Genomic DNA, 72,089 nt, shown 5'->3' with positions numbered 1-72,089 from the left:
GGTAATAACACGACAAGCAACAGCCGGACACCCAGCAGAACAGCTGCGATCAAGGAGAACCGCTTCTTTGCCATCCTCGTCTCGCTATCCCTAGTAATAAAGTTCAAGCCAGCTGTAAACGCACAACAGACGGAAATGCACTGAATGTACGTGTCAATATATATATATATATATATGTTACAGAGAAGAATCAATGCGAAGGTCCAGTTGAAGGGCCCTTGCACTTCCTCCTCGTTTCCTTTAGCACCACTCGTGCTTGTACGCCTCTTTCCCTACACCCGACAACGACTGCGTATGCTGTTCAAGTGAAAGAAAACAAAGCCTGCCATCATATGTCAGTTTTGCCGACGAACTATTTTCTCTATTTGAGAAGCATGTACCCCAGATTGTTCTGTTTTCTTATATTTGCGTGCCCTTCAGAAGCCGGGCAGCCGACTAGGCATGTTGTGTTGTCTAGATGTTCTGTGGCAATGAAAGGTCCCTCGCACTTCTCATGTTACTGCTGGTTTCATAACAGGCAGCCTCGTTTGACCGAGACTTCGAGTTCGATTTTGTACAGCGGTGCAAGATGATGGAGGCGGTCATAGTATCCTATTTATTCCTGTTGCACATGGGAAACTCTCTTGCGTGCTTCTTCTCGCATGTTGTGCCCGACTGTGTGTTGGGAAAGGATACGTCCCATTTTGACTGGTGTGACTGGTGTCCAATCCGAGTGTATGCTCAGGTTTGGCAGCTGGATATACATAATCTCATGCGGGGTTCTTTCAGCCGAATTCTACAATGACGGTTTCAAGGGGTGAATATGATCGTCCCAGTTTGCTTCTCTAGGCTTGTTGCTTTGTGGTGCGAGTCGGGCTTAGATGGTCACGCTCGACTTCTCCTTCAGACCAGTCGCTAGCTTATTGCAGGCTGATGCAAAGAGCTGCTCAGCTCCAGGCTGACTGAAATAAGCACGGAGCTCACGGCTGCGGAAAGTGGTCGACCTTTCGGAGATGAACTTCTTTGGGAGGGCGTGTCTCCACTTGAAGCCGTCTGTAGAAACTTCATGACGCAGCTGGAGGCAAAAGAAGGCACGGCAGTGACCTAGAATATCGGTCACACTAGTCCTCATTGACTATAATTTAACGGTTGCCTACTGCCGCCGTTGGCAAAGTGACGACGGGATCAATTCCCACCGTATCAAAAATTGTGTCAGGGTTTGTAATAGGTGTAAGGAGGCCAGGTTAACGCTGCGGGAGCCATTTTGCTGTTGGCCTCCCTCGCAGCTAGTCAAGTATGAGCGAATGCTCATACTTCACAAGCTGTGAAGTATGTCTTAGGTCACCAAAAGCGTTATTGCAGCTTCCTTGCAGTGGCTGGTTGTCCAACTTTGCCTCCTTAATTATTGTGTATCATAGGTGAAAATTAAAATACCGGAATGCAACGAGCCTGGAATAACTCGAAGGTGGTGTTCGTCTTTCTTATTATTCCAGTTCCGACAGTAAAATGTACTTTCGCGTAAAACGAACTGCAATTTCTTCCTGTATCTATGTGTTCATTATGGACAGCAAATCTGCGTCGGTGCGTTGGGCAATTAAAGCTTGTTTCAGGGGGAAATCCAGCCGTCTCAGGTTTGCGGCAATCCTTCATAATGTTTCTGACACTTCTAATAATAATGGCATAAATATTCAAAGTGTAGCATTGCGGCAGCGAAATAAATTTCCCTTGATTTCGTTCATCTAATCGTCCCGAACGACATCTGGTCATGGTGGTGTCATTCCATAGATTGCGGAAAAGTGCAAGAACACGGACAAGAAGCAGAAGATGCGAAACAAATACTCACTAGCAACTAAAGCTCTCTTTAGGTAAACTACAAGCAGAAGTAAAAGAAGGCTTTTACAACTGTAAGGAAAATAAAAATTATAGAGAGGTGCCATCTATATTGTACAAGAAAGGAATATTACTTTCTATTTAAGACGAGCCGTCTTTTTCAAAAAGTTGAATAAACGTAGACAAAACATGCAGGTGTAAATTGGGCATAACAGCAGCCTCATCCGGCAGCATGCTAAGGAATCGCTCCTGTTTCGTGCTGCAGGTTGTGGCTACTCTGCTGCGAGCGAAGCCATCATCACGCGGTTGTTCCTCCTCTGCAGCACGCAACAATGAATACCTGTGGCATATCCGATATCATCGACACGTGGCGGTGACTTTTGCGTCGTGAAATGTCCGTCGCGGCCATCTATCATCGCTTCGTCTGTGCAAGCTGCGCTTACGTCGGGCCAGATTCACCGGGAATGGAACCATTGACGTTTTGTAGGAGTTTAATCAACTGTCTCTGGTGCTAAATAAGGCGAATTTAATTAGGACACACGAGCTTTGTGGGACTCGAGCACCCGATCTTTGGTTTTAATTAGGGTTACTTAGCCTGTGAAATTCTTCATAAGAAAGCGTGAAGCAGAGGCAAAAAAAAGTGTCAGCATGATTAAAGCAAAGTAAATTAAGGCGCAGTTAATAAGGATATAGTTAATTAAGGCACTTCTATTCATGACATTTAGTGGGAGTCGAACGATGGACCGTACGCTCTATACTGGGTAACCCATAGGGTTACGCGTAAGGTGTATTAAATAATAAAATAGGGGGCAACTGGTTTCTAGTTTTGATGTCTTTACTGTCGTTGTTCTTAATAACGTTTACAATGTCCAAAACAAAAGTGACAGGAGCCGTTCATTAGTTACATTGGCGGCTGTCGCCATTTAACTTCCGTATCGTAAACCGTACAATTCCGAGAAATTTATATAACCAAGCCCAACAGAAATTTCATCAATGGTTCTTTGCAATAAGACATCAGCCGCGGCTCTGAAAACATTCCTGCGGCTCCAACAAATCTAGCTGTGCTATAAATGAGCACGGATGGCGGCTCAGTAGGAAATTAGGCCTGAGGGCAAATTAGCGCTAAGAAAAGACGGAGAAAGACGTTCACTATACGTGCTAGGAAAAACGGATAATAAAAAGCAGCATACAAAAAATACCTAAAAGGGAAAAAGAACAAGAAGGATTTTCTTGATGAATATGCGTAGGAAGCACGCCTGGGATGTTACGACTGTACCAAAACAGATTGTATCCCGACTTCGCATTTGCAGAAAAATCCCAGCACTCGGGGAACAAAACTATACTACACCAAATTCGACAGCACGTTACCCTTAGGACGTGGCTTTCACACGCGTAATCAAATACCAACGTGCCATGCTGGCGCAATTATCAAGACAACGGCCTAAAGGCGCATCGAACCCCTTCCATATATATCTCTTCCTACCCCGTGAACCAGGTACTGGACATGATCCTGAACAAAGCCAACCTGTTGCCTATCTCACGTTGGCATAACTATTCGCGAAATATAGAGAAAGACAAGCATATTTTTTCTCCATTGTCACCGGACTCGTAGTGGTGCCCACGCAAAGAATTTCGTTAGCGTTCCGAAAATGTGCCAAGCAATACTGTTTGGAGAGCCACCATCTTTACCCCGGATATCGCACCAGCGCTAGCAAAAAGCTTTGAAGTGAGGCAGCTCCTTGCACTATCCCATTGTGCGCACCAAAGCTGTGGGAGAGGGGGCGATTATATTGCTGTGGCACTTTAGCGGGAATTTTTTCCTTACGCTACACTATTCTTCTAGGATGCGGGGATGCTACATAAGTTTTAAACTAACCACCTGATTGCACCTTCTAGAATTCTCTAGCTTTCCATGTCACTATTATGCTCCTGTTACCAATGAGATCGAAAACTGTTACGCTTAAATTGTTCGTGAAGAAGTAGGAGGTACTGTACTTACAAGTTTCACGCATTGTGTCACAGTACTGTAGGCGCAGTTAGCTTTGAAGTGGCCTTCTAAGATGTCTGGTTGTTTGTTAGGAGAGTGCCTCCGTGCTGTTTCTTCAGATCACTGGCAAGCCAAAATATATTCTTAACCAAAGCACTACCAATAACCGCTGTTATGCTAGGTTTGATGACTTACCCAATATGAAAGAAAAGAGACCAGACAGGCACTAACCTGCGGCACTGATTATTTGTGCGGTACTAGAGACAAAATTGGCATTGCACAAAAAGGAACGAGTGGCGTGTATCGCAACTAAAAAAAGTTGAGAAATATTCTAGTGAGCAGTACATTGAAGCTCAATGCGGAGTGATGGACACTGTAGGCTCGTGCTTCGTATACTAATGATCGAATGTAATGCTCCATTAAGGCTCTCCTGTCTATAGGCAGCGTACGGTGTATGTTTGTCCACCATGATTTAGAATCCCTGAAAGCAGTAAGTGCGTTTATGTAGTCTGGCGTGTCTCTGCCGCATAAATTTCTGTGCTATGGTTTCGTCATGGCGTGCACCGTCTTTGTTGTGGATGCATGAGCCACTGAGCCGTAAAACGTGAGCCTAATTGTGCACTCTTTTTTTCTTTCAGAAAGCATTTTTTTTATGTATAGGCAATAACAAATCGTCGCTAGGGCATGCTGCTTGCTACTTTTTATTACACCAACTACACTTACAAAAAAGCAAAGAACATATATCACATACAATCGCGAAAAGGCAAGAAATGGTAGCCTACACAGAATAATTTCCAAACACGGGAGAAAACATCACAGAGGCATAATAACTGGAGTCGGTGTGTCAGTAGAACGTAGCGAGGAGGGAAGCATGGGCTCCAAGCAAAAAATCTATAGAAAGTTTAAGTCAGATAAACCGTCATTGGGTGAAAGGGCGTGACCGGCCGAAGCGATCTCCTCTTCGAGGAGTGAGTACTGACCAGGAGGATGCTTGAGTGCGCAGTTAAATACGCGGATGTCACCCGCTAGGAAGTCCACAAATAGGGTATGCCATTTTGTAATATAACAAGGGCGTGCCTGTATCAACATCTACTTTAGCCCGACATGCCCAGCCATGCTCATCCCTCCGCCCCTTGTGTTTCGAGGAGCGAATACACACGTCCATTCTAGCGCGCCAGTGTTCAGTCAGGTCACAAGCAGGACAGATGTGCCTTAAGATGACCGGTGATATTGTTGACGCTAAATTGCAGGATCTGCTTAGGAAAACTGGTTCCTTCGGTCGCTAGCTCTGCGTTGCGGCGCTTTTGTGATCGCCGACTTAACTTGGGCGCTGGTGCCTCAGACACACAGCGTCTTACTCATCATACTCACAGGTTACCGTTTTTGTAACCTTATCGTGGGTGCATTGCGAAATCACGGGTGCATGTGCGTCTTATTCTAGGTGGTATTGTGTCACACGTGCACGCATGAATGGCGTGGTCTGAGTTTCTCCAGAACAATACAGCTCTTAACATATTGCAAACTCAAAATATCACAACAATCAAAAAGCTTCCTCGAGTCGGCGATTTCAAAAAAGAAAGAATGCAAGAACAGTTCTGAAGAATACAACGTCTCGAAGACGGCCCGCTGCTGACAGTTAGATTCCCATTTCATTCTCATGTTTGAGCAGATGGTTTAGCGTTCTGAAAATGCAAGCAAAGTTCAAAACAAACTGGCAACATTAGATATTAATGTCAAAGAAGGCGAGATACATTTCAAGTGAATAGGTGGGGCATAATAACCGGGCGTACTTCATTCGGGTTCAGAAGTGAAGCGCTATCTAGCAAGTCGATCTTTTGTCTAGGTAGGTGAATCTGGTCAGAGTACGGTCATCCTGACCTATCATACCCTAGCGTCCTTGATCGTCCCTGCGATCTGACCCTGCGCCAAATCTTGAGCAGCATCAGAGGGCCATTTTGAAAAGAAAATATGCAATTATTACATTCCGATAAATATTGCCTAAAATACTGTGAGATTATGAGGGTACTAGACAGTGAACCGGTAGCTCGCATCGTCCTCAACTATAGCTGTGATACGAGCTGCGAGCATCACCTAACCCAAATCGCATGAGTGTGAAGCGAAAGGCACTTCTGTGAGAAATGAATGGGATTTTTCGCCTTTCGCGTGGGTTAACGCCTATATGCCGATAATCAGTAAAATATTTTAGCGTCGCGAAATACGAGAAATCAGAGAAAACGTTTGCGACGTCATGAATGCATACGTACCCGTGTGAAATCAAAGGTAGACAGAGGGTGCACATTAGGAGCAGTTGTTGGAGGGGGCGCCGAAGTAAGGGTTGGTTGCGGTTGCCACATTCGCGGACAGATTTTTTTTATTTGAGCCTACGATGCACTGGTTTGGAAGTGCATCGAGAAATCTCTCAGGACACCTTGTTATAGGAGTTCACAATTGGCGGCACAAATTGCGCTAACAAATTTCGGCGGCTATCTCTCGTGGCATGTGAGACACAACTTGGTTAAATTTTTGCATGTGCGGTAAAATTCTGGTGATAGCCAACTCGCACTTTTCCGAGGCAAGCTGGAAATGAGTGTCCATGGCCCTGAATATGGGAACATTGAGGTTTAGGAAGAGACTTTGTGAATATTTTGGTCGCAGGATGTCCCCATCTGGGTGCTTTGGGTTGTGTCTAGGCCCTGTCGTTCTGTTATACACGTTAGCGCCGACATTCTAGTTTTTTGGTTCCGAAATGAAACAGTGTATTTGCAACTCAGCAGCGATCACCGCCAATCTTCATTTTATGCCACTGTTTGCGCATATGGGAACCCATGGCGATTCGTCACCGTTGCCGTTGGCGCTGAGGTACTTTCAAGCTTATAGAGAAAACGTACGATTGACCTAATGACAATTACCTACACGGGAAAAATAAACGAGAAAGTTCAAGCACTCACTGTATATTTTGCTATGGTACAAATTAGGAATGCGATGTTTGCGGGCACTCTGACGTATACTGCCCTGACTGAGGCAAAACCAGTGTCCTTCTATGTAAAAAACAAAATAAATATAAATGTCCGTAGCAGTTAAGTCTTCTCACGCAGCTCTATTGCCAATATGCCGCGTATAAGATGACCAAAATAGCTATAAATACAGGTAAATAAGGTTAAATGAACATTTACCAATTCATTTATTACAACTTTCAATGCTTCGGAAAAGGCGCAGGTTTCCATGCTTCCGCTATTTCCCCCGAGGCCCAGTTTTTCAAAGCACGGACCTTGGGATGTCGACTGGAAGGATTTTTCGGGCTGATCAGGATTATTCTGCGTGGCCGGCGTTTTATTGTGGTCCTTTTCATCCAACCTGGAAAAAATGCGCAATTATTTGTTTTGATTCATATTTTACAATGGAAATGAGGGAAATCCAATTTAATTGGAATTGTATGTTTTTCATTATTAATATTCAGCACCAGCGCACGAGAACAAAAGGGCACGAGACGTTGACAACACAATGCACTCGTTTCTCAACTTGTCGACGTCCACGTGTGTTTTCTGTGCTCGTTGGCTGGCACTTGAATTCATATCCAAGTTGGAGTAGCAACATGCATAACATACAGCAGAGCTTTCGTGCAGCCACTGCCCCCACTTTGCCATTTGTACATTTCTAGCCGTCTATAGGGGGAGGATCAACTTGCACTGCTAGGTATGTGCTGGCTGGCTGCGGTTTGGCCGAGCAGACAACTTGTGGCGATGGGTATGTCCCCAATAAGTAGGTTGCTGCTGACTGGCGTAGTTGAAAACTTGGGTCACTGGGTACGTGCTGGAAGCGACATCTTTGACAGTGAGCATGTGATATTGGCATGGGGCCATTTTTGGGCCAATCCCCCTGAATGGAGCTCGCATGGCGAGACGAAGTGGCACAAATTTATTGTGCGTCATCCGAAAAAGGTTCCCCCCCCCCCCCCCCCCCCCCGCAGATGCGAACCCGTGCGCGAGCTCTCGCGAAACTGAGTGGCGAGGTGGGGCGGGAAAAGGCCAAAGCGGTTGAGGTGGGTTAGGGGTACACGGTCATTTCAACATCCGCTCGCTCGTCCGTCGTGAGAAGGTGGGGAAGTAGGCGCGTGCTCTCGGGTAAGCCGTGTAATGCAGAAGAAGGGGAAAGGTTGCGAGAGAAGGAAAAGAAGTTACCCTGTCATACTGACTTATCTCAGTTTTAATACAAATTTGGCACAATCATCTCATTCTCATCCACGTCATTTTAGAGAGGAAGGACCATGTGCTTCGATGTCATCGAAATCTGCGCGTACGGCGACAGGCACGCCAGCGTGGTCAGCTTTTTCCACGGACGACAGCTCAATTTTTCGGGTGAGCACTGATCCCTTGTTCAGAACGCTAACGAACTCGACCTTTTGCTATTGGTGGTATATCATAACCGTGTACAACCAGCATGTGTGAACAAGGTCCAAAAAATGAAAGTGCGAAAAGCATTTCTCATCATATAACTCGAACAGAGAAACAGTGAACACCAGCAACAAATACTAGAGCTCGTGTCACAAAATGTCATCCGGCATTCTTGGAGACCGCCGTTGGAAGCGGTAAAACCGGATGGTCATGAAGGTTCGTCATCTGCAAACGCTCAAGCCGGGCGACCAGAATAGCTGGTGACAAGGACTTGAGAAGGCTATGAATATGCGCTTGTACCTATGAGGCATAGCGAAAACCTGGCATGACTTTTTAGGCAAGCGCGAAAAACAAGGACAGTGAAACGAATGAGGACGTACACAGCGCTACTTCCAACTGAATTTATTGCACAAAAAAACCTCGTATATAAATATTCATCACTCATCACCACTGTACATGGGCCAGAAAACATTTCATATCCAGATGTGTAACACCATTGCCCATCGAGACGTTGCCCAAGCCCCGCACTGTGATAAAAACACGCGCTCACGTAGAGAACAACGCTGGGACAGCAATAGATAGAAAAATATGCTGTTGCTCAAACAAGGAACATCGTCAAAAGGATAAAATAACGAAAAAATAGTATAACAATAAAATAACGCGATGAAACACTAAAAATGCTTCCCCGGGGAATACAAACGTTTGAACAGGTAGTAAAAGTAGGGTAAAAATAGAGGCACCAGAGAGTCAGCGCATGTGTAAAAACTCTAGGAAGAGGAAAAAAAGAGACCGGGGGAAACAATGAAGACAATAATGGGATAAGCGCTTGCACTGCATCATTCACTTTTGCAGGTAAACTCTCACCAAGAGAAGTTCCTGTCAATGGCCACATACCCTTCCTTGATCTTGGCCTACACTTTACCCCAGAACACGTTTGCTGGATGTATGCCCGTCGGTCAAAGAAATGCCTTCTTCCATTCAACTTTAACCACTCGAATTGAGTGAAACGCGTCGTTGCACTTAATGCCATGAAGAACGCACTCTTGGGGTTGTGCCCTCATCGAGTAGAGCAAAGCCTTGCTTCATAAATCAAGGGAGTAGTTGAGTTTCCGGAATAATTTTATGCAACCTTGCGGAAGCCCTGTTGCAAGAAGTACGAAGGAAAAATGCTGTGCCAGCGAATGAAACCGAGAGGACAGAAACCGCCATAATCTAATATACAAGAATTTAACCCAGGATTAAGGAAGCTGCGGGACGCGCCGTCGTTGAGCTCGTGTTTTCAGCCCCCACCAAGCTAGGTGGTCAGTATACGCATATGAACGCCATTGGCAAATGACCTAAAGCCGGCAGCAAAAGACACGCCAAGCATTTTGCGTCCTTCAAATGTGGTGTCGCCTTCAAAGTGGCGCTTTATTGTGCACGTGTTTACATTCGTCAAGCTGGCCGATGTATCAATGACTGCTTATGGGACTACGCTAACAGCTTGAACTCGGGCACTTTGCACAGTGCCACGAGCGGATTTTCCCATTTTTTTAGAACAGACTGCTATAATCAGAAGTTACCAAATCCAGACCAAACAAGAAATTGGTGAAGCGTCCTGCATTGAATGACTTAGTACAAGTTGCGTCAGCGCCCCTTCTGTGTCACTCTGGAGGAAAGAGCTTGATTACCTGAAATACTAAAGGCACGAGCTTTTCCTATTATTCTTTTCATTTTTCCCCCCTCTCTTTCTTTTCTCTGCCTACAGCTTTTACGCATGCACTGACTCTCTGGTGCCTCTTTCTTGCATTACTTTTACTATCTGTTTAAACTTTTTATTCCCCGGGGAAGTGTGTCCACTGTGTAATAGCGTTATTTTCATGTTATACAATTTTTTTCATTATTTTATCCTTTTGACGATTCCTATTTCTTTAGCTATAGCCTGCTTTTTGTTATCTTTTGTTTTATTTTGTTTTATATTGTTGGCACAGCATTGTTATCCATGTGGGCGCATGTTTTGATCCCATTGTGCAGCTTGGGCATCGCCTCGTGGAGCAATGTTACAGACTCAGATACAGACCCTAGCATTCCCATGACTTGAGGATCATAGATAAAGCACACCGGTCATGGGATGAGTCTCAAGAGAGGTAGTTTTTTGACGTATTTGTCCGAGAATGTGCTCCACAGCGGGGAAAGCGCTATATCCTTGAAATATAGTTCCGACCCTATAGTAGAACGCTTTTTTGCAAAAAGAGGACGCTGCTGCATGTTGCTGGCTCCATATTATGGGACTCGCCACTCGTACCTCTGATTATATTAAGACTGCCCAAGAGCCTGCAGTAAGATATCGAACTACGAACACCGCATACTTTTGACGACTTGCTTAAAACTTTCAAAAGTTTATGCACTTTGCAGCATCAAGAGAGTGCGCCTAACGGCTACAGTATTTCATCTAATGAAGCTCACAGAGTGCAGTGCTAAAATGTGACAAAGTTGACATCTGGAAGTCACCCTCTCTCATTTGAAGAGGCCACCTTCTATACAAATAGTGCTTAGCTTGTGTACATTTCAGTGCAAGCACATGGGCGGGGCGACAAGGTTTTAACAGTAGCGCAGCTTCGATAACAGTTGTACCCAAAAGCGAAATTCTGGACCTAAGCATCGTGGAAGATTGTCCTGTGCATGTATATGGTTACAACGGCAGGAAACAGACGTATAATGAGTTGGTGGAAGAGTTGATCCCGTGCAAAGAAAAAAAAGCACCTGAAGTAAGTATCTTGTAGTCGATGGAGTAAAAGATCAGTTGCTCTGTCTCGCCTAGTTGTGCAATAGGTAAGACAACATCTACTGGGATGGGGAAGTCACTACTCGGTATAGCCGTCAAATATCGTGAGTTTCACTCGCTGAACTTGAACGAAGCCCACTACACCGGCGGGCATTAGCAAGCTGTGTTTGCAGCTAAGATGGGTCAGGGCTGTGCAAAAGCAACATCAAAGTTTTAACTGACGTTTTAACTTCTATGACAAGGCTGTAGTAAAACGCAAGGCCTATAAGAAGACGCGAGAGGGGAAACATTGGTTGAAGGAAGAAATACAGAAGATGCTCGACGCCGGTGTAACCTGCCGGTGAACCTCTGCCTTCGCTTCTCCGAGCACCATTGCTCCTAAAGGAGATGTTACATTTCGTTTCTGCACTATTTACAGGCAGGTAAACTAACTGACATTTCTATTTACAATGTGACTTATCAACGAAATCCTCCAGGAAACAGGGGCCGAAAGATGTTTTCTGGGTTGGACCTATGGAAAGGCTTCTGACAACAGCCACTTTCAAAGAAGACTCAAATGTTTTCTGCCTTCGGGACACCATTAGACATATACGGATATAAAATACAAGCTTTTGGCTGGAAGAACTCACCCGCATGGTTCCAGAAGACAATAAACAGTATTCTAAAGTCATATATTGGAATTTTTTGCAATGTTTATATCGATGACATCGTTGTGTGCTCAAGGCCTCAGTTGGAGCACAACAAACACCTGATGAAAGCCTTACACGCACTTTCAGCAATTTCTTTCAGACGACAGTCATTTTTTCTGAGTAGTGTGTTTGACAGTGCTACCTAACGTAGCGAGCAATAGTCTGTACATTGAATTTGCTCACTTACGAAGCCGCATGACCAGCATGAGTTCCGAGTTTTCCTTGGACTAGGATGTCACTTCAAGGGTTTCATTAAGGATTTCGCAAAGATGACAAAAGTGCCTGAACAAGCTGATAAGAAATGGTGTTCCTTTCCTTCGGTTCGATGACTGCAGAGTGCTCCATCAAGTTGACTTCAGCCTGTTGCTCGGGATGAATATAGATGCATCGTATTATGGTACAAGAGCAGTGCAGTATCAGCGCGTCTGCAATTTTTTACTAAGTCGACAGATTCGAGTTCCAAGCCACTATTACTACGCGTTTAACTCTTGCCAGATGAACTACTCTACGATCGAAAAAGAGACCCTTGCCGTCCTCATGGCAGTGCGATACTTTGGATGGCACATAGATGGGGGAAAATTCACGCTATATACCGACCATGAGGCTCTGAGCTACGACGTCAATCTGTCGGAGCCGAAAAGAAAGCTGGCGCGCTAGATAAACAAGCTGTGAGCAGTACGATTTCGAGGTTATCCACCGGGCAGACAGCGGGTTGACGGATGCAAATCCGTTATCTAGACAGACGGTCGAAGTTACACATGAAGTGTTCCCCTTGACGAAACTGTAAGAAGGATGCGAACGTCTACAGTTTGGCTTTGGGAGGTTGGTTGTGCCAGAAACTGGTTACGAAAGTGCTCCACATGTACCATGAGACATCATACTTTAGTGGTCATGACGGGCTTTTGGCGAATGCATCAAAAGCTTCTACAGAGGTACATGTGGAAGAATATGAAGAGAGATGTAGATGTTTGTTCGGTCGTGCGACTTGTCATACTCACTTATCTCTAGTTTTATTACAATCTAGTAGTTGGGAGGGGCGGGAGGGAAGAGGAAGAGGGGAGGCTGTCGTTCACATTTTTGTCGCACGTCTCGCTGGCCGCCCGGCGGTGGCCAGTTCATTGTGCACGATGCGGCGGACGAGAATCCCGGGCAGACTCTCGGACCCGGGCGAGTGTCGTAAGCTGGTGGCGTTGGCGTCGATGTACAAAGGAAAGTAAGAAGTACACGCATCCGCTATACGTGACAGCCACGTAGGAACTCTAGGAAGACGAGGAAAGTCACCGAGGGAAAGGGTATGTCATCTCTGGTAGCCGAGTAGCGAGGATGAGCGGAAATTAGAGGGCACAGTCACTTTGCCCGTTCATTCGTTCGCTCGTTCCTTCAGTGTGTTTGCTTACACTGACAGTAATCGTCGATGGTTTCTGCATAATTTTCTTGAGTCCATCATCCAGAGCTAGCACCTAATCTCCGCGATACGATTGATACCATAAAGATACATGGCGAGATGCCGCTTTTTTGTTATCATTCAAGCAGTCACAATGGGCACATCTAAAAACTGCATTCAATTGCCAGTTGCCATGTTTCTAGGGGGGGCGTCAACTGTTGCTTCCCACTTGGCTGTCTTCGTAACAAGCGCTACAACTGACTTTGCTGCCCCAGGTGCTATAAATAATAACATGCCTATTTCCAAAGGACCTGCATAAGCCACATGCAGCAGACCCCACCTTTCATTACAGACTGACCATGGAACCAGCATATCGGTATATGAATGCGGCTTGGACAGAAACAGCGCACAGCCATAGCTCTTCGAGGCTCATTGGTTCTTCTGGAGTTGGTAACAGCAACTGACTCGGGAATTTTATACAGTCTAATGGTAGCTGTCCCAAAAAAGCACCGACATTCAGATCCTTGCTGTTACAGGTGCAATGGCGTTGCTTGGATGAATAAATGTGTGAATGGGTTATGGTAGATGACCAGAATGAATTTGTTGCCAGACAAGTAATATCTAAATATTTTATAGACAAACATTCATGCCCTAGCTTCCCTTTTGAGTTGGCCAGAGGACTGGTCAGCGGTGTTAAATTGGACAATAATGGTTTCGCCTTTACAACTCATAGAAGTGATTAGGCGCCCTCGGACATTTTCTTTTTGAAATGTAGCGGATGTCAAACTTTATATCTCATGTAATTCTTTAACACACTCGAAAGGCTTTTTCTGTTTTCGATCGCACTGCCTTGCGTCTCCTTTCTCCAGCAGAGCATGCACCGGCGTAAGTGGCGTGGACAAATTTGCCTAAAACTTGAAATGGTAATTCTTTCTATCAATACTTTGAGTTCGTTTGTCAAGGTTATACCTGTTGCCTAAAAACATTCCTGAAATTCATGTAAGGTCCGTAGCGCCAAGGTTTCTATCTATGTGTTTGCGATCTTTGGCATCCAGGCAGTGTGAAAGGAGGCGTGACTTGCTTTTGCATTAGGACTAACTTAACTTTCACGTAAACGTCGACGTGCTTCTTATAGGAGCCAAAGGACAAACTGATTTTCTACTGCATTGGCGTGGTCAAGGTAGCCTTACGCACTACAAAGATCCGAAACAATAAGTCAATTCGTTTTGCAGTACGCTAGGGCGTAGCGCAATTTGAAGCCAAATGTGTTAAAACGTTAGGCGCCATTCTTTTTACAGACTGTTCGGAAGGTCTTGGCTTCCTTGTACAAAGACAGTTGGTTATAGGCTTGCCTTCGGGTCATTATGTAGAGTGGTCCTTCACCGTTAATTTGCGACAAAGTATCTCGTATACTTACGGTAACAAATGCTGTTCCGTAGCTATGAATGTAATAACTGTAAGGAAAAAATTCCATAGATTCAAACATAGTCATAAGCCTCCTCTTCTGAAATAAGTATAGTTCAATGAACCGCTGTTATTGGCAGTATGACTCCTTCCAACACCATTCAGTAGAAGGCTTCCGATTACTTATCTACCAAACAATAAGACACAGGAGATCCCATATTTGGCGCTCTAATTGCCGATATCGCATTTTGCCTCGACATCCGCAGTGCACTTTAGCTGAAGGCCCTTCTGGGGTCCCTTCCACAAAACTATGCTCCAGGGACTTCGATGGCGAAAGTACCGACCCACGTCTGCGCGTCGCGCTAGACGTAAATGCGGAGTTTAGCAAAAATTGCATTTTCATCAAAACCACAAGAGTGCCAATAGTCGTAGCACTTAGCGGAGGCCAGTTGTGTCGATCTTGGCGAAACGCTGCCATCGACATGACATCGAACGGCGATTCTATGTCGATCACCAAAATGAAAGGGATGCTCCTGACAAATAGTTTAATAACAGGCTTCACGTTTGTCTTTTAGTGTGTTGAAGTACTAATAATATATGAGGCGATTCATGGTCTGGTGGGCTGTTTTTGGCCTGAACATGGCGCAAGTTCTACGAGTTTGGCCCCAGGTATGAACACGGCGCATTTTGGGGATGTTCAGGACGACTGCAACAACTACATATACCACACACCGTTGATTGTTATGCATCACATGCAAGATTAATTGGCATAGGTGCCATCCCATGCTTTTGAGAACAAGCCTATCCTGGGAAACGTTTGAGGATTTTCTCGTTCATATGTCAATTGAATGAAATGGTCGCCTTCTTTGAGGTTTGCATGCGTCAGCTGTTTTCGAGGAGTTCAGCGCTCAAGTAACAAATTCGTAAGCCATTCACAACGTAAAGTTGTGTCCACAAATCAGGTTCCGACAAAATTCTTCATATTCAGCACCATGTACAATCAGATCCTATAGAAAACGCAGTAACCAGCATCGAAAGTTATGTCGCTCTTGCAATAAAATCATGCGCCCGCTCACCGCATAGCTGTGTCTCCATGAAAATGGCTTAGCTTTTTGTTACTCGCGCACTGACAGGTTTTTATAAAGCCACAAACGTACACCGCTTACAACACTTCTGAAGGCTTCCTTACTACTCTCCCGCTCTTGTGTACCCTCGTCTTAGGAACCACTCCAAGAGCGTTCAAACACTACCGCTCATTTTAGTTTATGTCTCTCCCTTTACAGCCAGTCGCCACCGAAAACAACCGCACATGACGTCATTCCACCAATGCGTTAAAACTAACCTGCTGAGGATGACGATCTCACCTTTGGTGAAAATGGGCACTCCTATCGAAACGCTCGCCAGCCTTTTTGAGGCACATTATCCGGTCTGTAATCTTAATATGCGCTATTAATGAAATGAGGCAGGGAGAAAATTTACTGCTGGAAAATAATGGGTACATCGGTCGAGGCATGTAGCTCGTTTGATTGGACGGTGTCATAGTTCGCAGTCGAACCGATCAGCAACTCCACCTGCAAGTGCGCCACGAAAGCTCTTTCGCGAAACTGTGTGATCCACACTAACCTGATGCTTGAGGAGACATAATATAGAATCGCTGAAAAAAGGTGTGGCACTTTGTACCGGCAATATGAAGCTCACCAATGAAGACAGCGATGGCGACGCAGATACAGATTAGGAACATGGTGAAGACAGATTGTATCTCGAAAAGAGAAAGCGGGCTGTAGGTGTCCTCGTGGTGCGCCAGCAAACAAGACAGCCAGTCACCGAGCTGCGTTTTTAGCCATGCTTTCAGTATACCGGTTTCAGTATGCCAGCTGACCCTATAAGAAGAAATGGAATGAATGGGTGAACAAATCATTCATGAAACTACAACCTATAACTGTACTGTATTCTAGAACCGAAACCCGCAAGTCAAAGAGATTTCCGGACCTTTATTGGTGTAGTTGTACCTGCACCTTTAATTCGTTTCTGCTTTTGGTGCCATTGCTTTTTGGATAAACGTAACAACAATGGAACTAGAAAGATCCACGCATTCAAAATTTAAACAATGGCACGCATTACTCACATCTTTAATACATGCGCAGACACCATTAAACATGTACAATATTTTGTCAAGATGTACAGAGATGCAGTGCTTTCGATAAAAAAACAATCATATACGTGGCCTCGAATGATTTGGTTTGTTACGGGTTATGATCTGCCTTGGACAGCTCAATATGTTTTCTTTTGTATCAATGCAGTCACTGACGCCAAATAAATTACACTGCCATTGTTGAGCTTGTTTCTGTCGACTGCTCTCTATTGATTACCCGTTAATCACATCTTTTAATGCGCATGCATTACAGGAGCCCATGTATGACAGGCAGGAAGTCATTGAATATAGCTCAGAGTCGGCTGCCCTATGCGCTTTTAGTCAACGTTGCACGCGCCTGCCAGATATATTGTCCGTTCAGAGAGTAAGCTCAGATACTTGGACAGCACGTGTTTCAGAACAATACACCTGTGTTGTTTTGATGGTACGCATTTTGCCGTGTCATTTGCCATCATGTGGCGGCTCATTGAAGACAAGAGCAGAAGGACCTATTTGATTCAGACACTTAGAACAAGGATTCAACTCAGGCTTCTTCTCTAGCACCTCGCTCGCATTCACAAGGTCGGCGCCTTCGTCGCCAGCGTGGTTGGGGCAAATGAGGACGCTGCATTTGTCCCCTCCCCCCCCCCCCTCCACAAGGAGCATCGTCCCGATGCTCCGTTGGTAGCATCCGCTGTCCCGTAAACGAGAGTGTCCATGTCATTCAGAAAAATAGGGTGTCATGCTCACCACGTGAACAGCCTCAGGCAGGGCGTGATGGCGCCTCGAGCAGGATGGAATGTCAGGAACTACTTCGTAGAAGACGTCGCTAAGATGTAAAACCTTGTAGGGTCTGAAGTATCGGTGTAGTACTTCGTGCGAGAGGCTTCCGCGGTGTAGTGGAGCCCATACCCAGACTGCATGGCCGGATGGTAGACGACGCATCGATAGTGTCGATTGTAACGTCAGGCATCACAGTCTTGCTAGCATGTTGTTCAAAGGTGCGCGAGCTGTCTTGTTTTTGCGGCGCTCTCTCCAAATCTGCGGCGCTAGTTTCGAAATCGCTGGTATCATGACGCATCATGGCATCTAGCGTTGTAGTTACTTCTCGACCGTACAGGAGACTGAATCGCCTCATTCTCGTCGTTCCCTGCCTAGCCGTATTACAAGAAAACGTAAGTAAGGACAATATTTGCTCCCTATTCTTGTGCTCCACATCGACATACATGTAAAGCATGTCTGCGAGGGTCTTGTAGTGGTATTCTGTAAGTCCATTGCATTGCGGGCGATAGGTCATTCCGTGCGCCGTGCCACTGAGAGTGAATACAATTCTCAGAAGTTCTGCCTTGAACAAGGTTCCTCTGTCGGTTAATATGACCGCTGCAGTACCGTGCCTCAGGACGACGCCTTCGATGAAGAATTGTGCAGTCTCGGCTGCTGTGCTGTTGGGAAGTGCCTTGGTTTACTCATATCACGTGAGGTAATTTGTCAATAGTATGATCCACTTATTTCTGGCAGGACGTATTGGGAATGGGACTAGAAGGTCGATCCAAATTTGTGCAAACGGCGTTTTCACCCCTGCAACGAGATGTAATAGTCCAGCAGGTTTCGCAGGGGGTACTTCTTGTCGCTTGCTGTCAGGGCACGCTCGAACGTAGTGCTTCGCCTCTGCTGCGAGCCGTGGTCATTAGCACTTTTATGTAATCCGTGGTAACTTTCTAGTGAAATCTAGGTGGCCTGAGGTGACTTCATCGTGACAGGCTTGCAATTTTTCACTGCGAAAAGTTTTAGGGATAGCTAGTAGATATCTCTTCCCTGTTCAAGAGCAGTTCTTCCTAGAAAAGATGCCATTTCGTTTGCAGAAGGATGACCGGACTCTTGAGAACAATCAATGCATATTTTGTGGTGCGGCCTTCTAAGAAAGGAATAAGTGAAGTGAGCTCCTGGTTGTCTTGCTGTTGCTGAGAAATGGTGGCCGAATGAACAACTCTAAAAACACACTGATTGATCTTAATGTTCTGGCGATTAGATCGGCGATCTAGAAAGGTATTAAGCATCTAAGGGCCGCCTTCCCGATTTGTTGACCACTGTCATGTACTCTTGAACCCGTAGGCTGCAGCGTGCTAAGTGTGCAGATGGATATTTCATGTTGATCAACCAACAGATACAAGTGCGGTCCCCTATTGCTTGAAAAAGGCGGCCGTTTAATGACGAGAGGAACTTGGTAACTTCCCATGCTGCAGCCAAGCATTCCTTCTCTGTGGTGCAGTAGTTCGACTCTGCACGTCACAGTGTTCTACTCGCGTAAGCTATGACTGTCTCAGCGCCGTCTTGCCACTCAACAAAGACGGCGCGTGTACCCACGTTGCGGCATCGGTGAGGATCATTGTCGTCGCATCCACAGCAAAGTGTACAAGAGCAGGTGGAGTTTGTAGACAGTGCTGCAACACATAAAATGCCGCTTCCTGCTCCTCCCCGCACACGAACATGACATTTCCTCCGCGCAAGCAGGTGAGCGGTGAGGCGATGTGTGCAAAACCCGTAATAAACCAGCGGTAATATGCGCAGACACCCTGGAAGTGTCTGACTGCCTTCTTTTCTATAGGCCTTGGAAACTTTGCGACGGCTGAGATCTTGTCAGGATACGTCCTGACACCTATGTGTCTTAAACGTGGTGTAAAAATCGTAGTTCTTCATAGCCCCAGTGAAATTTTTCTGGCTTTAAAGTAAGCCAGGGGACCGTATAACTTGAAGAACTGAACTTAGCCGTCTGAGGTGTTCATCAAATGTGGCAGAATAAACATTTACCTCGTCTTCGTACACCAAGAAAGTCTTCCACTTACGGCCTTAGAGATCGGTATCCATCAGCCTTTGGAACGTGGCTGGGGTTGAGCACAAAGCAAAAGGGAGAACTTTGAATAGATAGAGGCCATCAGGCGTCCCAAAAGCATTTTGTTCGCGATACCCCTCATTGACCTCTATTAGGCAGTATCCACTCTTTAAATCCATCGATGAGAACTAACGAGCATATCGAAGCTTGTCAAGGGGATTGCCAAAGTCCGATTTAACTTGCGATAATCTAAACAAAACCGCAGGCTACCATGCTCATTTTTTGTGAGTACCGCGGACGATGCCCAAGGGCTTTTTGACGGCTGAATGACACATCGCCTAGTTGCATTTTCTCGACCTCCTGCAATACTGCTTCACGCTATTTCTGAGCCACGCGATACGGGTTCTGTCGAATCGGTATTGGTGTGTGCTCCGTAATGATGCGGTGTTTCGTAAGCGGCGTTTGGCGCACTCAGGACAACGTATAGAATTCTTCAAAATCGTCAAGCGGTTTCCGGATGCCTTTTTTTTTCCTCTTGGGGTGTTAAACGTGGGTCAACTTCGACAAAGGGTGCATGCGGCATCGTATCGGTTGCTTTTTCTCTTGTACAGAAAAGGCATGCTCAAGACCACGTGCATGAGTGAGATTTGGTAAACAAGAGGTTAGCGCCACCGAGAATTGACACTATATAGCGCAACACAAGATCTGTAGAAAAATGGGTTCTTAAATACCCTACCGACATGCCTTGCACATGCTGTCTCGTGACAACACCGAACATCTGAACATCTGCACCTGCCGCGATTCCCTCTTCATAAGCCTACAATACATAGAAGCTAGCTTATACAGATCTTGGAAGCGTATTCGGGCAAACTAATACGCGAATAGATTTCGGCACTACACACTCGATAACACTGTACATGTTCAAGAACTTATGAACCGCAACTTACGAGGCGCACTGCCAAAACGGGCTTTCTTAGAGGATGCGAAATTTCCGCACAAAACGTACAGAGAAATATGACGGGAAGGTTTTTGTTTACAGTATTCACTCAAAGAATAAAGGAAAGCGAGTAGCAACAACACCTAGCTGTTAAGTTAACACACAGATTTTGAGTACGTCAGAACGATCGTATATGCCTCCATTCCTTTCGTCTACCATCTGCAGTTACTCGTTCTTGCTTATTTTCGTTTGTATTCCCGAGAATAGCATTGCGGCCGGGGCGACAATGCTATTCCTGTGGGCCACCGCCCGGTGCTTGTATCAGCGGTTACGCAAATTTGACGTCAGTAGATTGGAATAAAAACATATTGGAATAGTTTTACGTTTTTCAGCTCTAGGTATTTGCACTGTTCGCAGCCTTGTTAAGCTTCGTGACGGACGCTCTACGCTACTTGTGAGGAATTTATTAGTGAGTACCCCCCCCTTTTACGTCACGCTGCTATCACTTTCGTCTAAGCCATAACGGACATTGTTGAATCTTTTGCGTCTGCGTCACTGGACAATGATCTCTTGTGGACATCCATGGCCGCCACTGCATCTCTCGACAAGGTAGACATAAATGCGAACCTCCCGGAGCAACAACAAATAGCGCTGCAAGAATTCCTGCTTCAATCCAACAAATGTTTCTCATCGTCCTCTAAGGGGCGCGAGAGGCCCATCACGAAACAAATCATTACGTATACTGACGTCTCCCCCATAACAGCGGCCTTACCAAGCTACGGCCACAGAGCGTGACGTGATACATACGCTAGTCGACTAGCTGCTTCAGGTGCATGTTATACAGCTTTGCAAAAGCACCTGCTCATTGCCGGTGGTCCTCGTAAAGAAGAAAAACGGAACGCTACGTTTCTACGTCGACGACAGGAGGCTAAACAACCTGACTAAAAATATCTCTATCTCCTGCCCCACATCAATGATTCGCACGACAGACTGCAACGGGCGAAGTAGTTTTCCTTTATACATTTGAAAAGCGAGCAAAAGCAGATTGAAGTTAATGAACGGAATGACGAAAAAACTGCCTTTGTTACAACGCATTCCTGTATGATTTCAAATTGCTCGCCTTGGGCCTGTGGTCTGCGGCTGCGACATTTCAGAGAATGATGGACAATGTTCTCACCGGTCTGAAATGCCAAACTTGCCTGGTTTATCTTGATGACGTCGTCGTATGTTCGGCGACCTTTGACGAACACCTGCATTGCCTGAAGACTGTGCTGGAAGCGGGCCGCGAAGCTACCCTCTAGCTGAAGCCAGAAATATGCCACGTTTTCAAATATGCCACGTTTTGAAGCCAGGAACATGCCTCCAAAACCCTTGGTTCACTAATACCCTCAAACGTCTTGAAAACAAGAAAGCGTCATTTCCGTTCAGCCAAGTCGAAGCCTAATCAGAATGCTTGGGACAAGTATTATGCAGCTAAAAAAACGTACGTACAAAATGTGCAAGAAGCCAAACACTCTTTCTTTCATTATGACCTGCCTAAAATGCTATCTCCTAACCCCCGTAGGTTTTGTCAAGGCTATCCCCACAATACACGCACAATTTCCCTCACCGATGCACCAGGTGAAACTATCTGAGAATCCGAATGCGCCAAGATTTTTAACGCAGCTTTTTGATCCGCGTTTACTAATAAAACAGATCCGGCTGTTTCTCCAAACCCCACAATTATTCAGGAGACAGTGTCTGCACTTGTATTTTCTTCAGAGGGGATTTTTTCCCTAATAGAGAACTTAAAGCTTTCATCGTCTGCTGGTATTAACAATATCATCACTAAGATACTGAAGAATACTAAAAATGCATGCTCATCTCTGTTGTGCTTGTTATTCGCTGAGTAACTCCTCACAGACCAACTGTCCAAAGATTAGAAACAAGGGAAGGTCGTTCCAGTCTACAAATCAGGTAACAACAACTCACCTCTAAATTACCGTCCCATTTCTCTAACTAGTATTCCCTGAAAAATCATAGAGCACGTCATCTATACTCACATCATGGCATTCCTCGACTCGAATCAACTTTTTTAATCCTGCCCTTCACGGGTTTCGCCGCGGTTACTCCTGCGAAACTCAGCTTGCCACATTCTTACATGATATGCACTCTAACCTTGATTCTAATCTTCTGTCTGACATAATATTTTTAGATTTTGCTAAAGCCTTTGATAAAACACCCCATAAACGCCTTCCGCTAAAGCATTCCTGCTTAAATTTTCACTCTAATATATTGAAGTGAATGAAATAATTTTTGACTAATCGTTCACCATTCGTCACCATTAGTAAGAGGAATACTAATTAGGCCTGTAACGTCAGGCGTCCCGCAGGGATCAGTGCTCAGCCGGCTACATTTCCTAATATACATAAAGGATTTACCAATAAACGTAACATCTAGCATACGTATGTTCCTGGACGATTCTGTGGTATGTCGTGCTATTATTTCCACCGCACACCAATCAACTCTTCAAAGTTATCTTAATGCTGTCCAGGAATGGTGTGACAAGCGGCTAATGGAACTTATCCCACGTAAGTGGGTTAAACAAACCCGACATCTCCTCGGTAAACATGGAAACATTTCGTTGGGCAACTCGAGAAGGCGTTGTCCATTATCTCCACCATCAGTGCTTCCGAAGGTGCCAAGTAAGCGAAAGCAAAAGTCCCACCTTGGAAAATGTGCCTCGCAGTTCTGAAACCACGTCCTTGCGCTACCTTCAAGAGCGAAGAACACGTCCGAAAGATTCTGGTCGCGACGCCAGTGGTTGATCTTAGCCACGAGTTTCTACTGGTCCAGCGAGTCTTCGGCGCCTTCATACGAGTCACCGTGGAAGCCAGTGGAGACCAGAGTGTTTTGAACAGTCACCTTTGCTGGACTAGCAAGCGTCCTTTCCTGATTCCTTGAGGTCGCTGACAAAGTTCTTTGCAAGATATCAAATTCCGGGCACAGACCTTGCAGGCAGCGGCTCGAGCGCTGTGCAGGTGTCTCGACGCGTGGATGCCGTCTTGAAGGGCTGGATGCAGGGCTCGCAGGAGTCGTTCGAATGATTTGCCGATGATGCTATATCCAGCTCCTTCATCAGTGTGCCGACTCCGTGTACAGAAGAGCGGAAGTACCTCGCTCGCACTCTCGAGGTCGTTGTGTTCGTCTTCAGCGTGGTTGGGTCACGATATGGATGGGGCAATATGTAACGCGTTTGTTTTCTGTTTTCATAATGGGTTGTTTTCTAGCTCCTGTTGGTAGCTTTCTCTTTTACCGAACTTCAAAAGAAAATATTTGTGCGTTCAGCCCATGTGTTATTTCATTTCTTGCGTTCTTTGTTTTCCCTGTGAGTGCTGCATTGGCAATTGTTATGAGTAGAATTAGCATTTTAGTTGCCTTTTTACCTTCGTGCTTTCTGACCTAGGTACACTAAACTGTCATTCTGAAGTTATTACATTAGGATAGCGATGCCACGTATACTTACTTGATAAGGGGAAGCCAGCAAACGAAAAGAAATACCAGGAACAAAATTACGCAACTGACCAAGATTGTCTCAGGAATGGTCCTGGTAACACTCTTCATGCTCATTTTACAGCAAATCTGCCAGCCTCTAGTTGGTCGAGATTTTTTGTGTCCGTCAGCAAAAAAGAAAGTTTGAACCAAGAAGTGCATATCTCATTTGGGATCAGGCATACAACACACAGCTTATTCATTCCCATAAAGAAAAGTTGAAAACAAGCGTCAGAACCGCATAATGGATGATGAGGGGCCTGTGAACAATCCAAGGCACGTTCTTCCCCCCGCGTGTTTTCCGGCAAACATTATGGTTACATAGGTTGGGCCACTGAGAAAGGGGAAACAGCAGCATACGAATGAGTGAGTGACGACACGAAACATCACATATAGAAAGGAGACCCGCCTAGTAACAGATTCCGTTCATTGCAAGAGCGCTATGGGTAGGTCATGCAAAATTAAGACGCCCGAAGAGCAGCGTGGATACGATGAGCGTCGAAGAGCACAAAATCGTAATACTCAACAAAAGTGTCATGCAAACAATAGACAGAACAATAAAACATTTCATATCGGCATCGAAGGCTGTTCAGTGTTTCTTTAACAGCTTCGATGACCATCCACTTTCGCAGGGTCAGGATGGCGAGTAAATACTTTCTCTGTTCTGCATCATAATTTTTTTTTCTTCTTTAAATTCTAGAAAATACCTTGTTGGTACCAACTGGCCTAGCAACCACCAAGCCATTGTTCGGAACACATATTTCTTAAATTGAGACATGATGCTAAAGCAAAGTTTGTGTTCAGTGCTTCAATGGATCAATGGTGTGAGATGCCCACTATATAGTAAGTTGTTTTCTTAGATATCGAAAATCACAGGGAAGATTGCCTGTGCTGCAGATTAGGTGCACCTGGGGGAAGTTTAGCTAGATTGAGTTTTAAGCCACTGGAGTAGAACTTCAGTGCGCTTACATTAGATTGCATACAGTGAGGACACAGAAACCTCACTCCCACATAACACCAGGAATCGCAATTATGATAAACAATATAACATTACGAACCAGTATTAGAAAGTAGTAAATAATATAGTGAGGAAAGTCGGCACCATAAGAGAAAGACTATTGCTCAATGGCTCAGTCAAACAGTGCAAATACAATACACGAAACCACATAAAGGATACAACGGGAGATATATTATAGTCCACCTTTGGCTGGTGAACTGCACCGGCGCCGGGTAAGCACTTCTGCTGACGCCCATAGCGAGAGTTGTGGGGAATGCGCGCTCCTTGGCGAAGTAGTAGCTCCCGGCTGCAAGGTGGCGGCGACAAGCACGCGAAGCTTGGAAGAGCATCGTAGTGTAGTCGCTTACGATCACCGCCTTGCCTTCCAAAACCAGTCGAAGGTTCTCGTCGGTGTAGAGGTTCGCTTCGTCTCGTAGGCCATCGCGTGCAACTACCAAGTTCCACAAACCGCGGTACTCTTCGACGTCCAAGGATTTCTGCGAGATGATTGATGTGGTAAGCGCGCCTCTGTTGTGTGTTATAAAAGAAAATCATGTCATAAAGCCTTTGCGTATAATGATGACTCTTTGGTATCCATAACCCATGCGACTTTATGGAAGCAACGAATGACATTCTAGGGCACTGTTTATTTCCTTCAACCTCTTATATTTGAACTACCCCACTGTTGGGCCATTTTCCATGTACTGCTAGATATGGGCCCATTTGTCACTAATCAATAATGGTAGTCATGCAAACGAGCATTTTCTCATAGAGAGGGAAAACGGGGGGTAACTTCTACTCCACATTGCTCTCCCACCTGCAGTAGCACTGCGTCGCACTCAGAATGTCAGGGCCAGACGTTTCATACCTTCAGGAGATCTTCATAGGCGCCGCCTCCCAGAGAAAGGGCGTTGTGTCTTTTCTACGAGACAAATCCATGAAGCTGTCAATACGCTCTGGTTCCGGGAACATCATCAGGGTGGCCTTCATGCGTCCCGTGAAGGCGTTCATCAGCACGACTACCGTCAACCACCACGCGGCCAGAACAAGCCGTCCTGCCGTGCTGCGGGGTGTGCGCTTCGATGCTGAAACGCAGTTACACGGATAAGTGACAGCTGGACCTTTGGCTGCTCGTATGCATAACAATATTCACAAAAACTTTGACACACCTGATTTAGAAGGAAACAGTACCTAATCGCAGCAAGCTAAAAATTTATCGACTTTTTGTTTGGGATCATTGTGCTACTCGTTAAAGCAGTGACAAGCAGGTACGATTATTCGTTGAAAAGTGTGGATTAGGGAAGCTAAAACAACGTGAATAGCATGGATAAGCAGGAAGACGTAGGAGGCAAGCATTGTTTAGTGTTGTCGAGATGGCCAGCCCCGCCAATAATATCAACGACGGAAAAGGCGAATTGGATGCGGCGCTCATTGAAAATTGCTACGAGTCATCGTATAATGTTGTCTTGGAGAACCATTCAGCTTGGTCAGGAAAGTATAAACTAGGATTTTTATTATCTCAAGAATTTTATTGTCGCTGCCGATATAATATTGCCGAAATGCGAAAGCACCCGTGTACTTAGATTTAGGTGCACGTTAAAGATCCCGAGGTGGCCGAAATTTCCGGAGTCCTCCACTACAGCATGCGTCATAATCAGAAAGTGGTTTTGGCACGTAAAACCCCATAATTCAATTCAATATAATATTTTGTTAGAAACAATCTACTTTATTGCCATCTGGAACGTTGCACTCTACGAACGCATAACTTGATGACACAGCCTAAATCTTGTTCTCGGACACTTTCACACATACAGGTAAATGAAGCCATAATGGCTTGAAGGTTGTACAGCCAGAACACTGGTATACAAAAGGTGATAACTGATGCTGATACGCCCACTACGTCGTGCCTGACAATCAAACCGTGATTTATGCATGTAAGACACTACTGTTTTTAACTAAGAATAATGAACATGTTGAAACAGCCGCAATGAAAAAGACAGGGCATGAAAAACTAACAACCACAAACAGGGCATGAAAAATAACAAACATCGTCTTGGTTCCGAGATTTATTAAATTGAAGTTTATAACAACAGTTATTCTGAAATCAAAGCAAGCAAAATATATGCTACACAAGGCGCGCATTGATGATTTCAATTGGCAAGCAGGAAAATTCTTTTTTGTGACACTGAGACGGGTGAAAGTGCAGGCGTTGCTGCGGTGCTAGTACATTCGAGCACTTCCTGCCTGTCGCTCACACCACTCCAGCAGACGCCATCACGTCGCCTTGCGAATACTTGTCAGAATAGCAAACAGTTTTATTACTGCGCACACAAACAACCACTGAGAGGGAGAGCACCTAAGGACAGGCACCGACTTGCAATTAAAGATTAGTTGCAAGTCTGCGCTTGCCCTTGTGTGCACTCCCTCTGTGGTCGTTTGTTTGCACAGTTATAGAACTGTTTGTTAATATGCACGAACTCGCCCAACAAGAACTTTTTCTAAGCTACTTGTCAGAAACAGCTATGCCTTAGGCATCATAGTAAATTATGATTTCTAACATATATTTCACGTTGGAATCAACCAGGACATATGGCTGATTTTACCGGGAACCAGTAGCTATAGTATAAGACCACATTCACCTCTTCAGACGGTCAAAGAAGACGTGGAAATAATTTATTGGTGGCGATAGCGTGCAATATTCTACAGGTCAAGAAGCTTGGTTTGCCACTTCTCGTGCTTCAATACAACTATTCTAGCCCTCATTGAAAATATGCAGCTTCTCATGAATATAATGATATCGAATGAAAACAAGAACTGACCCAGTCGAACACGAGCAGGAACAGCATGGGCTAACAGTTCCCCAAGCGTAAGTTGTTTCTGCCTGTCTCACCAATGTTGTCATTTATGTCACCGCTTGTGTACCTTTTGCTCTAAATTGTACACGATGCCATTGCACTTAGCCCATCAATCTGTCCTTTTGACCAATTTGGAAAGTACCATAGGGTGAAATTATCGATGCCGTAGTTGCAAATATACGTTCTTTTGACAGCCTTTGATATTAATAACAACTTTCACCTTAAGTATCTGAGAGCGAGATGTCTGAAGACAATGAATTTACTAAAGCTCTTGTCCCGCACATCTTGGGGAAGTTACAGGAGATGCCGTTTGAGCCTCTACAAAAGCCTTATACGGTCCCGCCTCGACTATGGAGCAATAGTATGTAGCTCTGCTGCGCCTAGTGCTTTAAAGATGGTAGATCCCATTCACCACTTGGGCATACGCCTGGCTACAGGTGCTTTTAGGACAAGTCCCGTAGAAAGCCTGTATGTGGAGTGTAATGAATGGTCAATACATCTCCAAAGGACATATTTAACTTTTTCCTATGCTCTCAAGGTTAAATCAGACGTACAGCATCCATGTCACTCATCTATTCATGAAGTGTCTACAGCCAGATTGTTTCATAAACGCCCACCTATTAGAGCTCCGTTGAGCCTTCGTTTGACAAACTGGCCGAAGAAACAGGTGTCTTAGTCCCAGAGAATGTCCTAATGGCACCTACTCGCCTGCTCCCACCATGGAAATGGCAGACCATTGAATGCGACGTCTCTTTCGTAGAAATATCTAAGAGGGCGCCAGAAGCACATATACAATTCCATTTTCGTGAACTTCAGGAGAAGTACTCCTGTACAGAATACTATACAGACGCTTCCAAGTCCTCTAAAGGAGTTTCCTACGCAGCTTTGGGACCTTCATTTTCAGTATCCGGGGCACTAAATCCACACACAAGTATATTTACAGCTGAAGCCTACGATATACTATCGGCTGTTCAAAACATAAGGCTCACAAGACTTGCTAGAGCTATTGTGTTTACAGATTCATTAAGTGTAGTCAGAGCCCTACTTAGCCCAAGAAAATATAAAAAACGCAGTTTTTAGTGAGCTGTACACTCTGTTGTGCTCCCTATATATGTGCAATCAAGTGATTGTCATATGCTGGGTACCTGGTCACAAAGGTATAAAACGCAGCGAAGCTGCTGTCCAAAGCGCTAGGTCAGTAACATTTAGCGATTCAGATTCAAATGTCCCCATCCCTGCCGCAGACCTAAAGCCTTTTCAACGCAGTAAATTGAGGAATAATTGACAAGGCGAGTGGGATGCACAAGCAATGAATAAGCTTCACACAATAAAACCAAAACTGGGGAACTGGATAAATGGAAAAATAGCAAGGTACAAGGAAGTACTTCTTTGCCCATTAAGGATAGGCCACACATACGGCACCCACTCTCATCTCTTGACTGGAGGCGATCCTCCAACTTGTGTTAAGTGTGGCAATAGTCTCACAGTCCTCCATGTTCTTATTCAGAGCCCTGCAATAGAAACAGAGAGGAAAAAGTATTTCCCTGCTGCATATCGCGAGAATTTACCCCTTCACCCTGCATTTTTTCTTAGCGATGAACCGCTTTTTAATCTGCAAACAGTCTTAGAGTCTTTAGCCGAAACGGACACCCTGAAAATCATCTGGCCAGGAAATTTTTAGCACACGACTAACAGCCCTGCATTCAAGGGCTCTCTTGAAACTCTGCAGTCAGTGTTAAGTTTTATTGCATCATGTTTTAACGAAAGCCCATTGCCATAGCCCACATCACATCCTAGTCACCGTCATTATTTTAGCACCTATATATTCTACTCCACTTACAGCGGAAGTTTTAGGCCCTTTTACAGCCATATCATATCTACCATGATGAGTTCATTGTACACGTCATCCACAATACATTGTCAACATTACCACCTGTCATGGCGCCCTTTGGCCAAACCTGGCCCTTGCGCCATAAAACACCACACATCATCATTAATAATAACTCTTCTAGAGAATACATAAAGAAGTTACTGGTTCTTCTTTTAGTACTGTTCATCTAGCAAACTGCACTGGTTCTTGTGATGTGAATTACAGATGTGGAACCTATTGCAAGATTTTGCCAAGTGATTCGTTTTGTCTTTTATTTGTGTTTCTTCATTATTTTAAAGCAAATTGACTTATGCTAATGTGTCGCGTGCATTAATGAGCAAAATCATTAACCGAAAACGCCTTTTAGCATTAAAAAAAGGCAGAGTGAGTTTCGAACGCTATTGCACACTACCAAACATTTTTAACTCCGCGAGCAAACCATGACACAGAGGGCAAACAAGGACATGCACAAATTTGCAACTAATTTTTATTCCCGAAAGACAACATATAAGTCCATCCCAGAAGAACACCACTACGTCTTCGCGATGAAAACAAGTACACAAAAAGAAAAACTTTCTCTGCATACGACATGTAAACTAACTACGCTCATCAATAAACCTCATTTCACTATCTCGCTCGGCTATCTCAGCATCGTCAAAAAAGCTTTACTTCTTTCATGATCGCCTTACACGGGCACGCCAAGCAGTGCCCGCTCACCTCAGGTGCCGCGTAAGGTGCCCGTGTAAGCCGATCCTGAAAGGGGTAAAGCTTTTGCGTTGGTGCCGAGAAATTCCGACCGAGAGAGTTGCGCTAGGCGTACCGAATAAGAAGGAACATGACTGTGTCGACGACACCTCAGTTTACCTGCAGGACAGTGAGATGAGGTTTATTGTTGAGCGTGGTTACGTTGCGAATTGCATGAGCAGAAAGTTTTTACGCGTAAACGTAACGGCCAGCTCGTGAAATCGGCAGTGTTTGTCGGAAGCCGCGAAGCAAGCAAACGAGGAAGGCGCCTGGACTTCCATGCTGGCTCCAGTTTGTCTGCAAATTGAAACTGCAGATTTAATTAGAACTATGGGTAACAATAACGAATAAATTTGAGGATAGAAATTATTAAGCGTCCTTCATACTCTTCAAACTAGCATTGTGAACACTAAGTCTGAGAGGCATATGCCTGAATTAGCGTTGTGAAATGTTCGCTAAGAAATCCATGAACCGACCCTGCTTACTATTCAAGAAGACGTTGAGCAAGCATTGGGAGGTGGTTATTTGCGGCACCATATTGCACACTGCTATGGTGGGTGCTCGCCTTTACCACCATGCCTTAAGCACACGCGGAAACTAACCGGAACTTCGCGCCCCAATTCCTCAAGCAACGCGTTCGGAACCCATGGCGCCACCTGCAATCGCAAACGCTGCGACCAGAGGCGCAGCGTTTCAATGACAGCCTCTGAAATCGCTAGCTGTCATGACGGAAGAATGCGAGAACGGATGCGTGGATAGATGGTTGGATGGATGGACGGTATGAGCTCCGAGAGCAGGTAACATTGCTAAATAAGCGCATATATGAGGGAGCGCAGAAGGGCGAGAAAGAGGTATCACAATCTGTGTCCGAAACACCCCGTGCAGATCCTCCTCCTAAAGAAAGCGGGTGAAAGATGTGGAAACAGCAAACAACTGCCAGCAACGTTCCGACAAAAGTGAAAAAGACATGAAACTGCTTCATGGTATGCTTCAGCGGATAAATGAGCAAATTAAGGCTTAGGCCGCGAACAGAGAAAGGCAATGGCAATGGATGTGCCAAGAAATTCAGAAGTTTAAAGATGGCTCAGCACCGTAACACAATCTGGCAGTAGAACTGTAGGGGTTTCTCGCGCGAACGGGCCGTTATTCAGTCGTTCCGGACCAAGGGGCATAAGCGGGAAGTCATAGCGTTACAGGAATGTGGAAAGAACGCGAAGCTTGCTAGCTATACACCATATGCTGGACAAGGGGAAAACACTCAGGTCGTCACTCTCGTCAAACGGAACGTCACAGTGTTCCAGCACGAGACGGGGCCGACGCAAACGGAACATGTACGGATCGAGCTAGTCCCTCGTAAGCGGAAGGATAAAAATCTTTTTGTATTAAACGTGTATAGTTCCCCTAGGCAGAGACGTAACTGCGGTTTTGACGATCTCTTCGCCAGAGTCAGGATGGTCGCGAAGGGCTGCCCCCTCCTCGTAGTGGGTAACTTCAACGCACATCACTTCGCGTGGGGATACAGGTTTGCGCCGGTTAAAGGGAAGGATTTGTGGGATAGCATACAGAAGAATGGTCTGACTCTTTTCACGGATCCCTTGAGGCCACCTAGACAGGGTAACAGTGTCTCGCAAGACACTACGCCGGACCTCACTCTGGTCGGAGGAAGGATCTCGGCTACTTGGTGCAACAGGGGTGAAGATCTGTGTAGCGACCACACAATAACTGAGATCGCGTAGAGGACGGTCCTTCAGTAGCTCGCACGAAGAGGCTAGAAGCTGTGAATCGGAATGCCTTCAGGAACAGTCGGTCCGGCAAGGATGGCATAGAAGACATAGATGAATGGGGCAGGGGAGTTATTCAATCAGTCCGCGATGCCACTGAGGAAATCGAGGTGGATGAGAACCAGGAAGAGGCTGACAGACACATGATAAAACTGTGGTTCACAAAGCAAGAGCTCAACCTGAGGCTCGTGCAGAACAGAGGCGATAGAAATCTCCGCAGGCAGTTGGCTGCGTTGAATAAGGATATAGAGGAATATGCTTTGACCCTCACCAAGCAAAACTGGAGCAGCATTTGCGACCAAATGGACCACAAAAGTGTTATTGCAAGGACCTGGTATCTGCTGCGGCACTTGCTAGACCCGGTGAAATCCAAGCTAGAGGCTAGGCAGCAGCTACAAAAGCTCGTTTACGAATACGAAGGAACGACCGATGAGCTCATCGCCGAGGTCAAGGATAGGTATCTCAGCTATGTGGGGTCTGGGTCCCTGCCCAAGTATTCGGGTTTAGAGAACCCGGATCTTGACAGCCCGATTACGGTAGGTGAAATTAGGGCCCAGATAAACTGTCTGAGCACAAAGACGGCCGCAGCGCCGGATAGGATAAGTAATAAGATACTTAAAAATCCGGACGATGCGTCGGTCAGAAATCTAATAGCATACATGCAGGACTGTTAGGGCAGAGGGCCGTTTCCACTGGCATGGAAGGATGCCAACCACGGCTTCATTCCAAAGTCGGGAAAAAAACTTGGTTTTGAAAATCTAAGGCTCATTTCACTTACTTCGTCCCAGGGCAAATTAATGGAACATGTTATTCAGACGTCAAACTACTACTACAGGTCAAACTACTAGCATTCAAGACGCTCGTGCGTCCGAAAATTGAATACGCATCCCCTATCTTGTCACCACATCAAACTTACGTTATCAATGCACTTGAAAGAATTCAGAATCGTGCGGCAAGATTCATTCATTCTTCGTGTTCTTACAACACTAGCGTATCACTACTAAAAACACAGTCCGCCTTAAAGATGTTATCATCCCGGCGTCGCATTGATTCGTTAATCCTCTTTCACAAGTTTTATTACAGTTCGCTCCATCATGCGCTATATGTGTTGGCCCCACCCCCTCGCCATTCCCTGCGTACAGGGCATTCCTTGCAAGTAACCTGTCCAAGCAGCCGAACTACAACCTTCTCTGCATCCTTCTTTTGCCGATCATCAACCGACTGGAACAGCCTGCCCCATCACATATCCGAAATCACCTCTTCACTGACATTTGCTGATAAGCTTAACACTAATATTCTTCATAGAACTCATGTGGCCACTAATTAAAATGAACATTTCTAAACCCGACCCCTTATGTAATACCCCCATTGAGGGGTCTTTAAGGAAATAAAAGTGAAGTGAAGAGCAGGCTGAATAGGTTTCTGGAAGATCAGGGACTGTACCCCGACACCATGATTGGTTTTAGGTCTCATCTATCGGTATGCGACGTCACGCTCCAGCTAAAAGAACATGTGATAGACAACAAAACGGTAGACACCAGGGTATTCGGGGGATTAGACGTTTCTAAAGCATTCGATAATGTGAAGCATTCGGCCATATCGGAGAGTCTCGGAGCTGTCAATGTGGGCACGAAGACTTACAATTACGTAAAGGATTTTATTACTAATACAACGGCAACTATCAGCTTGGAAGGGAAATATTGGAAGGTATTAAACTGGGAAGGAAGACTACGCCACAGGGATCAGCTTTTTCGCCCACCTTGTTTAACGTCGCGTTGAGGGGTCTCCCCGGGAAGCTGGCAGGCATAGAAGGACTGAACCACACGCTCTACGCGGGCGATCTGACGCTGTGGATGAGCAGAGGCAGTGACGCGCAGATCGAGGAGACGCTGCAGACGGCAATCGAAGCTGCCAAGAAACGTCTGGAGCCGATTGGCCTCAAGGTGCTCGGCGGAGAAGTCGGAAGCCCTTTTCCTAACATCGCAGGCACGGCGACGGGGAAGGGGCAGGACCCGGGACACGGCGTCGAGCTGCGGGTAAACGGTAACATTATTCGCACTGTCGACAGTATCAGGGTGTTGGGCTTGCGGATGCAAGAGAACGGGAAAAAGCCGAAACGATCCAATGACTGGTAGCGAGTACCAGCCAGACGTGCAGATTACTCAAGCGAATAGCGAACAAACACGCGGGTATGAAGGAGGCCAACCTCCTAAGGTTACTGCAATATTTTGTAATTAGCAGGCTCATATATGTAGCTCCCTACCTGATATTCACCAAAGCAGAGAAAGACAAGGTTGAGATCATTATTAGGAAGGGGATCAAGACGGCTCACGGTCTTCCCCCGAACACACCAACGAACAAAATCTTAAGTTTAGAGGTGTCCAACACCTTAGATGAGCTCATCGAGGTGGCGACAGTATTGCAATATCAGAGACACCTGCGTAGTCATGCTGGTAGAAGGATCCTGGAGCGGCTGGGGTTCGAGATTCAGGTATGTTCCAAGCAGATAGGCAAAGTCCCACCGCGCGTCAGGGACAGGCTGAGAATACTCCCGCTGCCCAAGATCATGCACCCGGTGCATCACGAGGGCAGGCGAAGTGAAAGAGCTGAGGCGCTGCAGCAAAGACTGGAAGGCAGGCAGGATGTGATATACAAGGACGCCACCGAATACAAGCAAGGCAAAGTATACGCAGCCATAATTACACGCGAAAACCGAGTCCCCATTACTCTGGCTCTGACTCAAAAGAATGTGAGAGTTATTGCTAGTGATTCGAAATCTGCATTCAGAAATTCTGATGCGGGCAGGATCTCAGCCTCAGCTGTACACATATTAGCCGTCTGACTGTCCCCGGTGGAGCAGGTTTCGCTAATCTGGACACCGGTTCATTAGAGTTTGCGAGGGAGCGAGAAGGCGCACGCGTTGGCCCGAGGTCTCACTTTCCGGGATCCCAGCGCTGTCTCGACAACCCCCCCCCCCCTCCTCAAGCGAGGAACCCATAAAGACCGGTGACGAACTGAGCACTTTTCAGGAAATTCTTAACCATTATAAACTGGGGCGTAAGACTCACCCGAGAGCGGATAAGAACCTTACTAACAGCGAGCAAGTTATGTGGAGGAATCTGCAAACGGGGGTATTTCCGAACGCACCTCTGTTGAGCAAATGGCAACCCTCGATGTATAGCCCTCAGTGTAGGCATTGCGATGGTATAGCGGACTTAGTCCACATGGCTTGGACCGGTCCTAGCTTTGATGGGCCAGATAGATGCACAGAATCCTGAGACTCTTGCCACTCAACGAAAAACTCACCCTGACCGCCGCCGCCTCCCAAGGGATCCCGACCAACGGCTAGGGAGGAGGAGTGTTGGCTTAGGCTGAAGCCTCTACCCCATCATCTATTTGACGGGTGCAAATAAAGTCACTTCTCTCTCTCTGTCTCTCCAGCAATCTTGCAATCGCTTCTTCTCCAACTACCACGGTCATGTACTAATTGTGGTCACGTTGTCCCTGCAAACTTCCTAATCTCATCCGCCCACCTAACTTTCTGCCGTCCCCTGCTACGCTTCCCTTCCCTTGGAATTCAGTCCGTAACCCTTAATGACCATCGGTTATCTTCCCTCCTCATTACATGTCCTGCCCGTGCCCATTTCTTTTTCTTGATTTCAACTAAGACGTCATTAACTGCGTTTGCTCCCTCACCCAATCTGCTCTCTTCTTATCCCTTAACGCCACACCCATCATTCTGTTTACATAGCTCGTTGCGTCGTCCTCAATTTAAGTAAAGTAAAACCCTTTTCGTAAGCCTCCAGGTTTCTGCCCCGTACGTGAGTACTGGTAAGACACAGCTGTTTACACTTTTCTCTTGAGGGATAATGGCAATCTGCTGTTCATCATCTGAGAATGCCTGCCAAACAAATCCCAGCCCATTCTTATTCTTCTGAATATTTCAATATCACGATCTAAATCTGCGGTCACTAATTAGATGCATACCCTTACCACTTCCAGTGTCTCACTACCTATCGTAAACTGCTGTTCTCTTCACGAGACTGTTAAACATTACTTAATTTTCTGCAGGTTAATTTTTAGGCCCACCTTTCTGGTTTGCCTCTCCCGGTCAATGAGCATGCATTGCAATTGGTCCCGTGAGTTACTAAGCAAGGCAATATCATCAGCGAATCGCAAGTTACTAAGGTATTCCCCATTTACTTTTATCCCCAATTCTTCCCAATCCAGGTCTCTGAATACCAACTGTAAACACGCTGTGAATAGCATTGGAGAGATCGTATCTCCCTGTCTGACGCTTTTCTTTATTGGGGTTTTGTTGCTTTCTTTATGGAGGAATACGGTGGCTCTGGAGCCGCTATAGATATCTTTCAGTATTTTACATACGGCTCGTCTACACCCTGATTCCATAACTCCTCCATGACTGCTGAGGATTCGACTCAATCAAACGCTTTCTCGTAATCAATGAAAGCTATATATAAGCGATGGTTATATTCCGCACATTTCTCTATCACCTGATTTATAGTGTGAACATGGTCGATTGTTGAATAGCCTTTACGGAATCCTGCCAGGTCCTTTGGTTGACAGAAGTCTAAGGTGTTCCTGATTGCATTTGCGATTACCTGAGTAAATACTTTGTAGGCAATGAACAGTAAGCTGATCGGTCTATAATTTTTCAAATCTTTGGCGTCCCCTTTCTTATAGATTAGGATAACTTTAGCTTTTCTTCCAAGATTCCGGTACGCTCGAAGTCATGAGGCATTGCGTATACAGGGTGGCCAGTTTTATAGAAGAATCTGCCAACCATCCAACAAATCTACTGTTACCTGATCCTCCCCAGCTACCTTCCACCTTGGGAAAGCTCCCAAGGCGTTGTGTACTTCTTCCAGCGTTACTTGTGGGATTTCAGATTCCTCTAGACTATTCTCTCTTCCATTATCGTCATGGGTGCCACTGATACTGTATAAATCTCTATAGAACTCCTCAGCCTCTTGAACTATCACATGCATATTAGTAATGATATTGCCGGCTTTGTCTCTTAACGCATGCATCTGATTCTTGCCTATTCCTAGTTTCTTCTTCCCTGCCTTTAGGCTTCCTCCGTTCTAGAGAGCATGTTCAATTACATCCATGTTATAATTCCTTATGTCAGCTCTCTTACGATTGTTGAATAACTTGGAAACTTCTGCCAGTTCTATTCTAGTTGTTGGGTTACACGTTTTCATAAATTGGCGCTTCTTGATGAGATCTTTCGTCTCCTGCGATACCTTACTGGCAACCTGTCTAACGGAGTTACCACCGACTTTTACTGCACACTCCCTAATGATGCCCATAAGATTGTCGCTCATATTTTCAACGCTAATGTCCTCTTCCTGAGTTAAAGCCGAATGCCTGTTCTGTAGCTTGATCCGGAATTGCTGTATTTTCTCTCTTACCGCTAACTCATTGATCGGCTTCTTATGTACCAGTTTCCTCCGTTCCCTCCTCAAGTGTAGGCTAATTCGACTTCTTACCATCCTATGGTCACTGCAGCGCACTTTGCCGAGCACGTCCGCATCTTGTATAATGCCAGGGTTAGCACAGAGTATAAAGTCTATCTGACTTCTAGCCTCGCTATGCGGGCTCCTCCCCGTCCACTTTCGGCTATCCCGCTTGCGGAAGAAGGTATTCTTCTATATATATATATATATATATGTGTGTGTGTGTGTGTGTGTGTGTGTGTACGGGGGGGGGGGGGCGTGCCCGGCTAGGCTGCACGACGCAGTTCCCTCTCGTTCTGTAGGCTGTGTGGAAGCTGTTATCTTTCTGAGTTTGTGGCTTCTACGGTTTTACATATTCAAGCATACCAAGAAGCGATATGACGCAAGTAGCATACCCAGAGCCTTAGGAATGGTTCTAAAATAACTTTGAAACCGAAATGATTGGTGTCTTAGAGGTTTGTCAGTGTCGTCGTCGGAAAACAACACTTTCAAGACAACAAGCGGCAATGACAACGTTTTCATTCAGGTCAGAGTTCTCAGTGTTTTCTTCAGTTTGACATGTGGCTTATCAGAGAGTTATATATTGCCCGTGTTTATGTTTATTACATGTGGCGCTGACGTCATTTCTCATGTATATCCGACTCGTCACAACGTCATTAACGTTAGGATGGGAATACACTCATCGCTTCCTGTGCCCTGCGTTTTAAATAAAGGTTTGTTTGGCGTAGAAACCTGACTTCGTGTCGGATGTGCGAGCCTCATTGAGCTGAGCAGTAGTATTTTGTACACGTAGCTTCGGTGGTTCTCTTGGGATATTGAGCTTCACCGCTTAGTTATTGTGCCGTTTGTAACTAAATACGTTAAACAGTGATGAGGCCCATCCTAAATAAATTTCTACTTCAGATAACATCATATTTCACGAAGAGAGCAGCTTACATTAGAAACACGAATGAGTGGACATAAAATCTCAAGCTTTAAAACAGACAATTACATTTTTGTTATGCACAAAATAGATCAGCTTTATGGCCCAGTTTGTCGGTCCGCATACATGGGTAATATGAGCCCCTTTTCTGGTGTTCCGCAAGGTGGCGGCCTGAGCCCTACACTAGTGTACCTTGTTCTTATCAGTGTTGCGGAACGCATACCAAGTACTGTCCATATATCAATGCACGCCGATGGCAGCTGCGCGTGGAGATCAGCTGTAACACCCTCTCAGGTGCGCGCGAGGCCTCTAAAAGGCGCGGCTTCAATATCGACATATCTTAGCGAACAAGGCATCGACATTTCACCCGTGAAATGTGCGCAGCTTTAGTTAACGCGGAAGTCAATGACATTTTACGCCCCATATATCGATGGGCAAAACCTCCGTTACGTCAGGACGTGCAGATTCTTAGGACGCACACATTCTTTTTGGTGAACTAACCGCTTGATTCTCTCTTCTAGATTTTTTTTATGCATTTATCTCACTACTGTCCGTCTGTGGCCACCCATATCAAGAACCGTTGCTCTGAAGTTGTTCTTAAAGAAATAGAATATACTGCACTTACCAGTTTGACTCATTGCCTCACAGCACTGTCAGCGCAGTTAGATTTGAAAAGGCCTCGCAAGATGTCTGGTTATTTGGGAAGAGAGTATCTCCGTGCTGCTTATATCTATCACTGGTAAGCCAAAATATATTCCTAACTGAATCAATAGCAATAAACAATGTTATGTTAGCTTTGATGACTTTGATGATCAGAAGGAATAAAAAAGCGAGCGGCGTGTACTGCAACTAAAAAGGTAACGTTCAGAAATATTAAATTGACTGGCACATTGAAGCCTAATGCGACACGAAGGACTCTGCAGGCACGTGCTTGGAATACTAATGAGCAGACCTAATGTGCCATTAGGGTCTCTTGGCTATGTGCAATGCACTGTGTACATTTGTCCGCCACGGTTTGGAAACACTGAAACAGATAATTGTGTTTATATAGTCTGGCGTTTTCCTGCCGCATAAATTTCTGTGTTACGGGCTCGTCATGTCATGCACCGTCTTTGTTCTCGACGCAAGAATCACTGAGCCCTGAAGCGCAGCCCTAATCGTTGACTCTTTGTTGTTTCAGAAATCACTTTCATTTCTAAGCATGGAACGCTTTTAGCTCCCGTTGTCGGCGACCTTCAAGTAACCTTCAGCGAAAAGGCAGAGCCGTGATCCGGGGACTCAAACGAGAACATCAGGGCAAGTTGCAATAACAAATCGGGGTCATCCGTTCAATCAGACAAGACGGCATTACATACGCTAATCACTTCCTAAGCAAGTTAAAAAAAAAACATTGCTTCTGAGTTCTTCGTAATGTTCATTCACAATATAAGCTATAATTTGTAGTACTCTGAAGTTTTATTTGTAATTTCAAGAAGCGAAGTTCAAGAAAGACATACAGGGCACTAAGTACTTGATTGTCACTATTTGGCGTTGAGTGCTCTTTTCAACGCCAGCGGTCCGTGAATCGCGCGTCGCGTCCGGCGTACCTCGAATTGCTGTTTAACCGAGACGAGACTTGCAATGAGGTTCTGTCTGTGACAGGAAACTATTGCGTCCATGTGGACCGGTGCTCAGTATCACCACAACAACACGCACTAACATGACTACACATTAACACGCACTACACCCATTTTAAGATCGTGGCGAGTATCATCTCGAACCAATCTGCTTTGCCGGTAGCGATTTCATGCTTACATCTACTCTCGATTACGGTAGAGCCAGGAAATGTTCCTTCTGCAGAATTTTTTACTGTTGTACATGCAATACCATATCGTCACTAAGGCATTCTGCTATCTACTCTTTTGTACACCAAACACGCTCATCCCAAAGAATGAAAATACAACACGTACATCAGCATAGGGTTCTGGAATGACAGTGTACCTAAAATAATTTCCAAACGCAGGAGAAGTTCGAGAACATCACAGAGGCATAAGAACTTCAGCTGGTATGCGAAGTTCTGCAAGTGATGAGGGAAACCTTGGCTAGAGGTTCCAAGCGTAAAAATAAGATGAAAAAATGTAGTCGAGTAAACCAGCATCGGTCGCTAGGGCGACGCTCGCCGAAGTGATGATAACAAGTACGTGCCTGTATCAACGTCAACTTTAGAGCGATGCACCCGGCCACGCTTTGTACTCGGCCCTGCAAGTCGCGAGGTGCGAATGCGCTCCTCCGCTCTAGCGCGGCAGTGTTCAGTCAGGTCACAAGCACGATACAAGTGGCCAGAAGATGAGCGCTGACTTCGCTAACGCTAAATCGCAGGATATGGGCTGATGAAAACTGGCGCCTCCGCTCGCTAGCTCGGCGTGGCGGCGCTTTTCCGTTCGCAATATACACTTCTACGCTGGTCGATCACGGTGACCGTTTTCGTAACCTTATCGTGGGTGTATTGCAACATTACGGGTTCATGTGCGTCTTATTCTGGGTGCTATTGTGTCACATGTGCGCCCATAAATGGCGTGGCGGGAGTTTCTCCAGAACAATACAGCTCTTAATATGTTGCAAACTCAAAGTAATACAACACCAAAAAAACTTTCCTGAAGTGAGTGATTTCCAAAAAAAGAAAGAAAATGAGAACACGTCTAAAGAACACAACGTCTTGAAAACGGCTGCCTGTTGACAGTTAAATCCCCCATTTAATTCACATGTTTGAGCAGATGGTTTAGCGTTTTGAAAATGCAGCCGAAGTTCAAAACAAACTGGCAATATTACATAGTAATGGCAAAAAGAGCGAGATACGTTTCAAGTCGATGAGTGGAGCATATTAATGGGGTACGCCTCATTGCGTTAAGAAGTGTGGCGCTATCTACGACAAAGCGAAGCAAGTGGATATTTGTCAATATGGGTGAATCTTGGCCAAATAGACTCTGAGGCCCTTCTTCACGACGAGAGAATAAGAATGGTTTGAAGCGCATACTGCACCATATGCCAAATCTTCACCAACAGCATATAGCTATTTAGAAAAGTATGCAGTTATTGCATTCTACCAGTAATAAGGTACGAGCTGGAGCTGCGAAAGTTAGCAAGAAGCTCGAAAAAAACTTTGAAAACCCGCATTGAACAATTGAACGATACATAATAAGCGTAATGGACAGAAGTATCACTGGGTGGATTAGAGAGAAAACGGGGACACTAAACATTGAAAGTGGGAATGAGAAGAACAGACAGGGCCGAACTAGAGTAGGGCACGTAATCGGTGGCCTTCTAGAGTTACATAATGGCTGTCACGCATAGAAAGCCCAGTCGAGGAGGGCAGCGAACTAGGTGGTGTGGTGAAATGATGAAACTTACAGGGATAAAATGGCGTAGACTGGCCCAAGACGGGTATTTGCAGATCGTTGCGAGAGGCTTTGGTCTTGTATTAGCAAGAAATGGGTTGCTTCTGCTGCTGACGCTTATGATGATGAATCTTCGCAGGATGGATGATAGGTCCAGAAATGTGCATGCGTAGCAGCACGATCGGCAAGTCTTCATTGTGTCCATCAAAACTGCGTAAAGTATGGTCACATCATGAAGTTAGAAGAGAGTAAACCGGCAGGCAGTTCGCATCGCACAGGACTATACACATTATTATTTCATGCGAGCTGGGATGATCGCCTAACCTCAATGGCATAAGTGCATTGTGGGAGATTTTGGGACAAGTTAATGCAATTTTGCGCATTTCATGCGGGTTAACGCCTATGTTTGGATACTTATTAAAGCAGTCCAGTGTCGTGAAATACGAGTCATCAGACAGAGCGTTTGCGACGTCCTGAATGCATATGGACACGTTGGGATCGAAAGGACAAACCGTACGTAATACGAGGAGATGCTGGAGGCGACGCAGAAGTAAGGGTTGATTGCGGTAGGCGAGTTTGCGGAGACCACCGTAGACTGATGAGGATGTGAATCAAAATAAGGGCCACGCCAGTTTGGTTGATGGGTTCGTGATTAGAAGCAAAAAATTGAGGTAACAAGTTTTGACGGCTATTCCTCGCGGCATGACGCGCACATTGGGGTTAAACTTTTGCTTCTGGAACGAAATCGTGGTGACAGCGAACTCGCAGTTTTCCTGGCAAGCTAGAAGTTATGGTCCATGAGCCTGAACATGGGAACATCGCAGGTCAAGGAAGATGATTTGTGCTATGCTCGATCGTTTGTTGTGACAACATTGCAAATGAGCTGGAACATACTTTGATGTGATTATTGTATTTCCTAAGTGCTTTTTTTTCTTTTTGGTTCCGTATTATTTGTTCTTTCATTTGTCGTACATAGTCTGTTACTCGCTTGTCATTTGCTTCGCAACCCTTCTTACTGGGGCCAAAATATGGGCCAGCAGTATGCGTAAATAGGAATAAATAAAAAAACATGAAGCCAGTTCCACGCTGTAAAAGCTGTCAAAACAGGGAAGCTGGTGGTCGCTTTCTGAAGTTTCAACTCGTGTTTACCGCGATTTTCATGAAATCTTTTTTGCCTAGTTGTCGTCGTTTTCCTAAATTCGAGCGTCAGTCCTAGATTGTGCACACTCTTCAGTTGCGTGAGGTTGTGATCAAACGACAGTCTATCGCACACCTTGCAGCTTAGTCCGCACTCACAGCCGAGGAGCTCTCTCTTCTACCGTTCTTCGACGCCCTCTATTTGTTGTTATCTTGCCTCTCATGGCGCTTGACTTGGATTGCCTTCCCTTGAAAGTGGGGGTTGGCTTGCCTCCACCGCCGCTTGGCTTGCGCTTCCCGTTGTCAATCCTCGGAGGTAGCGGCTTCCCTCCGCTGGCGCTTTGCTAGCACTTCTCGCTCTCGAAGTTCGGGATCTGCGCGACGTCAACGCGGCGGCTCTCGTATGAACTCTCGCTGCAGCTCGCGGCAAACGGAATCCATGGGGTGAAAGGGCGCGCGCTGGCGAAACACCGGCTCCTATAGCCTCTCTTCTCCCCTCCTAAGGCCTATCCCCTATAGTGAGTTCGTGCCATTAACGAGCTCCCCTGCGTGACACCGGACGCTGGACGGCGAAGGTTTGTCTTAGAACAGCTCCTCTGTTAAAGAAATCTGAGGATCTGTCAGGCTGCTTTGGGTACTGTGAGTGTCCTGTCGTTCTGTTATACAACTTACCGCCCATGTTCGAGCTCTGCGTTGCGAAAAATTGTGTATTTGAAGCTCAGCAGCGCTCACCGCAACCTTCATATTGTTCCATTGTTTCTGCATGTAGGAATCCATGGCGATTCGCTACTTTAGCCGGTTGTGCCAGGTGCCTTTCAATCTTATAGACAAAAGGTACGGTTGACTTTATGTCATCCACGTACACCGGTAAAAGAAACGAGCCGGCTCAAACGTGCAGGGTTCATTCAATTGGGCTAAAAATTATGACTGGAACGTTTGCAGGTGCTCTGACGTATATTGCTCAGAATGAGCAAAAACAGTGTCCTTCTATAGGAAATTATGCGTAACAGCTGTCTTGTGAAGCAACTCTATTGCCAATACTTCGCATACTAAATGACCGAAGTGGCAACATGTACGGGTAAATAAGAGTGATTAACATCAAGCAATTTATTCACTACAGCTTTCTAGGCTTCGGGAAAATCTTGAGTCGTGTGATTTCGACTGGCAGGATTATTCTGGGTGATCAGGGTTATTTGTCGTACCGGGCGCTTTCTTAGGGTAGTTGTTATTGAAAGTGTAAGAAAAAATGCGCAAAGATTGTTATTTGAATTTTATTATACAAACCTGAGAAACACAATTTTACTGCAATTGACTTCTTTTTCGTTAGCACTTTTACCCCTAGCGGACGAGGAACGAATAGATTAAGTTTCTGCTTATGTTGACTGGCTTTTGTGCGCCTGGTACTCGGCCACACTAGCGTCTACTATACCTGAAAAGCAATTAAAACTGGTAAAAAAAGGACAATCGTTTCGAAGCACAGGAAAGAAATAATGATCACATGAGACCAGTGGTTATACCATACAGGTGTTTGCGCAGAACCTTTCCCACGGACTCAAAAGATTTGCGGAAAATTCAGCATGTAAGTAGTGTTTTGCGCGCCGGATGAGCTACACCACTTGTCTAAAGCAGACAGTTTGATCCAGCCGGGCACCACTGTCTGTTCTACCAAGCAAAAGACTCACTTTGTGCCTTGCGTTGTTGTGGCAGTTTATTCAATTTCACCGTCCTGTGGCAGGAGATGCAAAGGACAAAGCGCTTGTTGCCCAAAGGAAAGCTAACAAAACACTATTAAAATGTGCACAGAGCAATTCACCGTAATATAGGACGCTGCGATTGTGGAGGTACGCGGAATTTTGATGGGTGTAACGTGCTAAAAAATTACCCATCAGAAGTTACGCGAGATATTACTGAAGCCAATTTGATAGCAAAGGGTTGAAACACGCGTGTTAGAGCCCCATCTTTGAGCCTAACTTCGAAGGAAGTACAATTTCTTGATCATTTCTACCATGCATGGAATAATTTGCCACGTTCTGTGACAAATGGCGCGATCGTGTGTGGGCGTGCCGATTTCTGACGTCGTTTCTTGTGGCTGTATATTTCGTGCAATCTGTTAGTTTAGAGGAATTTGACATCCCACAAGTAACGCCGGAAGAAGTAAAGAAAGCCTTGGGAGCTATGCAAAGGGGGAAGGCAGCTGGGGAGGATCAGGTAACAGCAGATTTGTTGAAGGATGGTGGGCAGATTGTTCTAGAAAAACTGGCCACCCTATATACGCAATGCTTTATGACCTCGAGAGTACCGGAATCGTGGAAGAACGGTAACATAGTCCTAATCCGCTAGAAAAGAAACGCCAAACGCTTGAAAAATTATTGACCGATCAGCTTACTGTCCGTTGCCTACAAAGTATTTACTAAGGTAATCGCAAATGGAATCAGGAAAACCTTAGACTTCTGTCAACCAAAGGACCAGGCAGCATTCCGTAAAGGCTACTTAGCAATAGACCACATTCACACTATCAATCAGGTGATAGAAAAATGTGCGGAATATAACCAACCCTTATATATAGCTGTCATTGATTACGAGAAAGCGCTTGATTCAGTCGAAACCTTAGCACTCATGGAGGCATTACGGAATCAGGGTGTAGACGAGCCGTATGTAAAAATACTGAAACATATATATAGCGGCTCCGCAGCCACCGTAGTCGTACATAAAGAAAGCGACAAAATCCCAATAAAAAAGGCATCAGGCAGGCAGATATAGCTCTCCAATGCTATTCACAGCGTGTTTACAGGAGGTATTCAGAGACCTGGATTGGGAAGAATTGGGGATAAGATTTATTGGACTATACCTTACTAACTTGCGATTTGCTGATGATATTGCCTTGCTTAGTAACTCAGGGGACCAATTGGAATGCATGCTCACTGACCTGGAGAGACAAAGTGGAAGGGTAGGGCTAAAGATTAATCTGCAGAAAACTAAAGTAATGTTTAACAGTCTCGGAAGAGAACAGCAGTTTACAATAGGTAGCGAGGCACTGGAAGTGGTAAGGGAATACATCTACTTAGGGCAGGTAGTGACCGCGGATCCGGATCATGGGACTGAAATAATCCGAAGAATAAGAATGGGCTGGGGTGCGTTTGGCAGGCATTCCGATATCATGAACAGCAGGTTGCCATTATCCCTCAAGAGGAAAGTGTATAACAGCTGTGTCTTACCAGTACTCACTTACGGTGCAGAAACCTGGAGGCTTACGAAAAGGGTTCTACTTAAATTGAGGCCGACGCAACGAGCTATGGAAAGACGAATGATGGGTGTAATGTTAAGGGATAAGAAAAGAGCAGATTGGGAGAGGGAACAAACGTGAGGTAATGACATCTTAGTTGAAATCAAGAAAAAGAAATGGGCATGGACAGGACATGTAATGAGGAGGGAAGTAACCGATGGTCATTAAGGGGTATGGACGGGATTCCAAGAGATGGGGAGCGTAGCAGGGGGCGGCAGAAAGTTAGGTGGGCGGATGAAATATTGAAGCTTGCAGGGACAACATGGCCACAATTATTACAGGACCGGGGTAGTTGGTGAAGAATGGGAGAGGCCTTAGCCCTGCAGTTGGCGGGACCAGGCGGATGATCATGAATTCCTCCAATAGCACTGCTGGACTCTCCTCACTAGATAACGTTCTAGTGTTAAACATTGCCAGGTTCAGATTCTAATGGCGGCCTGTTCGGACCCAGGTATTTTTAGCACCCTCTGCTTGGTGACACGTCTTACCGCCGCCATGGTGAGTCCTTTGCAGCTGATGGGGACTGAGGGGCGGGGTTTGATTGTTGTATTTATATGGGATGTTGTGGCCAACTGCTGCACCAGGGTGGCCTATCCTGCTCTGGTGACGTAGTGCGTTACCGGTTCTGGTCACCGGCATCAGGCCGCCCTCCACGCCTGTTTATGCAATTTTATCAACTCGCGGATTTTTTTTTAATGCGGTGGAAAATTGCGCGGCACCGCGATTCGTACCACGGTCCTCTTGCACGCGAAGCGGATGCTCTACCACTACGCCACCACTGCACCCTTTTCTTGCTTGTAGTAGTGTTTCTTTATTCTATGGTGGTGTGATGTGGTGTGTGTTCAGCGGAATGTGTTTGGGTGTGTGGGCTTTATAAGTTGGTTCTTTATTCTATGGATTGGATAGTGTGGGTGTGGGTGCTGGCCGTGCAGGCGGCTGTCATGCAACCGAAGGATCATCCTGTTAAAAGTTCCCAGCGGTATGTGGTTTTCAGGGTCACACGTTTTGCTGTTGCAAGTGTCACTCGACGAGGTTATGAGTTAGGAGCTCGAAGCTGTGGTCGGCAGATTCTTCGTTGGCGTTCTGCAATTCTCTTCGCACGGGCGTGGTATGTTGCTGTAGCCGCGGGGCGCTTTCTTTTATTGCAGGGTACTTTTCTTGTAGCGAATATAGATCGTTCTTTTTTTTCAAGTACTGATCCATCTGGAGGCACATGTAATCGAGAAACAGAGGTCTCAGGAGAGCACCTGAGATTATAATAAAGCAGGCGACACATAATCTCCAGGGTACCCAAGGGACAGCTCGAAGCTCGAAGCAGGTTGGTCCGTAGGTTGCGGCTGCCGAGGCTGGTGTATGCGAGGGAGTGTTCGCACGGACAGCTCCCCTGGCACGCGCAGCGGTATCGCGCACGGACGAGATGCTTTAAATGCACCTGCGCCCATGATGTTTCTTTTGCCTCGGTGCAGTGAGCACGATTAACCAGAATAATATGAAGGCCATCCGCTGCAGTCGCGAATGCGAGTGACGGCACATGTAGCTAGCATCGCCGGGCGTATGTAGTAATACCAGAGTTAGTTGTATGAACTGTATGCAGAATACGCTTTGATACGGTACCTTAAAAATAGATGTAGAGGTCATTGTAGGCACGTTTTCTGTACGCGTCCAATCCTATGCAACCCCCCTACACACACATATCCTTTTTTTTCTCTATGTATGCATATAATCCCTTCCCATGACGGATTGACCAGTTCAAGTTGTCAACATGTCAATAACTGTCATAAGCATTACCATAATGAACACAATTCCAGGATGCGACTGTTTACTTTTACTTTTTATTCTACCACTGATAAGTGTATGTAAAACCTTATTTTGTATTTGGCCGAGAAGCATAGGCCTTTTGCACATGTGGATATCACAAGCTTAATCCAGTGTGCAATACGCAGACAAAGCAACTGCTACAACATCAACTGCAGCATTGAGGGCCACACACAGTATACATAAATAAAGGTGAAAAACATAGAGGGAAGCCTCAGAATAAGCCCTGTAGTGCTGCAAAGTCGAACATATAATATATGTGTGCACTAAATGTTCAAAAAGCAATGCATCATTGTCCGATATGCCTTCAAGTTTATAATCAAGTTTAATATCAAGTTCACGTTTATTGAAGTTTAGTATCAGCATATGTACAGGAGGAATCTGCTGACACATCCCTAGTAATGGTGGCTGTTCGTGGTGCGCAGACTCTCTAAACATAAGAAAAAAAAAGGAATTAGATGACGGTCAATACCAGTGGCACTGCTCCTTGCTTCTGACCTGCATGTGCCTCCATGGCATTTTGGCTTGTGGAGTCGGCATGAGGGAGCTGCTGTGGCTTGGCGTAGGCATTGTCTACGCAAGGAAAGGCCATTCAAATAGGGAATTATGGAAATAAATGCAGATCTTATGTATGCTTCTTGCACTGTTCTTGTCTAAAGGTTGTCAAAGATAGTGTCCAGAATGCACCAGCACTTTGACTGCTTTTACTTTTTACCTGCAGGTGTTCCTGTGAGATCCTACGTGGTGGAGGCATTGTAAGTGGTAGCCAAAAATGCAAAGAATCATCGTGGTCTGCATGAATGCCTTCAATTTCTAAATGCAGTGGTAACTATCACTATTGGTGCAAGGCCCCCCACATCTATGCGGCAAGTGCCATAGCTCGAAATTGCTATTTTTCTTTATTGTTTCAGAAGGTGTCTGATACGTACACAGTAGTTATAATCGTTTTTTTTTATGCCAGTGGGCAGACAGCAACAATAAATTGGTCTTTTTATTGCTTGGCTTGTTGTTTGGATTGTTTATGAATTTATCAAGGAGCAGTCTCATGATACTAAAGTGACTCATATAAAGACAATCATCAGCTTTTGTTTTGCAGAAAAACAACCCATTTGCTGACCCATTGTTTGCTATCACATTACTCGCATAATTTCGCTGAGTAGTCTACCTATAATGACTTGCTTGGTCACTCCACTAAAGAGACTTGCTTTTTAAATGGCATTCTTTCTTTAAAATCATTTGACACTTCTAATAATTTCTGTACCTTGGGCTTCTGATACTATGGTTAGGAACGGCCTGCAGAGGTGCCGAGATGCAAAGTTTTCTCAGCTAGCTGCAGCTGCGAGCGTGGCGAGCTTCCGCGAAGAGACCATGGAAGCCTTCAAACCCTGCCGCGGTGACTCGTTTCGTAGGGACCACGAGGTGCCGCGTCAACACCCCCTCCGCGCCGCTATGACTAAACGCGATCTGCAGACCAACTAGTGTTAGTGAACTCGCCACCACACCGACCCGCTCTTTCGGACCGAGGGAGTTCCCGAGGGAATGTATTTAGCGGTACCGTCCCACGCGCCTTTCAAGACGCAAGACAATGGAGAACCACGGCGGCCACGCTGCGGGGGTAAGCTCGGGGAATAAGAGGCGCCTCCTTTGGGCAAGGCACAGTTCTGCGAAGACCGTCTCACCTCTGTGGGGGCAGTGAAACTAGTGCGTACGTGTGTGTGTGAGCCCTCCTCCTCCAAAAAAGCGGGTCAACTACGATGACGTTGGACGCTACGAATTGACGGTGAACTGCCGTTTTCCCTGATCTAGGGATCTAGGGAGGACGGAGTATTTAGAAGCAGCTGTTTGTCGGCTGCTAGGGTGTGCTCGTGTGCTCGTGCTCGTGCAGCAGTGTCTTTGGAGCTTCGTGCTCGTATGCTATATGCTTCGTCTTGCGTGCTTCGTTTGGGAGTTACGCTAGACTGTCAAAATGTATCTGGTTTAATGTAAATATCTGTAAATAAAACCCTGTACGCCTAGTTCCTCCCAAGTTCCTCCCTACGACCTGCAACTTCGACAACTCGATGCCAGCGTTGGGATCGACCTCTACAACCCTTACACTATGCATTCATCATTTCTTGCGTGTTCTTTCTGACTAGAAATATCTTCTTTAATTTAGAGCTTAAATTTTACCTTTCGAATACACAGTAGGGATCGCCATTGCATGTCTGCCGAACAAGGAAACATGTTTAATTTAACATTTAACATTTAACATGTAACATGTAACAAATGTAACATTTAACATGTTTAATTTACCATGTGGCTTGACTGAACGACCCACAAAAATAAATAATCTCACTTGGTAAATTAAAGACCATATTAGTATGATGTACAACACATGTTACAATAATGTGCTGGGGTCTCTTGCTTATACAGCAAAATTACCGGTGCGGGAGAAAAGAAATTTTCGCATATTGCTTGTAGACATTGATTTAAGGAAAATGAGCTGGAGCTGTCGACATGATCTACTTATTTTACCTGCGAGTATACTGAAGAAAAATTGGTGTCCTAGCTGCTAAGTCGTTATTGAGATTATGTCAGTATTGCATATGTGCGTGTTGTCTAAAATATTTGAATTTTGAAATTGCTCGTAGGGCTCTGATGTGCATATCTGCAGTTTATGGATACATGTAAAAAAGCATCAAGTGCAAGTGATAGCTCCCACATGCCGCCCACAGGAATCTCAAAAGCGTTGATCATGCAAATAGATCCGCTGCACACATTTGTGACCAGAAAAATGTCACATAAAAGGGCATGCAAGGAAGTGTTGAAAGTATTGCACAGTTAATAAAACGCATACGCTATTAAAATGGGAGTAATGCACTTGATTTTGCCCGTATTAGGCACTCGCCTTTTGATTGCTTCATGGTACAAAAATACTCGGCTCAGCATCAAGCTTAGATGTCTTTCTTCTGTGGCATATGTAGAAGCATGATTGTTCAAAGTGCAACAATTAAACAGGTTTTATGACTTGCTTGATCGTTGAATTGATCCACCTGTCGAGGAATTTCCTAACACTGAAAGGAAACCTGCAAATAAAAGCACCGCTCTGCATGTTCACTGTTTTCTTCCTTTATCGCTTTGCAGACAGAATGATAGGTGAAAAAATGTTCTACGTTAACGCTCCTCAAACGATGCTGATGTATCACGAGAGCTGTCTACTCGAGTGATGTTCTGAACAAAGAGATACATTTGTTTACTTACATGCGAAGGTAAATGCCATAGCCACTCGGGGCTTGGGTGTAGCACAAAGGCACGAACGTGCCACAGCGTCCGATGTCGTCGCGCGATCGCATGTCAAACCTAAACTGTACGAAACTACTACACATCCAGAAACACAGAGATTCGATACTGAAATTCGCGCCATGCTTTTTTGAATGCATCCGTATATTGTGACTTAAATAAATTACGCACTGAGCAAGCGCTTTATGTAAACTTCATATTCACACATCATCTTCATAAAGCCATCAGATACGCGTTCTTTATTGACAAAGCAAGTAACCTATGCTTGTTTTCAATTCGTTCAATAGAAATTGCTCTGACCACATTGACAAGTAGAAACAGGGCGGCGCCCTAGCGGTTCCCCCCTTTTCAGCCCAGTTTTTTCCTCTAGAGTGGTTTGTACTAACTCTATGCCCTCGAGCATGGAGGTTGCATTTCACCGCGGGCATAGCTAGTACGGCCGCAGATAGAAGCGCAAAATAAAGAGGTGTGAGCAGAAAGAAGGGTGAAAGAAGGAAGACAGGCGCCTCCTTTGCTAGGGCACACTTTTCTTGCCGGAGCATGCGCTCGCAAACCCTGATGCGTCATCGTCTACGCTCGCGCGCGTTCTTTTTTTTTTTTTTTTCACAGGTGCCGTCTCAGTTTTTCCGAACCCATGCGCCACGACATCCGCTCTCTGCGCCTGGTCGTCTGCTAGTCTACTGTTTCGGCTGTCGTGAAGGATACACGTCAATCTAAGAATCCCCAGATTTCGGCATATTAGTTCGTAGTACTGAGGCGTTGTTAGCATCACAGGGAGGTTGCATAACGATTATTATTCTGAAAAGTTCGGTATTCTGAAGTTCGTAGTACTGAAATATTTTTACATTGAAACTATAAAAAGTCCACAGAAGATTTCTTAAAATTTCGTTATTCTGAAAAGTTCGTAAATGTGGTGTTCGTAGAAAGGAGGTTTCACTGTACTACCCTGCCTACATCGAGACCGTATTGCTGATGTGCCGACAGCTGCGTAAGTAGCTTTGTTTCGCAGGACTATTGAATGGACACCATTCAGGGCCACGGGCGGGCACCGGCGGTGGCCGCCCCCACAAGATTTACGCCTGCCCCCCCCCCCTTGCCCCCTCCACAAGAGAGCCAAAAATCTGATCTAAGGTAGGCGGTATGAAACAAAATGCCAATTTTGATGCCTTATAATTTGGAGGCAGATGTATGAGAGCAGCGCCGATAGAAAGGATGGCCTTGTTTAAGCATAACTATTTATGACAGAAAATTTCTGATCACAGGTAATTACCCTCGCGCTTGTGGTAGAATAGGCGTTTGAAACACAGCGCAAACTGCCTGAATGAGATAAAAATGGTTCCAGCAGTTCAAAATAGATTTAAACATAGGCTGTATTTCTTCGTTGTTCTGTCTGCTAGCGCGAACCAGCATGTTCGTGCCTCAGATGTAATAGCCTCGTCCACAAAATTGCAAGTAGGGTCAAACGAGTTGAGAGTTCATGACCCTTTTAAGCCGCAGCTTTTCTCACAGAAAACCGTCGGCACAACGCTGCCTACTCCTAAAAAGACCCGTTAAGCCAACCACCTTTGCAGGACGCCACCACTTATCCATCCGCTCCACGAACCTATTTGCCTCCAGGTAAAGACACGCGCGCCCAAGGCCGAAGCACTTGGGAGTGTTACGGCTCGAAGTGGCGTTTGGGATGCGAACCCATCGAGCCCATCGACATTATGCAGATCCCACGCACTGTGGCAATCGATGTGCGCTAAACTTTCTGCGCTGGTTGCTTTGACTGACAATAGCTAGCGGTGACGTTGACGGCGAATGTTTCATTTTTTCAAGGTACAGTCCAATGCGAGAGTGGGGAGTTGAAGTGAAACGTTACCTTGTGTGCCGCTCTGCTGTTTGTCTGCGTAGTACACAGAACGTACAGGGAGAGGTGTTTGCTTGAGGCATTGTTGTGCGCCATATTTTATAACATATGAAAGGGTTGAGTATTGTTACTGCCTCACATAGCGGAAGTGTTACACTTTAATTGAATTCAGGCGTTTCTTTTTATTCCGCCCGCGTCAAAATGCGGCTGCCGTGGTCGGGTCAAGTCCGCGACCTCGGGATGTGACACAGCCGCAAACTGCCGCGGCAGGCACCGAAGTGTATATTTGACGCGCCGACGCTTCCGTAGTGTCGCCTAGACCCTGCGGTGTGCTTTAATTAATTAACCACACCTTAAACTTAAGTTTATCCTGTTTCCCTGCAAACGCTACCGTGTCTAAAGTAGTAGTATTTCGTTGCCTTCTCATGTTATTTTTTCGCTACCACCCCTCCCTTCCCGTTGAATGGGAACTGCGAGCGAAGAGTGGCAAGGCTGTTATTCATTCGATCACCGATTGCGTCTATTCTACCCTATCTCTGCTTCCTCTCCCCCTCCTCTCTGCCTTTATATCCAGCTAGCCCCTGGACTTGCACGTTAGTAGAAAGGGAAGCGCTGCCGTTTCTGCAATGCTTTTGCGGGGGGTCACGGATAATTACAGCTGTGAAGAAGCTAATGTGGCGGTGCCCAGAGAGCTCCAGAGGTTATGTGCACATTCGAAGCTGTTTTTCAATTTAGTCTCTCGCGTCGAATTCTCTGCCGCATTACTGTCATGTATACACGCGTGCAGCAAGGGATGAACCTGATTCCACGACCGAATTGAACTCTTAGGATGTGGATGTCGACTATGCAGGCCAGTTGAATATTAGGAAATTTCAGACAATCAATACTGAATCCATTTCTATCTAAGAAGTAGGGCAAATTGAGCAGAAGCTTCCATTTGGACTGGCACCACCTATTTCCTTGGATGGAGTACAGCGCGCAGGCTGACGCAGCTTTCTGTTACCCTTCCAGAATGTTTTCTACTGGTGCGAATGATAACTCAGCATTTGTCAAAGATGGATACAGTAATTGGACAAAAGCCCTAGAATAATATGGTAGTTTCAGAAGGCACTAAAACTCACTCGTGCACAAGTCTTGCCAACCACCGTGGGTTTCCTACACGCAGATGAAGCCGGGAGGACGGAGCACGCCAGTTGCAACACATCTCAGTGACGCGTACTCTAAGGAGGTGCAAGAAAATCACCTTTATATAGGAAGAGCCGCAGATATTTTGCGATTCACTGCCGATCAGAGAATCGCTCAGAGGGGCCACGATGAAAGTGCGGCAAGTAAAAATAAGAGAAACTTCGTTCAGCGGTAGAACTTGTTTGGAAAGTATGACGATATTGTCAGAAAGGGGCTAAATGGTGGAGCTGCGAATGTGAAGTATGTTGAGCATTCGATATAAGACAAGATCCTTGCAATTCTCAGCAACATCACATTAACAAGTATAAAGGAAGAGATCCAAAGCTCCAAGTACTTTGTACTTATTGTCGTTGAAACCAAGAACCTAAGCTAGACTGGACAATTATCAATTGTAGTAAGGTACAAAGCAAGTGGGGCTCTCTTTGGGCGTTATCTTGGATACCGCAACGCTGAGCACTTGGATGCAAACTCACTCCTGGGCTACGTAAGAGAAACTTTGAATTGCTACGGCATAGATACTCAACTGGGCATTGCTCAAACATTTGATGGTGCGAGTGTCATGAGTGGTACCTCAAGGGGCCTTCAAGTGCTGTTCAGGCCGGAAGTGCCGCAGACAATATACGTACACTGCTTGAACCATCACCTCAATCTAGTCATCGTGGATGTCTGCAATGTTATGAAACCAGTAAAGGATTTTTTTCTCTCTTTTATAATGCCTCTATATTTTCCTGAGTGGATCTGCAGTTCACTATTTGTACGTAGATGTGCAGAAAAGGTTGTCTTTCACAGAGGTAGAGCTGCAGCGTTTAAGCGATACACGATGTGCCCGCCAGATAGCGGCTTGCACAGTGGCAATGAAAAGCATCCCTGCTATCCTTGGATATGTCGCCGATGTCATCGCTACAAACAGCAGGCGGGCAACGGAAGCTAGGGGTTTGCTTGAGGAAATGAACTTTTCGTTTCTCTTCTATTTAAGCTTGTTTACCAAGGTATTTATCCGCCTTAAGGTTCTTTCGAATCTATTGCAAAGTAGAGACTGCAATATTAGTCAGACGTGCCTCATGGCACGTACAGTCATTGACGTTTTCTCCGAAATACGAAATTGCCAGAACGCATTTGACACCGTCTGGGCGCAAACCTGCAGTATTTTTGAGGAGAACGGGGTGACCCAAAGAGAAAAGCAGAGAATGAGGCGCATTCCGCTGGATTTAGAGCAGTATGTATTGAGCGAAAGACAGCCCGTCGAAGAAGAGTCTTCAAATTTAAAGGAAACATTCAGGGTCAAAGTTTTTCTACCCGCTTCGGACCACTTGGCTGCGGAGCTGTCTAGCTGGTTCACGGAGAATAAGGACGTACTCTGCGGAGTTAGCGCCCTCCACCCAGGAAGTGAGAATTTTATGGACACCTCCATACTGAAGCCTTTCGCCGAGCACTATGCATGCGGCATCGAAAGCGTTAAAGTTGAGTGCAAATAATAACGACTTTTTTAGCGCATCAAAGCCGAATTGAAGGCAAGATAGAGACACTGCTGCTATTCGTGACAATGTTGGGAGAATATGAACTAGCGTTCCACGAATTACACAAGTCATGTGTTATCGCCGTGACGATACCGGCATCGTCATCATCTTGCGAGCACCCGTTTTCGCGCCTTCAAAGATTGAAGAGCTATCTTAGCAGCAAGATGACGAGTAACGGTCTGAGCTAACTAGCTGTACTTGCCGTAAAGCGATCTCTTACCAGTAAGACAGATCTTCAGTGTGTTTGATGCTGCGCACAGTAATCGACGAATACTTGTGCACTAGCATGCCAGTATATGATACCCCACCGTATCCCTTATGAAAATGACTGTTCAAATGTTTTTGGCATATTGTTGATGAATTGTTGACTCACTAGCCTTTCAACAATACCTTAATTATTATCAACAATCATTCAACAGTAAAGTTGTTGGATAGTTCACAACAAGAAAGTCGCTGGCTAAATTCTCTTGATATATTGTTGAATCGTATTAAGTATTATTGAGCCATTGTTGAGTAGTTTCCAACAATAAAGTCGTTGACTAAACTCTGTTGATATATTGTTGAATTGTATTGAGTATTATTCAGCCATTGTTGAGTAGTTCCCAACAATAAAGTCGTTGACTAATTCTCTTGATATATTGTTCAATTATACTGAGCATTATTCAGCTATTTTTGAGTTTTGCTAACAATAAAGTCGTTGACTAAATGTTGTTAACTTATTGTTGAATAACATTGAGTCTTCTTGAGCAATATTGAGTTTCGAAGCATATGTGAAAAACACATGCACATATGTATGTGTGCGTCTTTTACACATATATATGGTTTTACAGATCACTTGATCGCCATTGCATATATACAGGCCGTTGTTTCACGCTCATTGAACCATAGACGTATCTACCGAGTGGGCAGGGGGACAGGGACCCCTGCCTGCCATGTAGATACGCCTATATTTGAAGTTACATGACTTCGCTCCCTCCCACTTAAGAAGGCGGGGTAGGGGATGAGCCCCATTAAGGTTACTGGTTGGCGCGCCCTGTCCACCCAGCAGATACGTCTGTGGTTTAAGTTACGTGAATCGCCTTGCACGTATATATATATATATATATATATTACTTCATGATAGACGCATCTGTTGCTGCCGCAAGGTCTTATTTGAAAAGTTGATGCACTTCTTGAAAAACTCACATTCACGCACGTTTTCTTTGCCGGGTGTCTCAGCTAATTTCAGCCAGAGTTTAGACATATGGTAATGCACTGTAGCTGGATAGAACCAAGGGACTCTCATTTACCGTCGCTTGGTGATACTAAAAAAAATTATTTTCATCCAGCCTAATTGGATAATTAATATTAATTAATTGTACGACTTTCGAAACATTCTAATTAGACGAAAAGTGTCAATCAGAAAATTGTTGAACACTCCGAAAAACTTCCGATACAGATTTCCGTTGCTCAACACGTGCTACATAAACGTGTTTTTCTGAGCGTGAAAGTAGCCCGCAAATGCACGCAAAATTGCCCCGCGACCGGCCGCTCGAGGCACTTTGCGTGTATTGGCAGGCTTCATTCATGCTCGGAAATATACTTTAATGTGGCGCGTATTGAGTAACAGGAAGCTGTACCGGGAGTTTTTCATGTTGCTCTACAAATTTCTCATTGACATGTTAAGTTACAGAAAATACCCCGCACACACACACATATGTATGTATATGACTTGAAGATAGAGGCATGAATGGTGGCCGCCAGGTTTTATCTGAAAAGTTTATGCACTCCTTTGGAAACAACTTTCTCTCTTTCACGTGCATTCTTTCTCACACCGTGCGTTTCAGCTAACTTTACTCATAGTTTAAAAATATGCCGATGCACACTATGACGACGTGACCAAATGCATGTTGCTCACTTTTGTATGTGTCACGCTATCCTTGTATTTTTCTTAATTGGTTAATTAGCCTAGAAAATTTGCCATTCTGAATCAACACAGTTAGGCATAAAATTCCAATTAGAAAGTTTTAGAGCACTTTGTAAAACGTCCGATAGGGCAATTGCTAACTTTCCATCAGTAAGTGTTAGTGTTTTTCAGCTGACTGTGCATGCCCGCGAAATAAAAACACGTGACATACCCGCTTGCACGCCGTCCTTGCAGTGCTCCCAAACGAACGTAGCATCTGGCAAGATGTGCTGCCGCTTAAAAAGTGTCAGGGCAGTGACGAAGGTGTTGGCTGTGGTATTGACACCAGCGATGCGCTTGCCACGCGGCGTTTCATGATGGTGATAAGCAGACGGGTGTTCACACCGCTTAAATGCTTCGTTCGTTTGTGCGCGGAAGGCTTAGGAGCAATGCAATCACGACTCGCAGGTGGTCATGTCACGTGGTGTGTTTTTTTTTGTATTTCGCGGGCATCCGCAGTAAGCTCATAAACAGTAATACTTAATATGTAGAAAGACAGAAACTGTTTAGTCGGACGTATTCCCAACTGTTCTGCAACTTTCTAATTGGAATATTTTTCGTAGCTTCCTTGCTTCAGAAATTGGTTAATTATCCTTGACCAATTGGCTAATGAAGCAAAATACGAAAATTACGCGACACGCCACATACAAAAGTGAGCAACATGGATTTGGTCGCGTCGTCATAGAGTGCATAGAGGTTAAACTCGGCCTAAAGGTAGCTGAAACACTATATATCTCTATATATATATATATATATATATATATATATATATATATATATATGCCTGCAGTTTGAGAAGAAGAAAAACGTCCCTACAAGCAGTGGCCAACAACCGATGATTGGACGCTTTCTGCATTTCCATAGGCGTACATTGTAAGTGGCCAGTGCCCGCTGTGTGTTAGGAAACGATATTGCATGACTTCATGTTAAATATGGTCAAGATGACGGAGAAAGTTAACAAAATTCAAGTCTGGGGTTTTATATGCGAAAACCACGGTTTGATTATGAGCCACGCCGTAGTAAGAAACTCCATATTTATTTTGGCCACCTGGGGTTCTTTAACCTGCACCGAACGCACAGTACACGGATGTTCTTGCATTTCACCCCCATCGAAGTGCAGCCGCCGCGCCCGGCAATAGATACCAGGCACTCGCGTTAGAAGCGCAACACATCAGCCACTACGCCACAAGGCGGGTGCGGCGGAGAAAGTAGTGAACATCGTTTTTACAGTGTGCGTTTTGCTTAGATGTTACCTCTTAGCGCGCAATAGTACAAAACGAAAAGCTTGGCCGATATCTACGACATGGTGCTCACATTTAACATGAAAGCCAAAGTCTTTGGTGTGACATAGATGGGGTGCTCTTCAGTGTGCTGGCAATCTGCTTGGCCACCAAGCACAATCTGCGCTGCTATGCATTTCCGGTGACACATCGCACAGCGCAGAAGCATACGCACAAATGCTTAAAGAATGGGACGACAGACCGTCTGACGTCAAATTAAGAAGCACAAACAGCGACATTTCTGTACTTTTCTGGTCAATAGTTCAGTTCGTATAGTTGCGGCACGCATTACTTTCTTTTTATCCAAACGACGGAAACTGTGCGCGCACACATGGCGCGGCGTTTGCGACGTTTGAGTTTTGCGCATTTCCCGCGCACTCCATTAGCTCCGGCCGGTGCGCTGCCTTAGTGCAATGAAGAAAGAAGGTCACAAAAGAAGCGAAGCAGAAAACTTTCATACACTTGAAAATTGCAGCAATTGTTCAGCAATAACTTGATATTACAAAATTTGTTATGAAATGTTACAAGTTAATATGATATAAGCCTGTATTTGTATGAGTGTACTTGTATGATATCGCGTTTGCGCTGTTGATGCTTCAGCGAATTCTGGGAGTTGGTGCACGCCGTTTGCTTGAGAGCTTGCTGCGCTTTCTGCGTTTTTTGTGTGCTTCGCTGTGACTTCTTTGGAATATTCCTGAGTGTTGCTCGTTTTTTATGGGCTTGTTGCCTCGAAGATCGCCATCATTGCCTCTGACTCCGTGATATCAAAGGTGAGTGGGTGTTCCAAAGTCCCCTTGTTCGTCGATTGCGACGCGGTGAACGAAAGCGCGGAAATCCGTTCAGCGCCTGTGCGTGTCTGCCGCGCTCCTTTTTTCTAGTTTTCATTCCTAGTACTATCCTTCCGTTGCGAGAATTGGTAATAGGGCATTAGATTTCACATCAGTTGGATTGCAATTGACTCACTTTTGCCGGTGCCAAATCCGCTTGAAGTATTCAAATATTTGAAACCTTGGCTATTTTGGCAGTGCATCACTTCACCGTATCTCCATGCACACCATTTGAAGGCCTCGACCATTACAATGTGCATTTGCAAAAGAATGTTGATTGATGTCCTCTAGCTCAGCTGAACAGCAAAACTAAACTGTCACCAAAATGCTACAAAATATCTGGCAAAAATAAATATAGGTGGGTAAGGAGTTTTGAACTACAACTACAAATAGTTGTACATATACACAGATGTTTGGTTACAAATAAACAGTTCACCTAGAAGAATGGTTTTCGTCAGCACCAGTTCAGCACTCTTAATTTTGTGAATCACCATTCACTCTGACAATTGAAAAAGTGGCATAACGTTACTGCTAGCAGCTTTACAATATGGTTTATTACAGGCAGTCTAGAAGCATGCTTTTGAGCCGAGGGTGACAAAGGCCTGCAATATGAAATTGCCCGAATTTAAATTTTACGCGTATCCTCTCACAGCAAACATATCAACGTGACATCAAAGCTAATTAAATACAACATAGCTCAGCTGTATTTTAGGAAAAGTGCAGTTTTCAACACTGCTAAATCCACAGTGGGACATAAAGTGCTTTCAACATAATTTGAATATTGATGTTCAACAGCTCTGCAACAATTCTTGCGTGGGCTTTCAATATTGAGAAGCGACACATGCCAACAATATCTTAATGGGCTTTTAATTTCGAGACTCAACACATCTTCAACAATGCTTCAACGGGCTTTCAACATTGAAATATATCATTGTTTCAACAATATGGCAATGATCTTTCAAATTGATAGGCCACAATTATGTTTCAACGAAATGTGGCGGGCCAATTATCGATACTTGTCAACAATTTCCTCAGTGATGTTTCAACAATCCCCCAATGATCTTTGAAGGTCATGTGTTGGCGTTGAATAATGATATTTCAATAACCTTTCAACAATGTTTTTGTAAGGGATATCTCGCCGGCGCCTTGGCGGGAAAATTGTGCGGTACGGGCGTAGGACGGATACCTATACCGGTATCGGAACACCCACTTAACCACCGAATAGGCTGTGCTTTACCTTATAATACCATAGCGCATGCTTTGGCATCTTTGGTTATGACGAAACCTTCCTCTGTCTGTCATCGCTTTGAAAGAGACTCCATGCAGGGCGCTGTGAGGGGCCACGTTGGTGCCTAGTTCATGCAGTGAACAGTGTATAGTCAGAGAGCTGTTATTTGCGTTGATAAACCCTGCTGTATTGTGTGACCAAATGTGACACTGACTGAAATGCCTATGGCGTGCTCTATTATTGCACTTCTCTCGCCTCTTCTATTTGTTTTTTATTCTTTCTCTCATATACCTTTTTGGTATTCTTTTTCCCATTTCCAGCGTTTAGAATCACCAGCTGACCCAACAAGAGTGTATTATTTTTTTTTTTTGTAACCTAGCACTTCTTTATCAAAGTGGGAATTCATATGCACATGGCTTAGAGGTGTTATGTCTTTCTCCTGCCGTGAAATATACTCTTTTCGAAGCTATAGTGCGATCTATTTAACTCATGATATTTTGTTGCAGCCGGGTACCTGTGTTTTTCTTTTCTTTCTTTTCGTTCTGCGGAAGCCCGCAAGGTGGAGTGAAGTAATTAATAAAGGAAAAATCATACATCCACCCGTTGCTTTGTAGCAATTGCTATGAACGAATGGATGTCTGATTTTCCCTCTTTTTCTTTATTTATACAGTTACGTTATGAATGTGCTTTTACAATGTATTGTATAAATTTTCATTTTCTTGACAGGAGCACTGCTGTACAGATATAATAAATCCTAATTTATATCTCACTGCGATGGTGGAATAACTTATTCACATTGATGTGTTTAGAAGCACTTCAGCCCGGTTAGAAATAGTCAAAACAAAACGCATAAAGTCACCACCTCCCTGCCCCCCCCCCCCCCGAGGGAACTCATTTTTTGTGGGTTCCCTCAATAAAAAATCCTGGCACCGCGCCTGGCACCATTTTACATTTGAGTAACCTGCAGAACAAGAAAAAAACAATGTTGGCCGAATCTCTAGCTTTTTTTCTAATTTGTTTCGTTGATCAGCTACATGGCCTGTTAAAATTATTGTTTTATTTTGTCGTGCTACACAACGGCAAAATTTCTTGTCGCTTTTTACCTACTTCGATAGTTAGTTCAGCGGAGGAGAGCACTGTGTTCACATATGAGGTCTTCCCCTACACGAGAGACCTGTGTTATATCAACGAATCTAGGATTGCGCATGGAATCTCTAGGAAACAAAGAGACATGTAAGTGCTAACTCACAACTTGTGCGCCAACATCGCCAATCCCGAAAATAAACATGCTGATAAAGCCACCCGAGCTCATTCGGCTTTAGTGAAACTAAAACATCATTTATCTCTGCTTCTACCACCTGCTTAATGCACACTGTTAGTCCAACCGATTTCCTCCGACCCAGCCTGATCGGGACACTACAACAGAAATGCGGCAACAAGAATCCCAATGGGCGTGGGGCGATCGCGTGACCACGTTCAGAGATCTCACCCAACACTACAGACTCCAAAGACGCACATTCCCGCCACCACACGACCAGTTAAACAGGAATGAGGCCGTAACTTTACGCTTGCTCCAGACAGGCAGCTACCCTAGCCCCGCGGTCCTACATCACATCTACCCAGGTTTATATCCAACAGATGCCTGTAAAGCTTGCGGACAGCGAGCAACGCTGCGACATATGCTCTGGGAATGTGCCGGCAACCACGGTAATGGTACCACATCCGTTCGCGACGCGTCCGTAATCGCGGCCGTTACCACAGTACGGGAAGCCTCGAGCTCGCTTCTCCCCGACGCCGCCCCAGCTGCGGGGCCCGCCGGGGACCTTCTCCATCGGCGTCGCCACCGCTGGGAGGCGGCTCTCAAAAGTTAAGAGTTGGCAGACCAGCTCTGGGCCGTCCGGCAAGCCAAAGATGCCGCCCGAGTCCAAGGACTTGGAGCCGCCACCTGAGGCCACCACAACGATACTGCCGGCCATTCATTAATAACGTTTCTTCTCTCTCTCTCTCTCCGACCCAGGTGCAATTCCCGTATAGATAACTGAGTTTACTGAATTTTATAAAATGGCAAGGTTGCTCACGCCACATCTTATGCCATTTACCACATAACTGCATGCCCGCGCGGGCTCTAACAGGCTCATGAAGGTAGATAGGTAGATTAACGCCTAATGACCAACACCTTGTACCCGTAATGGTCACACTCAACAAAACATCACAACGCTGTTCTCTGGAACAAAGCAATATCACACTAGCTCCCAAACTCAGTCATAATACACCTTCTTGGTGGCAAAATCAGGATGTTCAGATGCGGACCTGTGGCACAATGTTGAACAATTCCAAAATTTGGTAGTCTCAAGACAGTATCTCCGTTAAGCGTGGTTTTATTGAACAGGTGCGTATGCGGGCTATAGGAAAATGTCTGACCCTCGCAGTAACCTCATCAGACACCAAACAGGGCAGACTTGATCAAGAGGCTTTGTATGGACACAGAATGAGCATCTTGCTTGTGTCCGATTCTCCTCCGCGAGGACCTCGACAAAGGCCTTAAACAAAAAAAATTGACTCCGTGTTGCATGTGACGTACCAGCATTTATTGTACGAAGAAAACCATTCTGTTGGACCGCTTATTTCTTGAGCTGGAAACAAATAACACGATACTGCAATACCAACTTGCGCAGCTGGGAATTCCAATGAAAAAAAAGAAACGCGAGTTCTTCGGGACATGATCGTAAGAGCCGTGGCTATTGTGTGCCCCGAAGGCTAAGCTAGAAAAAAAGGTGGCGTCTAAAGTGATCGCACGAACAGCTCCGCCTATTGTAGGTTTCTATTGTGAAATGTTCTATAAGTGAGCCACTTTTTATTTCGTTACGCTTTGCTATGCATTTCAAACACAATGCTGCTACATACGTGCTTAAAGGCAGAAGAGCGTGGTATTGGAGATTAAAAGAACACAGGCGGGAAGAACATCAACACTGACAGCAAGGATGCAACCTAGCTTAACAAAACATCTGATGTTAGAATAACCACCGAGTCGCGCCTGCTAAGTTTATGGAAACGAATTTGTCGATATTCTCTCACAGTGGCTTCCCTTGTGACGCTATCCGGCATAGCTCAATGGCTTCCGGTATAACGTTACCAGCTAATGTTTCTTCTGTGGAAAATAAAAGGCACTGCACTCACCTTCGTGGCACTGTTGTAGCAGGTAGAAACCACATGAAAAATATTGGCGGACACCACGCATAGGTGTGATCAGGTCAGATTACGAGGGAAGCTTCCTGTGAAGTTTACTTAAATGTTTTCGCGTCACCTTATTTAACTTCTATATAAATCAACGCCGTTTACTTAATGGCCTTTCAGGTGTCGTCTTCATCACTTAATGTTCTCTCCGCAGTCGTTTTAGCCGCTGCCGACTTCTCCCGCATTTCTCCCTGCACAACTTCAGTACTTCTCAAGTGCAGGTCAATTTTCGATAGTACCAGACTCATCGGTCAATAAACGCTCTTGCGCAGCTGCATTTTCTTTATCCAGCTTCTTTATTCACACTTTTCATAAGAAGCCAACAAACACTGACACCAAGGGCAACCTATAGGAATTAATTTGTGGCTTAGAAATGAATTAAGGAAACGATAAATTAAAGGAAATGAAAGTGAATGAAAAAATAACTTGCCGCAGGTGGGGAACAATCGTTAGTTCCTCATCTGCGGCAAGTTGTTTTTTCATCCACTTTCATCCATGCTCGATAAGCAGCCGAGCAGTTTCACATGTGGCAACACGGCCACATCGTCACACACTGCAATCCTTGCGTGCAAACATTTAGGGACACTGGCCATCCAACCTGCTACGCTGACCGGCCCCGCACACGCTAAGGCTATTCGGACCCCGATGCCAGTATGGCCCTAGGTTACCGTCCGCCATCTTTGTTCTGTCGATCACCTTCACCGCATTAACGCTCTTTGTGTCAGATGCGTCGTCGTTCTAACCCTGGGGAAGAAGTTGATTGAGTGCTGCAGTTCAGGTGGCCAGTACTGCGCTGCTGTCGAAACCCAAAAGTCTTCACACTATCCCGTCGAACGTTGTCGAAGGTTTTTTGTGGAAAGTGCCCGTGCATATGGTCTTGTAGACATTGGCGCAACCGTTCGCATCATTGACGCAACCCTTTGCCGTAAAATTCGAGAAGTGATGACGTCTCTTAGTGGACTTTCTCTGCGAGCAGGCAATGGAGAAATGTCTTTTACCTAACACCACCATAATCGATGCACCCGCGCTCAAGTAGAGCTCTTTCCGCTGTATGAGAGGCCCTCAACGACACCCATCAGTCCCTAGGCACTAAATGATCTCGTCGTTAAGGAAGACATGGATATTCTTCTGACCTCAGCAGTTCATCTACCCGTAAACTGCAGGGATCTTTCCTATGAAGTGTTATTTTTTCAGCCGTCGAACCTTTTGCCCACTAGAAAAACTCTTTTGCTCTATGCGACCATCACCGTTTCGACAGGATCCTGCAGCCTCTTTATTACCAGTTCCCTCCCCTATCCCTTCAGGCTACTTCGAGGTGAATGTCCTGGATGCGTGCAACTCTTTAATTGCTAAGACATTTTCAAATGCACCAAATGAGTCGTCTACAGCCGACCTCGGTGCACCGAGTGCCCTCTACTTTGGTGACCCCTCAGCTAACGATGTGTTCAGCTAACGATGCTAACGATGCTAACTATGCTCAGCTAACGATGTGATCACCGATGGATTCTCTCCTCTTCAATGCTTTGATCTGTTGCAATTGCTGTCCCATTTTGCTATTCTTTTGACATTGCTCTGCCCACACACCTCATCTGTTCATCACCACATTCAAACTAACTCTACCACTGCTTCAACAACCATATCGTGTTTCTTCCACAGAATGTTGCATTAACACAGAGAACCTAGATGACATGCTACTACAAGACGACATCCGACCGTAAAATATTCCATAGGCCTCTCCAGTATTCTTGTAAAGAAAAAGGATGGTTGCATCCCCTTCTGCGTGGATTACTGGCTCCTTAATAAGATCATTCGAAAAGACGGCTCTCCGTTTCCAGGGAGCGACGGTGCCTTTGATTGCTCACTAGGTGGAGAGTACTTTTCAACTTTAGCTCAGTGCTCGGGGTATTAGCTGGTACCCTTGGCCGACGTTGATCGCCCCAAGACTACCTTTGCTGTGCCTGACAGCTTATATTAATTAAATGTCAGGCCTGTTGGCTTTTGAAATGCAACCGACACCTCTGAGGGCATTATAGACTTGGTGCTGTGCGGCCTAAAGGGGCACATATGTCTTTTCTACCTGGACGACGTTATCAGCTGTGCTGCAGATTTACAACGCACCTTGAGCAACTCAACCACGTCCTGATATGCTTAATGGATGTTGCGGTTAGATTCTATTTCAAGAAGTATTTATGCCGCTATGTCCGACGTTATATGACGTTATGCCAAGATGTTATGGCCAAGAACGGTATACTTCTCGACGCAGCTAAACTCCATGCTATCACCCACTTTCCCAAACTGACGACATAGTTGAAGAACTTCATAGGACTGTGCTCCTACTCTCCATGGTTTGTTCGTCATTTCGCCTCTATCATGTGCCCTCTGACACGGCTCCTTAGCAGGGCCAGCAATATATCGTCGTGTTCTTCTGAGTGTGACCGTTGGTTCTCCACTCTCCGTGGTCTCTTTACTTCTTCATCTTTACTGCGCAATTGCAAGTCTACGGCTGCAACCGAAATGTAGACGATTGCAATCTGTGTCAGTCTAGGTGCAGTTCTTCCCCAACGGAAATCTGGCTTCGCCGAATATGTCATCGCATATGCCATTCATACATTCACGAAAGGTGAATCAAACTACAGTGTTGCAGAGATAGAATGCTTGGTAATTGTTAGGAGACTCACCAAGTTTATCTACATTTATAAGCCCACGCCTCCGACGTTGTCACAAACCACAAAGCATTGTCTTGGTTGCCTTCAGTGAAGGACTCATTAGGCCGCTTTGCACGTTGGGCTCTTCGGATTCAGGACTATGACATCCGCGTTGTATACTGGTTCGACCGCAAGCATGCAGATGCTGACGCACTCTCCCAGTCACCTCGGCCTGCCGAGGCCGCGTCCTTCTCCAGCCTTGAGCACAAGCTGTCCTCTCTAAACATCGACACCGTCTCCTCAGCGCAGCGCGACGTTCTGTGAATCACTTCACTCTTTCACGTTCTCTCCGAAGCACCCACACTTCCGATATCTCGGACGTTTTGCAGTGAAGCTTATTACAATTGCGGGTTTGACTTATTTTGTGCGCGGTTCTGCAGCTCCGGCAGCTTCAAACAGCTGCTCGATAATGTGTATGGGTAACTCTGTCGAGAGCGTTGACTTTGACTTGTTTGACTCAAGTAGATGGAAACGAAGCTAACGTCCTAAATTAAGTCGGAATAACAACCGCTCTGCGACTGATTGTGACGATGTATGAAGAACAAAACAAAACATCAGGCAGCCGTCAACCTAGATAACTAGACCTTTTGATACGAACGGTAGTGGGTCTCGTTAGTTGAAGAAAAAGGAGCTGCTTCAGTAGAAGGTAAGCGCATTAGGCAACGTTTTGAGTGAGCACTACATCGCATTTTAATGACAGACGACGGAATCGATGGACTTCTGGTTTGTTTGTTAAAGATAATACTTATCGGTCACGACATTCTCCTGGCAATCAGCAATGTAGAGTGTGTTATTGTCTGCCTTGACTAGCCATGAATCAGTGGCAGAATGGTGTTTAGGGGCCAAATATGTTTTCTTGGAAGAATTTGTATGCCACTGGTCGTTCATGGCGTGCAGCACCTTGATTCCCCGCGGTATGCATCATATAGCCGGAAAGCGTTTGCCTGCATTCACTAGTCTTGGTTGTTTCGGAAACCTGAGTTATATATTATCAATATGACAGAGTAAAGTGGGTGGGCTTCGCGGCTGTGCCACTATACAGACCTCTAACCCGTTCATCCTGATCATGCAGGACATTGCCCGGATCATCGCCGACCTGCTCGTGTCTGCCTTTTTGGCAGCCTCGTCTGCCACTTAGGGAAACTTCGTACCTGCTGCCAACGGAAGCGAACCTTGCGTTTGCCTCCTCCCTGTCGCCCATGCTTCAGGACGTTTGGCAGCGCCTCCATCCCCGCTGTGGATCATCGAAACTACTCCAGCTGCCGTATCGCCGTCGACAACATCCTATGCGCAACCTATAAAGCAGTAACCACCGTCCGCCGCGCACTGTGGGCTTCGCGGCTGGGCCACTACACAGACCGCTAACCCGTTCCTCCTGATCATGCAGATTAGTAGTTCGTATCAAGCTCCTACTAAAAAATCAAGTGATTACATTGTGGTGCAGCTGCCAAGCCCACAGTGCTGCATTTTACTTATTTCTCAATGTATCAATGTCATACGCGCCTTGCTACTGCTATCGGGGGACGTAGAGACAAACCCCAGTCCTGAAAAAGCCGTCCTCGACGAACTAAGAAATTTGTCTGCTCGCCAGGCCACACTAATATCCGAGATGCAGAGCCTCAAACCCAGCTAACGAGCACAAACCACACTATTGCTAATCCAAGCACAAGCCTGACAGATTTATAAAATCTTTACAGAAATATTTCAGCTCTCCGAACAGAAGTTGACACCATTAGCACTAAGACCGATCCGCTAAGCCATCGTATGCGCGATATTGAAGACCGCCTTGACGACCTCGAGAACCGTTCTCGGCGCAACAACTTAATATTCTACGGTTTTCCTGGCACTAATCCGAAGGAAACATACGTTCAATCGGAACAAATATTCATAAGCCACTGTCTCGAACGCTTTGGTCTTACAGCCGAGCCCAAAGATATAGAGCGAGTGCATCGACTAGGGCGTTGCAGCACTAACCGCAAACGACTCATCATAGTGAAGCTTTCATGCTTCAAAGCTAAAGATTGTATCCTCTCGAACGGTCCAAAACTAAAAGGCACGAACTTCAGCATTGGCGAAGATTTCACGCGTCCAGTTATAACTGCCCGAAAACAGCTTATTACCTTTGCCAGGAGCAAATCCGTACCATTTTCATTACGTTTCAAAACATTGCATATTGCCGCCCAGCGACATATCTTTGACACTGCAGCAGGAATTTTCAAAGCCGTATCGTAGGGATCATGTCGCCGTCAGCAACGATGCCATCAGCACCGTAAATATGCAAGAGCGAATATTTCATTTTCTGTACTTCATAATAACATAAGTAGTTTTCTTCCCAAAACTGTGCTCCTGTCTAATCTAGTACAATCATCCGGCAGTAGTGTACTGATACTAACAGAAACGTGGCTACTGACGACATTTCAGATACGGAGGCACTGGGCGACTTGCCGAACTTTAACGCTTTTCGCCACGACCGCAAAAATGCATGTAGCGGGGACGTACTCATGACCACTAACAAAGAACTATCATGCTCTCTAATCAGTACATCTTCGCAACTGGAAGCACTATGGGTAATGTGCCGTGCACTCCCCCCCCCCCCCGCCCAAAGCAATAATACTCCGGGTATGCTACAGGTCCCCTCAAACTGATCTACATTTCGCCCTCGAACTTAATGAAATATTATCCCAGCTTGGGGCTAAAAAGCACCGCAATGCAAATATTCCCCTTTATGGAGACTTCAACTTCCCTAGCATTAATTGGCTCAATCAGGCTTCACCAACTTCGGGAAATACTGAAGCAAGAGAATCTATCAATATTTGTCTCAACTTTGACCTTATCCAACAAATAACAGAACCGATGCGCGTCACTTGTGAATCCTCAAATATTACTGAAGCAAGAGAATTTATCAATTTTCGTCTCAACTTTGACCTCATCCAACAAGTAACAGAACCGACGGGCGTCACTTGTGAATCCTCAAATATTCTAGACCTTGTACTAACGAATAGCCTCGAAAGCTTAAAATCTAGCATATATTTACGGGAAATCAGCGATCACAAAGTCATTCATACCCCTTGTAATTTCGTTGCCAAAACACGCCCCTTCTTCCGCAAAACAATTCACTTGTACGATAAGGCCAACTATGACGCAAATAATAATGAATTACGAGATTTTCTGCCTGTTTTCGAATAAAATCTCGGTTGCCGTTCTAATGCTTAAGAGCAGCATTACTGACCTGACTAATAAATTCATCCACACGGGGAGCTTTCTTGCCAATACAAATAAACCATGGTACTGTAAAAGCTTAAAAATACTCGAAAACAAGAAAAAGGGCCTTGTTCGTACTGTGAAATGTGATGGAAGTCCGAGCGCATGGGACAGGTACTATTCTGCGGAAGACGCCTATTATACTGCAAATCGGAAAGCGAACGAGACATTCGACCATAATGACTTATCTAAAATTCTAAAAGCTAACCCTAGGAAATTTTGGGAAGTCATAAACCCGCAACTAACACATGACGTCACACTTACAAACGATAAAGACGAAATTATAAGAGACGCTGTTTGTGCTGGCGCAATGGCCACTTCAACGGACGGCGCAATGGACGGCGCAATGGACACTTCAACGAAAACTAATAGGCGTAAGAGAGAGAAGTACTGTGGTGTTGATTAGAGAGCAAACGGCGGTACCCAATATAGGAACTGACAATAAGAAGAGAAGAAGCGGGGCAGAACATGAATAGGGCAGATAATCGGTGCATTTCTAGGGTTACAAAATGGGCGCCACAAAAAAAAAAAAAGCGCAGTCGGGGATGGCACTTAAGTAGGTGGCGGGGCGAAATGACGAAATTTGCAGGGATAAAATGCAGTGACCTGGCACAAGGCCAGTATTTGCAGATCACCGTGAGAGCCTTTCTTCAGCATTGCTCATAAATGGGTTGCAGCTGCTGGTGACGATTAGGATGATGAACCTTCGCAGGATGCAAGATAATTCCAGCAAAGCACATGCGGTGCAGCACGATAGTCAAGTCCACAATGCGCCCATGAATGTTGCCTAAAATACTGTGAGGTCATCAATGTACTAGAGAGCAAATGGGTAGTTCGCAATGTCCTCAACTAAATCCGTCATTGTTTGATGCGAGCTGGGAGCATCACCTAACTCAAGTTGCAGGTGTGTAAAGTGAGACTTCTGTGAAAAATTAATGGGATTTTTCGCATCTCGTGCGGGATAACGCCTATGGGGGGATAATCAGTGAAACGATGCAGCGTCGTAAAATACCGTAAGTCAGAGAAAGCGTTTGCGACGTCCTGAATACATAGGAACCAGCGTGAAATAAAAGGTAGGCAGAGGGTGCACATTAGCAGCAGTTGCTGGACGCGAAGCCGAAGTAAGGGCTGGTTGCTGTTGCCGCATTCACGGGCAGATATTTCTTTATCTCAGCCCACGATACACTGGTGGGGAAGTGCATCGATAAATCTCACGACAGCTTTTTATATGAGTTCGTGATTGGCGGCACCAATTGCGGTAACAAATTTCGGTGGCTATAACTGGTGGCATGCAAACACAGCTTGGTTAAACTTTTGCATGCGCAGCGAACTCCTGGTGATAGCGAAGCCGCGCCTTTCTTAGCAAGCTAGAAGTGAGGGTCCATGGGCCTGAACATGGGAACACTGAAGGTTTAGGAAGGCACTTTGCGCTATATTCGATCGCAGGATGTCTCTCTGGCTGCTTTGGGTAATACCTGGGCTCTGTCGTTCTGTCATACACTTTACCACCCAAATTCCAGCTCTTTAGCGCCGAAAATAGTATATTTGCAACTGAGTAGTTATTACCCCCAATCTTCATTTTATGCCACTGTTTGTGGATATGGGAATCCATGGAGATTCGGTACCATTGCCGTTTGCGCGGGGGACCTTTCAAGCTTATA

At 45.4% G+C, this 72,089-nt stretch overlaps 1 pseudogene; it reads left to right on the top strand.

Annotated features, from left to right (window-relative positions):
* Positions 1–32,406: 32,406 nt before the first annotated feature.
* On the top strand, positions 32,407–56,233 carry LOC126537723 (uncharacterized; annotated as a pseudogene).
* The last annotated feature ends 15,856 nt before the right edge of the window (positions 56,234–72,089 follow it).

The sequence above is a fragment of the Dermacentor andersoni genome, chromosome 4, assembly GCF_023375885.2.
Source record: "Dermacentor andersoni chromosome 4, qqDerAnde1_hic_scaffold, whole genome shotgun sequence".
Lineage (NCBI taxonomy): Eukaryota > Metazoa > Arthropoda > Arachnida > Ixodida > Ixodidae > Dermacentor > Dermacentor andersoni.
The sequence above is the reverse complement of the archived record's forward strand: the minus strand, read 5'-3'. Positions and strand labels throughout refer to the sequence as shown.